The following is a 71,769-nucleotide window of genomic DNA, read 5'->3' as shown; positions in this document are numbered from 1 at the left end:
CCCAAAGACGTAGTCTAAATTGAAGGGAGTTCCCTTATAATGGGAGGCTGTAGGGGTTGAGATAGCAGACAGTGGAGGGCTAATGATTCGTAATGAACAGCCTAGCAAGAGAAATACAATTATGCTGAATGTTCCAGAATAGTCCTTTACTCAATGATACCTATAGCCTCGGGGTATGCCTTGAAATACGAAATGTACCGAAACAGAGTACAATCATGGGAAGCTGAGTAGAGAGCTGTGAGCTTACAACTGAGGTCTATACTATATTCTGCACAACGAGAGGCAGAACACAATGTCAATAGTCTTGATTTGTTTACCCCACCACACGTGCATTCACCGTCAATCAATCTGATATTGAAGCCCAAAAGGAATGCTCGCAAGTAATTATATATTTGCCAGACTGTCATATGCTGCACCCGATTTTGAAATTTATGACGTTCTTCCAGATCCTGTTTGCCCACAATTGTCTTTTTGGTTACGAGCATTAACGTGCAGAACGAGCATTCAAACTGGCGATATACTGTAAAACCAGAAAGTCTGACGAGTCACAAAGTCTAACGTTTTAACGGCCAATTTTTTCGTTATTCGAAACAAAGTTATCGCTAGAGGTCTGTGTAAAGATGCGCATACAGATGGGTGGCCAGCTAGCCATCGCTACACTTTCTGCACGGAATCATGCCAAAATTACAAAAACGTTAAACTTTTTGGTCGTTAGACTTTCCGGTTTACAGAACTCTGAAATACCAAGCAATGCTTAAAGCAATATTTGACCCGCGCTCTGCGAAAACCGACCTTAGGTGCTTCGTAATTTTTTCGAGAAAAAGAACAAAACGTCACGGTCTGTCGATTTTTGAAGATCACAAGGTGAGAGTCATGGCGGAACGAAGCAGAAGACAGTCGCTAGCTCAAATAATTGCTGTGGGCTTCTTCCAGAGGTTTCATCCGAACTCCTTTACGATGAATAGTCATTTTTGGCCTGGTCCAATCGCAGTTCTGATAACAGCAGTGCCAAGGAGAGTAGCATGTGGAATAGCAGGACGCAACGCTGATCGAGCTGGACGGCCATGCGGAGGAGAATTTCGAACAGGCGTCAGTTTTGCCACCAGACCAGCCCCTCAATGCCGGCAATAAACAGAGTGCAGACCAAGAAAAATCGGTTCAAGTACTGTCTATAATCCAGGAGGCGCGCGACAAGTTTAACAAGGGCTGTAGTTGTTCCGCACTGGTGCTGTTTGAAGAGCGTGACACTTGAAACCTTGCTTTACATTGACAGCGCACACAGCGCACGTCCTGACCAAGTCAGAGGGCTGCTTGTGTTTAGGCGGAAAGCTAGACGTGCTCAGGAGACGTGGTGAGGCTACCCAGCGCGTCCAGAATGCTGGGAGATGTGATAGATGGGGCTCAACAATACTACTCTGAACTACTGAAGACTTCAGTCAGTGGCTGGTGTGGAAGTCATGTATATGCATGTCAGGAGGTCTTTGTGTATGCCTCCAGCCCAGGATCAAGCCCTGGGTGCTGAAATCTGTGCAGGCTGCTGTCAGTGCAAGTCAGTGAAATCAGCCCAACACAGGAATTGAATGAAGTCTGGAACGCACTGCCTGTGGAAGATGTTGTGGAGCTGAAGCATGTTATACTTTAGAGAGCATTATGCTATAGCTCATGGCCTCCCATACACTGCAGATCCACATGGGCACAACAAGCCAGTACCAACCTACATGTATTTGCCCAGTATCACTACAAAGAAGCTTGTTCACCAGGCGTTCACAAAGCCTGGTGGCAAAGCTGCATACAGTACGTTTGGCAAGATTTGGAAAAGAGACTGCCATGATATCACCGATTATGAAACAATGTGTGTGGCAGATGTAGACATAACTAGATGTTCTACTACCAGTACCAGATAAAACTATCAATATCCTTTAACCCGGCATTGATCCGAGCTTCTTCACTACTTTGCACCTGCCTCTACCCATCACTCCGGCAGGGATATCCTCATACAGAGCCAAATACCTCTTCCAGCAGATTCGTGAGCAACACCATCCACAGAAGAGAGAAAGAATGTGTCTATCTCCACAACAGGAAGATCTAATGCCATCATAAACCTTTCCTTTTAAAGATTATGACATACAGATTTATTCTGCAAAGTTTGGCTGCAATCATGCTGCTTGAATTCTCACAGCATTGGCTCCAAAATGTAGCATAAAATCCAGGATTTTTTGCTACTTGTCCTCAAAATATTGTAGGAAAAGTGCTAAGAAATTGTCATTGTATCTAACTGAATATGTATGCAATCCACCTCAAACTTCACCAGAAGTTGAAGAAAGGGTCATGGGTCAACAATCCAGCACAAACTCAATTTCGCCAAAATAGCACCTAAGGTCGGTTTTCGCAGAGCGCTGGTCATTTGTAAAATGGACGAGCATTAGTCGCCGATTTCTAACTGTAATCACCAGTCGTTGCGCGAGGTATGCAAGTTTTTCCCAAAGACAAGGAGCTCAGGGCGCTGTGGATTTGTATGTGCAGTTAAGAATTTGAAATTATTTGGAAAGTGAGAACTGTGGAGTCGTCAAGCTGGTGGAAGGGCATACATGTAATGAGATTCGGAGTCATTGGGCAGTTATTATTGAGAAAAGTTGCCTGTTCACAATTCTTTTGTCCAGCGTTGTTGCGTGTGTGTACTTGAAACGTGATCGTTTCTGCTTGACAGGAAGAGAGATTCTGAACCTACGGATAACTCCAGGCTCTGCAGTTGTCACTTCAAGGATGGCGTGACGGCGAACTCGCCATCTATTTTTCCACAGAACGTTAATTTTATGAAGTTCATGGATTTTCCTGACCCAGAGATCAAGTCAAGGTAAGTGTGTCCTCTGTCATACAAATCTTCATTCTCACCATTTCGTTTATCTTCACAGTAGAACTCTGCTTCTCCCGCCTGCTAGGTTATATTATATCCCTTGTTTTGTTTATTTGTTCAACAGAGTGCTTCACCTTCTCATTAATACAAGTTGCATACTTCTTTGTGTGAGCAGACATAATATAGCTTTTCTAGATTTTCAATGCATATGCACACATAATAGTAATGTGGTGCCAAGATGGAAACAGTCACGTAACAGAGTGAAACTGGCCTGCGTATAATGGGTAATATCGTCTTGGTTGCCATGGACACGGATAAATAAGGCTTCTTCTAGGTCTAAGTGGTAGAACACCTCCTGTACTGGACCTGACATGTTTGTCATAAAGGGATCCTTACAAATACTGTCGGCGAAAATGATTGGTCGAGAGTAATATCGTCTCTGACTTGTGAGTACATGATGCAGTTGTCTTGTGCAGTTTGCAATTTTCTAAAAGCACGTGAGACGCTCGATATGATTTTGTTGGTGTTCACTTGGCTTCTACCTCACGCCTATGTCTATCTCTACTCCAGTATTGACGTTTGTTTTGAGGCATAATCTATTTGTTGTGTCTCCCTTACTCCTCGTGACGATCTGGCACTTCTGTTACATGTAGTTGTGTTGGGCAGGGTTCTAAACACCTCCATTCCACGCTATTTTTCTGGTGTAAATTTGTCACGTTCGTGTATGTAAGCTTGTTGAGTGTACACAGTTGGCCCGCTTTAATCAACTCAGAAGATTCCGTCTAATTCAAACCGGAGCCACGAAGGGGAACGTACTTGGAAAGCAAAGTCTGCAAGGCATTGTGCAGGATACGAAGTGCACTGTCCACATACTGAGGGTATTAATGTGTTCCAAGGGTTACTTAGTCTAAGTCTGCATTGACCGCCTCCCGCACAGCACGTGTCACGTCGCGGAGATCAAAAGACACCGGGTTAGGCTCCTGAGCTTGAGACGTGGTTTCGCGGGGAGACTGAAGCACTTCGCATAATACGAAACGTTGAATTTTTTTCTTTCTGAAATGAATTTGTGAAAAAAGCGCTACGGTGTGAGCCAGTGTTGCTCAAAAGCCAATTTTTGATGTGCAACACTCTTCATGATAATTATGAGGTAAAAGACAGCGATGGCGTAATGCGAAACTACTACGGGAAACTCAGGACTTGAATTCTGCTGTACGTACGCTGGTCCCGCGTAGAGTATCCGGGTCGATTGGTGTGGGAGGGGCGGGGAGGGGGGGAGTGCCGGGAGGTTGTGAATATCGACAGCCTGGACTGTCGCGCTACGAGAATGAGGTACTTGACAAAATATGAAACCACACTTGTATCCGCTATGCTAAACTCCATGCTAACTTGTCTACACTTGCTATGCTTCCCTTCCATCTACAATGTAGATTCTCTGATGACGTCACGCATCAGCATGGCTCATGCATAAACATGGACATGTATTTTAACATGACATTCAGGACAATCAGGACTTCTCAATCAAGCCCAGGACACACATGACAGATAACAGGAAATATGAGATGAAATCCATGCTGGGATTAAGGGCAATACGCACAATGTTATCATCCATAAAGCCTAGTGTCGGGAATATGAACTCTCCAGCATCGATCGAAATATGTCTGATTGTGAGCTGATAGCCGCTGTAATCTGCCGCTAGCTGGTACTGTACGTCAAACTTCACGATCCCAGTACATTCGGAGGGCTGTGTACATCCCGCAGCAAATGAACTGCAAAGAAAGTCACCCGTGGTCCACTAGACCTCCCCTTTTTCTGCAAGATTTAGGTCGCCAAAAAATGATAATATACCTATGATGTCTGCTACACCGGACACCAGACCACAATGATCCGACTTTCTGCTTAGCCATAATGTAGTGCCAGGATTGATAGAGTCACGTGACAGCATGAAAATGTACGGCGTACAGGACTGTTGAAGAACAATAATCTTGGTTGCCCTGGCTACGGAGGAAGAACGCATGTACTAGGGCTAACTGGCAGAATACCTCCTGTACTGGACCCGGCATGCGTGTTATTTTTTTATTTTTTTATATTTTTTTACTAGAGCCACGTAAACCCGTCATGTGTGAGCCATGAATAAGGGGAGTGGTGGCGTGGGCTGGGATGCTCTGCTGACCTTGGGTCTCGGCTTCATCACAACCAGGCGCGCCAAAAGCAGAGAGAGAAAGAGAGGGAGAGAGAGAGAGAGAGAGAGAGATAGAGATAGAGAGAGAGAGAGAGAGAGAGAGAGAGAGAGAAAGAGAGGAGAGAGAGAGGGGAGAGAGAGAGAAAGAGAGAGAGAGAGCGGGGGTTATCACGGGATCTTCACAATTAATCTCGCCAGGCTCGGCTCCTGATGCAGCGCAACCTTGGCTACTCGGCGCAGATCCACTCTCGTCCATTATCGCTGGTAATCAATGTCTCCGCTAATTATAAATTATGGCAAAGCTCCGTATACATATACCTGTACGCCGTCGGAGTTCTTTCGACGATTCGCGTCTTGCAGAGTACTACTGTCGCAATTAAACGAGCACGCATTTTCCTTTTCCATAAAGCAATACTTTTCAATAAAGAAATGAAGACTGATCTGGATGTTCAATTTATACACGCACACGCGGTACGGGTATGTTGCCTGCGAAACAAAAGGAACAAATGCTCTTGTTGACAGATCCACAGCATCCACTTTAGGGCAATACCAGCAGATATCCAGCTGACACAAGACTGATGTTGTATTGTTCACACATCGAGATTGAGCAGCAGCACATTAGCAGTAACACAGTCAACCCGTTCTGTTCAGACTTTCTGTAGTTGATACCATCTTCATTTTGGTCCGTCCAGTTAGCAACAGTCGTCAACTTGTGATTACATGAACTAGTCTTGTGCAGTTGGCAATTTTCATATAGCACGTTAGACGCTAGATATATCGATTCATAAAAATTGCATAACATTGTGTTATACTTCTGATTTCTGTTGAAGTCCATGGAATATCTTTTCCGGCGTATGCCCACTGTTACTTTGCCCATCTCCAGTGCGGAATATCGCTTCAAATGTCACACCATTATTGTCAATATCTATGTGCTGCCTACCTCGTAATCCTGTGTGAATCCTGTTACAAAACGACTATTATCACGAATTGAATCGTCCAGTTACTCAAACACCAGGCCTTGATTTTTCGTCCTCCATTTTCACAGTTTAACTATCCTTTTCTCGTCTATAGGTTTGCTGTAAAGGTGCAAGCGAGAAACGTTCAAGGACAAAATTGACTCACACCACCTGGTACACCCGCTTGGGGCCAGCCATGCTCTGGCATTAATTTTATCTTTCACCCTCCAGTTTGTTCTAGTCCCCTGCACCCAGCCAGCAAGGAATCGGAGACGTATGGTAGGATGAGCAGGTTTTGATCTCATCACCACTGCCGCTGTACTGCATTTCAATACTTGTAAATGACTAAAATCCATACATCAGAAGGTTTGCTAGGTTTGTGAAGGACGATAACATAATAGAATAATAAATGAATTGGCTCACTATCCGAGTTGCACAAAGAACATAATAACTTAGTTATAATTATGAACAGTGAAAACCTTAACCCATCATCTGTAAATCAAGTGGTCTCTTCGCTGAAAATTACAATATCTCAATCCAATTTTTGGCCGGAGCCATGATCAGGATTGACGAGAAAAACAAGCGAGGCAGCACAAAGTGGAACGAAACTACACCATATGTGTTGAAATTTCACACTCCTTTCGTTGTTTACCTTCGGATGGCGTCTGGATATGTGGATTGCCTCCCTTATGTGGCGGTTCCGGCGACACTTCCGTTGCGAGCATGGATTTTATTGTGAAGGGAATGAATGGCGCCTCGGATGGATGTTGTAGTGGTTGGTGCAATGCGTAGTGTTTCTCCAGTGGACTTCTAGCGGTGCACAGACTCTTGCTTTTCATTAAATGTTCCTGGACTCTTTCCGTGACATATCGGTCCGTCTCTTTCACATATCCCTCACCACAAACGGAAAATAACATTGAATAGACCACATTCTGCGACAGACACAGGCCGTCGTTCATACCAATGTCACATGTACGGTATTCCACTGGCCTCCCCTTCTCTTCGCCTTCCTTCTGCACATTTCTCGGGGGCACTTTGCACTGGCAAAGGAGGAAGACACCAACATGTCTTTCAGGGAATGACCAGCACGGACATTCTTGCTGGACGACCGAACTGTACGACTAACGTCACGGGCTAGGCGATGAACTGTGTTATCAGAACAAACATTGGTTGGTTGGTTGGTTTTTATTTCACTTCGCACATTCAAACGGGATGATGACCCAATAAAATGACGGCGAAGGCTTAGCCTAGAAGTGGCTATGGAAGAACATAGTAAAAGCTATGGAAGCACAAAGTAAGAGAATAGGATACTAATACCTGCGGGTAAACGGGGGGGGGGGAGGGAGAGAGAGAATACGATGTATCTGTGATACTACGTGCGGGTTACTGAACTGCACGGGGAGGGAGAGCAGAGCAATCAGCAGCAACTCGAACTACTCCCTACGGGCGTATGGTACACATGCATGCTTAAACTCAGGTAGCCGGGTAATTGTGCGGACCTCACCAGGGAGAGCGTTCCACAGCAGAGCACCAGCAACAGAAAATCTCCGCTGACCGCGGCGGCTACGGTTTGCCTGGCTTAGTAGGCCATTTGACTGCTGATGGCGGGTAGGGGTGCCTTGTGCCGGGGTCAGAAGCTGGGCGAGCACAGGGCTGGTGCGGGCGTGGATGCACCGCCAGATTGTGATCAATATTTTCTGCCTGTAGAGCTCGCTGACACGGTACAGGGAGTGAGCAGTGAGCAGCGGCTGCATGGCTGTCCGGGGCGGGTTGCCATCGATACAGCGGATGGCTCTGTTTTGCGTGGTTTGCAGTCGTTTCAGTTGACCCTCTCGCATTGCGGCTGAAAAACAGCAGGAGCCATAAAGCAGGTCGGGCATTATGACCGCCTTCACATACACCTGACGAGAGCGTCTTGATAGGCTTCGGCGTGCCCGCCACAAGGCGCCAATTTTCTTGGCAACCTTGGTGACCACATAGTTAACATGGGTGTCCCAATCTAGGCGATTGTCAAGGTGAACGCCGAGGTAGCGCGCAGAAGACGCTGAGGGGAGTCGACAGTCGCCGCTTTTGACTGTTACTTCCTGTACATGCTGCTGGGGAGAGATGGTCAGAACCTGGCTCTTGGTGGCGTTCAAGATAAGGCCTCGGGACTTCAGCCAACCGGCCAGAGCAGTTGCCGCTGTGATGAGGGTTCTGGACGCTTCCGCCGCTGAGGCCTGGGAGTCGTACAGGGCTATGTCATCTGCAAATTGTACACTTGGCACAGGCGAGGAAACCAAAGGGACATCGCGTGTGTATATACTGAAGAGGACAGGGCCGAGAACAGAGCCTTGGGGCACTCCGCAGGTGCAAGCCAGAGCAGGGCTGGTTGAAGGCGAGATGAGGATCTGCTGCTTGCGGCCGGACAAGTAGTCGACGAACCAACTAAGGGCTTTTCCAGAAATTCCAACCGCCAGGAGGTCTTGAATTAACTTGTCGTGGTGCACTTTATCAAAAGCCTTCGACATGTCTAATAGGCACAGCCCTGTGGTCTTGCCACTGTCTCTCGCCTTCTGCAGATTATCAGTCAGCACACAGAGGGCGTCTTCCGTGGAACATTTCTTGCGGAAGGCAAATTGTGTTTCGGGTAATGCCTGGGTCAAGTCCAAATGACGAACTAACTGGTGTTGCACTACCCTCTCCAGCAACTTGGACACTATTGGGAGAAGGGATACAGGTCTATAGTTGGTGGGGACTGATGGGTCACCGGCCTTGTACAGTGGCAAGACAGACGCCAGTTTAAATGCGGATGGAATGGTTCCTGTCCTCAGCGAGGTGCAGAAGAGCACAGCAAGAGAATATGAAAGCAAGTCAGCACTGCTGTAGCAGAGAGCCCGGTATGCCGTCACTACGTGTGGCTTTCCGCGCATCCAACTTCTGAAGGAGACGCCTGACGTCAGCAGGAGTCACAGGATCAAGTTTGGTCAAGGAGACGGGTCCAGCGGGACCGTGCGGGGTACAGAGTTGTTCAGGACGGTTGGGATCGGTGACAATGGAGTGGAACGTGTCGACCACCTCGCTGATGCTACAACTAGGATCTTGGCGGCGACGTGAACGCCCAGTGACTGCATTTAGAATGGCCCAAGACTTCCTAGGGTTGGCCACATTTTCTTCGCACTGACGGGAGAAGTACTCGTTTCGCTTGCGCCGATACGCGTTCCGAGCAGTGCTACGTGCTTGTTTAAACTCTGCATACAGTGTGCCGTTTGTCCTATCCTTCCGCCAACTTCTGTGCAGCCGCCGTTTACGCTGTTCGAGCTGGTGCAGCTCTCTGTCAGACCAGGGAGGTATTGCCCTCCGGGAAGGCTTAGAGTTGTGCAGCGGGGCATGCTTGTCCAAAACGTACAGGAACTTAGTGTGCCACTCTTTCCACATGTGATTTACATCATTGTGATTCGAAAAATCATGTAGAGAAGCCTCAAGGATATCTTGCCGAAAAGAGTTAATGTCAACGCCACGTATATTCCTGGTCAGCCGCGACGTCGTGGATGACGCGGGTGGAACGTCAACGGCAAGCTGAATAAAGGCTTCCACAGCGCTGTGGTCGCTAATATCAGTGGGCACAACCGTTGCTAGGGACAGTAGCGCCGGGTTGGTCAATATGAGATCGATCATCGTGCCTTCAGGGCACTGTGGAGTTTCACGGGTCGGCTGCATGACGATGTTCTGGAGGCCAAACGCAGCACAGAGGTCGGTGAGGTGTTTGTGCTGGGGTGCCGGATGGGCTGGGTCCATATTTACATTAAAGTCTCCAACTAGGGTCACGGAAGAAGACTGCACAGCTGCTCGTACAATATCTGCTTTCAAATCTGCCCAGTAAGACACTGGCTCCCCCGGTGGCCGGTACACGCAACCAACCAGGTGTCGACCTGGTTTTCCGTTTATTTCTACCCAGACTGTTTCTGTAGATTCAGAATGCAGATCTGGGCGGGATCGAACTGGGAGATCTTGACGGTAGTAGAAGCAGACTCCGCCACCCAAGCGTTCAGTGCGGTCTTTTCGAATCAGATTGTACCCGTCAATACTGAGCTCTCCGTCTGTAATCTCGGGATCTAGCCATGTCTCTGATAGACCCAAGATGTCGTACTGACGCGTGCGGATGAGGCTGGCAATCTCTGGCAGTTTGTATCTTAAACTACATGCATTGAGGGTGGCTATTTTTATGCCAGACTGAGTCGGCGTAGATGCATGGGGTATAAAAGGTGGTGCATGAGGATTGAGAGGGAGAGTCATAGTAGGGGCTAAAATGTTGATGCAGATAGATACAGACAAATGCGGAATAAAGTTAAGCCAATGAGACAAACAATGCAAGGCGCGCAACCTCTAACAACTTACAAGCTGTCCCTTCGCCTGCTCCCGGGCTTTCGCTGTGGCATACTCATCCGAAGCCTTGTGACGAGTTGACGAATGGCTTTGCTCTCCTCACTCTCAGTCACCTGGACTCCCTGCTTTGTAGCCGGAGTAATAACACGTGCTGGGAACGTGTGTTTCCCACGAGCCAGCTTGAAGCCTTGGTCATCGGGTGATGGGTGACCAGCTTTGCCTCTACTCATCGGGCATTCAATATAAACCATCAGGAGCACCCTAACCACCTGGAGGTTATGTAACATTTAACCTCCTGGTGGTTATGTACTCTTCATACCACTAACACAGCTAAAACGCCTTCTTTGGGCCAGAACGTATTGCGTCAAATAATTCCATGCTCTTTTGATACGTACCCACTGTACGTATCAGTCTGAAGAACATGTTGAACGGTTTCTCCTGAGATGACGACTACACCATAGCTCAATGGTTACAGCATCGCTGGCCTCAAGCAAAGGTCCCTGGTTCGAGTCATGGTAGTGACAGTCAACTGTTTCCTCAGACTTTTCCCGTTTGCGTCTTTACCTCAAACCAGTGAATAATCAATTTATTCAAATAACTTACGTGGAAGAATGAAGTCGAAGACACCACTGCAGCTGTACTTATGGTTGATAAATATGGTGGTAAAGACACACCTGGCAATATGGCGGTAAACACACGCCTGCCCACACACGCTCTCTAGGCTGCAAAGTTCTGGCACAGAGCTCTCCTTCTCACCACCACCACCATCAGTTCGCGCCTGGCGCCTGGTCGATGCATGGCTGGCGGTATCCGGCATAGCAGGCTGGTACATCAAGTAGCGCATGGCACATAGATGATGACACAGCAACGACATAGCTCGATTGCGACGTACGTTTCGTCCCCGCTGGACTCATCAGGCAATCTTCTTCTTGGATGTCTTCATACGGAGCTTGACTCGGGAGAATGAAGTCGAAGACACCACTGCAGCTGTACTTATGGTTGATAAATATGGTGGTAAAGACACACCTGGCAATATGGCGGTAAACACACGCCTGCCCACACACGCTCTCTAGGCTGCAAAGTTCTGGCACAGAGCTCTCCTTCTCACCACCACCACCATCAGTTCGCGCCTGGCGCCTGGTCGATGCATGGCTGGCGGTATCCGGCATAGCAGGCTGGTACATCAAGTAGCGCATGGCACATAGATGATGACACAGCAACGACATAGCTCGATTGCGACGTACGTTTCGTCCCCGCTGGACTCATCAGGCAATCTTCTTCTTGGATGTCTTCATACGGAGCTTGACTCGGGAGAATGAAGTCGAAGACACCACTGCAGCTGTAATTATGGTTGATAAATATGGTGGTAAAGACACACCTGGCAATATGGCGGTAAACAGCCTGCTATGCCGGCTATGCCGGATACCGCCAGCCATGCATCGACCAGGCGCGAACTGATGGTGGTGGTGGTGAGAAGGAGAGCTCTGTGCCAGAACTTTGCAGCCTAGAGAGCGTGTGTGGGCAGGCGTGTGTTTACCGCCATATTGCCAGGTGTGTCTTTACCACCATATTTATCAACTTACGTGGAGATAATAATTTTAATATAGCTACAAGTATGAATAGGATGAAGGCCGCAGACATCACGCAACTACGTTACTTATTTGACATGTATTACTGTGTATTTTATAACAAAAATATTATTGAAAACCCAGAATCGATTTTCTCGTTCCTATCATCAGTGGGAAAAACGGAACTAAGGATACAACCAAAGAAACTGAAGTTAAGTACTTCGAAGTACTGTAAATAGAAAGGTGTTAGAAATAACATCAAGATACAAGTGCAATAAAACCACTAGAAAACCAGCAGAAAGAACACGTTGTTGCACTGAAGTTGTATTCGTAGGTTGACACTTCGTTCAGTGCCTTCTCGCCCTTGGTTATGTAATCTTGTTACCTTTTTTTCGTTTCCTCTGGTGGTTTTATTGCACTTGTATCTTGATGTGGCCAGGCACAAGGGGTACATGGATGCAGCTAATGGGGTCGCTTTCGGCACTTGCGCCAGTGGTTGTGAGACTTACCCACTCACCCCCACCGTTAGGCGCTGCATCTGCCGCTAGGGTTTATCGGGTGTTAGCGGCCGTCATGAGTTCCCTTCGGGAACGGATACGATAATTTACTTTTTTTTTATTTATCTTGATGTTACTTCTAACACCTTTCTATTTACAGTAATTAACTTCAGTTTCTTTGGTTGTATCCTTAGTTCCGTTTTTCCCACTGATGATAGGAACGAGAAAATCGATTCTGGGTTTTCAATAATATTTTTGTTATAAAATACACAGTAATACATGTCAAACAAGAAACGTAGTTGCGTGATGTCTGCGACCTTCATCATATTCTTAGCTATATTAAAATCAAGTTATTGATCATAAAAATATGAATCCTAGCCACGTCTTAACAATTACCACTGTGTACACCCACACAAACAGATGTATGAAGAGAGTGCTGCACGGATGCTACATATCAGAGAGAACTGAACCGGGACCAGGCAAGGCCACGAGACAACTGAAAACATGCAGAAAACAACAATGACAAGATGAGTTGACCAAGCACTATGAGCCAGGCACACACACTGACAAATGGATCTTTGATGATGGCTGGTTTAATAAACTACACTACAACTGAATAAAGGTGTGGTGCAGGAAACAAACATAAAAACCAATAACGTTCAACACTTCCTGATGATGGTTATTCTTATGACCGAAACGTTGAATTTTTTCTTTATGAAATGAATTTGTGAAAAACGTAAAGCAGTGTGAGCCAGTGTTGCTCACAAGCCAATTTTTGATGTGCACCACTCTTCATGATAATTATGAGGTAAAAGACAGCGATGGCGTAATGCGAAACTGCTACGGGAAAATCAAGACCTGAATTCTGCTGTACGTACGCTGGTCCTGCGCAAAGTATCCGGGGTGATTGGTGTGCGAGGGGGCGGAGGGGGCGGGGAGGGTGGAGTGCCGGGAGGTTGAGAATATCGACAGCTTGGACAGACGCGCAATGAGCATGAGGTACTTGACAAAATATGAAACAACACTTGTATCCGCTATGCTAAACTCCATACTAACTTGTCTACACTTGCTATGCTTCCCTTCCATCTACAATGTAGATTATGTGATGACGTCACGCATCAGCATGGCTCATGCATAAACATGTGCATGTATTTTAACATGGCATTCAGGACAATCAGGACTTCTCAATCAAGCCCAGGACACACATGACAGATAACAGGAAATATCCGAGGAAATACGAGCAGGGATTAAGGGCAATAAGCCTCATGTTTTCATCTGTAAAGCCGAATGTCGGGCATATGAACTCTCTAGTATCGATAGAAATATGTAGGATTGTGACCTGATATCCGCTGTAATCTGCCGCTAGCTGGTACACTACAGCAAACCTCACGATTCCAGTACTTTCTGAGGGCTGTGTACATCCCGCAGCAAATGAACTGCAAAGAAAGTCATTCGTGGTCCAGTAGACCTCCCTTTCTTGTGTAAAATTCAGGTCGCCAAACAATGATAATATACCCACGATGTCTGGTATACTGGACACCAGAACACATCGATCCGACTTTCCGCGTAGCCATAATGTAGTGCCAGGACTGATACAGTCACGTGACAGCATGAAATTGTACGGCCTACAGGACTGTTGGAGAACAATATCGTGTTGGTTGTCATGGTAACGGAGGAAGAACGCCTGTACTAGGTCTAACTGGTAGAACACCTCCTGTACTGGACCCGGCATGCGTGCTATCACGGGATCTTCAAAAATACTCTCGCAAGGCTCGGCTCCTGATGCAGCGCAGGCTTGGTTACTCGGCGCAAATCCACTCTCGTCCATTATCGCTGGGAATCAGGCAGCCGAAATGTCTCCGCGAGTTAGAAATTATGGCAAAGCTCCATAGACATGTAACTTTAAGCCGTCGGAGTACTTTCGACGTTTCGTGTCTTGCAGAGTACTGTTGCAATTAAACGAGCATGCACTTTCCTTTTCCATAAAGCAATACTTCTCCATAAAGAAATGAAGACTGATCTGGGTGTTCAATTTATGCACGCAAACGCAGTACGGGTATGTTGACTGCGAAAAAAAAAGTGACAAATGCTATTGTTGACAGATCCACGGCATCCACTATCGGGCAATACCAGCAGATATCCCGCTGACAAAAGATTGATGTTGTATTGTTCACACATCGAGATTGAACAGCAGCACATTAGCAGAAACACAGTCAACACATCCTGTTCAGACTTTCTGCAGCTGATACCATCTTCCTTTTGGGCCGTCCAGTTCGGAACAGTCGCTAACTTGTGAGGACATGAAGCAGTGGTCTTGTTCACTTGGCAATTGTTATAATTATAACACCTTAGACGCTCGATATGATTTTGTTGGTGTTCACTTGGCTTCTACTTCACACCTACAAGTATATCTATCTCTGCTCCAGTCTTGCCGTGGAGTTTAAAGCGTAAGCTTTTTGTACTTTTTGCTCTTCGTGAGTGATCGGGCCCTTCGGTTACCTGTGTCTGGCAGGGTTCTAAACACCTCCGTTCTACGCTATTTTCCTTGTGTCAATTTGTCACGTACTTGCATGTGAGTCTGTCGAGTGTACACAGTTTCCCCGGTATATTCAATTCATAAGATTCCGTCTAATTCAAACCCAATCAGACGAATGGATGTGAAATTAACAAAGTTGATATTCATGGTAAATAAAAGGACCGAGGAACTACAGGCTACGCTATACGGCTCATAGAAGGGATAGTGAACAGGTAGGCGAAACAGGCCTCTTCAAGTCGCCTACAATTTTGCTGCAGTTGATGCTTCTGTTAGGTACCTCCTCCCGTACCTTTTCTAGCTGGCCTGCATGCACTTTCGTACTCACCTTTTGTCTCCTTTTGTTCCGTTGGCCTGGGTAGCTACTTGCGCGACCATATTTGCCATAGCTACCCAGGCCCTTTATCTTGCCGTTCCGACTTGATCTCTACCTCTCTTTTCTCACTCTCTTTTCTCACTCGTCAATAATCATCACCATGTAGTCGTTTCGTTCGTCTTGGTCTCTTGTCTCGTCGTCTCTAATAAATGTCGTCCCCACTAACTTGTTCCCGTTGTCCGTTGTCCTAATTTGAATTCAACACTTCCAATAATGTTGATCAGCTGGCATGGTGGAAAGATCAAGATAACATCGTCAATTGGCAGAAGTCTGTGAAGATTGTGCTCGACGTCCCACCCTCATCTGCAGCTCAAGAATGAGTATTCTTCTCCTCGAGTCGTCAGTGTCATAAATCCAGCAACGTACATTGAAAGGTCGCATCGAAGGTAAGCTAATGCTGCAGTACAATCATAGGAATCTGAGTAGAGAGCTGTGAGCTTACAACTGCATCAAGCAGGTAAATTTTGATCGTATCCGGGGACATTAGTAACTCTGGATAAGGAAGAGTGTCTCCAAAGGCTGCTGTCGGAGGGCTTGACCGTCAGAAACATTGCTGTGCAGGTACGTCCCTTTTATGGTGATCATGTTGTCCGGCTACATGTAATTGGGTGCCCCTTTGTCCTCGAGGATGCCACTTTGGTCACCATGCTAGAACCATTTATGAAAATTGTCCATGGACCATCACGGCAGAAAGTCCGCCTTGCAGAGGGGGTGGATGTGATGGTTGAGAGCGGGAGACGGTTCATACTCGGTACGCCCCTGAGGTCAATCCCCAGCACGCTAGTTGTACCAGAAATGAAAACAAGATTGCGCCTTTGGCACGAGGGACAAGAATCGACATGCTGGGAGTGTCACCAGCCGGGTCACAAATCCCGTAGCTGCCCACGCCGCCAGACATCCCGTGAGACCACTGTGATACAAAAAGAACTGACCAAAACATCAACAGCACCTGTTGAGGATAACAATGCTACGTCAACAGTTGAACCTATTGAGGATAACAACGTCATCACCTTGAAGATGTCGCATCTGCTTACAGCCTCACAAACCACGTGCTGTCCCCGACAAGGATTACACCTCTCTGTCCCCAAGGTAGCACCATAGATTTAGTCCTTTCTACAGAGAACTCAGTGTCAAAGTGCACGGTTGTTCCGTCCACCATAAGTGACCACTTTACCGTCCGTGCTACTATGACCTTTACTGTACAGACGAAGAAGTGCGTGCGTGCTCCACCAACACGTAAGCTGCACAAAATCGATATTTCGCTATTTCGCGAGGACCTTAAATATTGCTTTGCGCAAGACTTCCCCTCTGATGCCGATGTCGACACTTACTGGGAGCTCTGGCACGATCGGTTTATGACTGTGTTGGACACACATGCCCCGCTTGTACAAGGGGCAATGAAATCTGCAGAACCTGTGCCTTGGTCAAACCGCGACATTTATCAGCTGGACAAGAAGAAGAAAAGGTATCATCGACTTTGGCTGGCCGACAAAGGAAATGTTCAACTCCACCAGCAGTACCGGAAGGTTCGAACTCAGGCAACGAACATGTATCGCCGTTGTAGGAATGAGTACTTCGCACGTCAATGCCAAGAACATTCCAGAAACCCCCGCCAGATTTGGAAAGTCATCAATACCGTCACCGGACGCGGGAAGCAGAAAACCGAACCAACCTGCAACATCGAAGAGGTAGCCAACGTGTTTCATGACATTGTGACGGATCCAAAGCGCCCATCATGCCTAGCCTCTCCCGTCGGCCCACTTCCATCGGATAGCCTGCACACGTTCCAGCCAGCCTCTTGTTCCGTAATCTACCGTCTACTAAGTCAAGTCAACCCTGCGAAAGCAACGGGCAGCGACGGTGTCCCAGGATTCCTCCTGAAGTCCTGTGCGGAGGTCCTCACACCATCTGTCACCACACTCTTCAACCTGTCACTGAAATCTGGTGCAGTGCCTGCCGGTTTCAAGTTGGCGGCTGTAAGCCTGCTGTTCAAGTCTGGAGATCCGTTTCAGCCGACAAACTATAGGCCAGTGTCGCTACTTCCGATTTTGTCAAAGTTGCTGGAAAAGCTGGTCCAGCGGCAGCTTGTACGGCACCTCGACCACACCGACGCTATCCCGGAAACTCAGTTTGCATTTCGCCGGCAGCACTCGACGGGTGATGCACTAGCCTTACTGGTTGATCAGCTGCAAATGGCTCGCGACAAGAAGGACTCCTCTGGAGTGTGCTTCCTTGACATGTCGAAGGCCTTCGACAAAGTGCGGCATGCAATTATGATCCAGGACTGCTTTGAAATTGGAGTTGGCGGTACGGTGATGAAATGGCTCGTTAGCTACCTTACAAAGCGGACACAACAAGTCCGCATCGGTAGCGAACTGAGCAACATCACAGTATGCACAAGTGGAGTACCCCAGGGATCTGTATTGGCGACCATCTTGTTCAATATATATACCCGAGCGGTAGCTGCAGTAGCTCACCCGACCCCTAGCATACAATTTGCTGACGATATTGCACTGTACCAAAGTGGTTCCAACACGGCAACTATTTCACTGGGACTCTCGTCATCCGTCACTGCGCTGGCCGACTGGCTCGAAAACCGCGGCCTGATATTGAATGAACGCAAAAGTCAAGTTCTGTCCATCTGTGAGAGGGATGCGCAAACCAGTATCGCTGTAAATTGCCATCAGACCCGCTTACCTGCTTGTACTGCGGCCAAGTACTTGGGTTTAACCATCACCGAGCAACTGACCTGGGACCATCATATCCACGATGTTACAGCGAAGGTGAACAGGAAAGTCGGAGCATTGTGGCGAGCCCGGCGATCCCTTTCCCAGAAGGCCAGGGTCCAATACCTAAAATCCGTTGTGATGCCCGACCTATTATATGGAAGTGTGGCCTATAGCACGTCCCTCTCAGCTTTCGCTCTAGGGAAACTCCAACGTCTTCAGAACCGTGCCATCCGCGCTGTGTTCAGCCTACCACCCACATCTTCGGTAAGCCACCAAAGGGAGAGCATATCCCTCCGGAAAATCGAGGAGACACAACACCACCGACTCCTCGATCTCATCTGGCGCGGCCTGAACGGCCAATGTAGTACAGCGCTTTCAAAGCAGCTGAAGCCCGCAACCACGGCCCCAACTCGACATCAAGCCAACGCCGGGCTCATTCTCCCGCTGGCCAGGACGAATACAGGCACTCGCCGACCGTTCTTCCGTGGACCCGCGCTGTGGAACACTCTGCCAGCCAGTGTACGTTCCTGCAAAGCCGTGGCCGATTTCGCAGCAGCCGTGTACCCGTACACTCTCAGGCCATAAACGTTTTTAAAAGAACAGAAACAGTGACATGCCCCCCCCCCCCCCACACACACACACGGACAGTATGTATAGGCATATAACGAACGGTCTTTTCCTGTTAGCTCTGTTTGTCCAATACATGAGATAAAACGTCTTTTTTGTTGTTTTTCCTTCTCCATGTAGCTGCTTCCAGCATGGTAAACGACAGTACCATGGCCTTTTCAGATTTTCATTGTACCTATTTGTAGTACCTCCCGGGATCAGTATTTTCCACTTGAAATAACATCCACCCCAATGCCTCATTCTTAGCATTCTTTTATTCGCTTCCATGTAATTGGGCTTATTGCCCGTTTGGTATTGCGAATTCAAATAAAAAACAACCACAACTGAGGTCTATACTCTATTCTGCACAACGAGAGGCAGAACACAATGTCAATAGCCTTGATTTGTTTACCCCACCACATGTGCATTCACCGTCAATCAATATGATATTGAAACCCAAAAGGAATGCTCGCAAGTAATAATATATTTGCCAGACTGTCATATGCTGCACCCGATTTTGAAATTTATGACGTTCTTCCACATCCTTTTTGCCCACAATTGTCCTTTTGGTTACGAGCATTAACGTGCAGAACGAGCATTCAAATTGGCGATATACTGTAAAACCAGAAAGTCTAACGAGTCACAAAGTCTAACGTTTTAACGGACAATTTTTTCGTTATTCGAAACAAAGTTATCGCTAGAGGTCTGTGTAAAGATGTGCATACTGATGGGTGGCCAGCTAGCCATCGCTACACTTTCTGCACGTAATCATGACAAAATTACAAAAACGTTAAACTTTTTGGTCGTTAGTCTTTCCGGTTTTCAGTACTCTGAAATACCAAGCAATGCTGAAAGCAGTATTTGTAAAATGGACGAGCATTGGTCGCCGATTCCTAACTGTAATCACCAGTCGTTGCGCGAGAGATGCAAGTTTTTCCCAAAGACAAGGAGCTCAGGGCGTTGTGGATTTGTATGTTCAGTTACGAATTTGAAATTATTTGGAAAGTGAGAACTGTGGAGTCTTCAAGCTGGTGGAAGGGCATACATGTGATGAGATTCGGAGTCATTGGGCAGTTATTATTGAGAAAAGTTGCCTGTTCACAACTCTTTTGTCCAGCGTTGTTGCGTGTGTGTACTTGAAACGTGATCGTTTCTGCTTGACAGGAAGAGAGATTCTGAACCTACGGATAACTCCAGGCTCTGCAGTTGTCACTTCAAGGATGGCGTGACGGCGAACTCGCCATCTTTTTTCCATAGAACATTAATTTTACGAAGTTCATGGATTTTCCTGACCCAGAGATCAAGTCAAGGTCAGTGTGTCCTCTGTCATACAAATCTTCATTCTCACCATTTCGTTTATCTTCACAGTAGAACTCTGCTTCTCTCGCCTGCTAGGTTATATTATATCCCTTGTTTTGTTTATTTGTTCGACAAAGTGCTTCGACTTCTCAATAATACAAGTTGCACACTTCTTTGTGTGAGCAGACATATAGCTTTTCTAGATTTTAAATGCATATGCACACGTATTAGCAATGTGGTGCCAAGATGGAAACAGTCACATAACAGAGTGAAACTGGTCTGCGTATAATGGGTAATATTGTAGCAAGAAGGACCCATGAGTGTGTGTGATCCCCGGTAGCCTAATCGGTAGGGCACTGTCCCGGAAAGACAGGGGTGCTGGGTTCGAATCCCGCTCGTGGATCCTTCTTTTGCAACATTGGCGCCTGGCAATGGCTCGAACCCACGACCCATCGTACCCCCCGCGAGCTAGGTACGGCGTGAGGACACAGCCTGTTGGGGCGGGGGAGCAGTGTAGCAAGAAGGACCCATGAGTGTGTGTGATCCCCGGTAGCCTAATCGGTAGGGCACTGTCCCGGAAAGACAGGGGTGCTGGGTTCGAATACCGCTCGTGGATCCTTCTTTTGCAACAATATCGTCTTGGTTGCCATGGACACGGATAAATAAGGCTTCTTCTAGGTCTAAGTGGTAGAACACCTCCTGTACTGGACCTGGCATGCGTGTCATAAAGGGATCCTCACAAATACTGTCGGCGAAAAGGATTGGTCGAGGGTAATATCGTCTCTGACTTGTGAGTACATGATGCAGTTGTCTTGTGCAGTTTGCAATTTTCTAAAAGCACGTGAGACGCTCCATATGACTTTGTTGGTTGTCACTTGGCTTCTACCTCACACCTATGTCTATCTCTACTCCAGTATTGACGTTTATTTTGAGGCATAATCAATTTTTTGTGTCTCCCTTACTCCTCGTGACGATTTTTTTTTTTTTTTTTTTTTTTTTTTACAAAGACCACTTAATGCCAAACATGAGATGCAGCTAGGGGAAGCACGCACAACCTGAATCGTGGCAGTGGTGGTGAGGTTTAGGGAGCTCCGCCGACCTAGGGTCTCGACATCATAGCCACCTAGACGCACCAAGAGTGGGTGGGGAGGGAGAGCGAGAGAGAGAGAGAGAGAGAGAGAGAGAGAGAGAGAGAGAGAGAGAGAGAGAGAGAGAGAGAGAGAGAGAGAGAGAGAGAGAGAGAGAGAGAGAGAGAGAGAGAGAGCGGGAGAGAGTGAGAGAGAGAGAGAGAGAGAGAGAGAGAGAGAGAGAGAGAGAGAGAGCGAGAGAGCGAGCGAGAGAGAGAGAGAGAGAGAGAGAGAGAGAGAGAGAGAGAGAGCGCGAGAGAGAGAGAGAGAGAGAGAGAGAGAGAGAGAGAGAATGAGAGAGAGAGAGAGAAAGAGAGAGAGAGAGAGAGAGAGAGAGAAAGAGAGAGAGAGAGAGAGAGAGAGAGGGAGGGAGAGAGAGGTTGCGAAATTGTTAAAGTAAAATAAAAGGAACATTGAAAATATGAGATGATTGGTGAGGTGACTGCAGCCTCAGCTATTTGGCCAGCAAAGTCATAATTGTTACAGTAGGCCAGCTATTACATGAACAAGGGAGCTACTGTGCCGCAACATAGAGCGAGGGAGAGTATATAAGCTAGCGAAAAAACTTCAATAAAGACACTGTCTCATATGCGGTGTGTGCACTACGGCTGAGGTGGGTGTGGGAGGTCTGCTAGAGGCTCTCAGTCGCCCAGCTCCAGTGGTGCAGCTGGAGGTGACGGTGGACACGGCACTTAAAGGCTTGCAGGCCCTCCAGGTGTGGGGGTCTCAGCAGTATGCTTTGGGGCAGAGCATTCCATGTCTGCACAGCGCTGGCAGGAAATGCGCTAAGACAGCTGTTTCGGGTGCGTGCTGGCAGGTTAGTCGATAGCTGGTGTGGGTGCGTAGGCTGAGCAGACACGCGGGTGGGCTGTATGTCCCGAGGTCGACGTTGGGCACCAGGGGGGAGGATCTTCTTTAGCGGGCTGTCCGCATCTAGGCAGAATAGCTTGTACAAGTACGCAAGCGAGGCCACTGTTCGCCGCAGAGATAGACTAGGGAGCCAGGAGCCCGATCCGATGATGTGGATGGCTCGTCGCTGGATCTGGTCTAGCTTGGCCAAGTGTGAGGGTGGCGCACCAAGCCAGACCAGGGGACAGTACTCCAGCACAGGTCGGACAAACCCATTGTAGGCTCGGAGTCGGCCAGGGGGCTCTAGGATAGCAGAGGCCTTCCGCAGGAAGCCTAGGCGTTGCTGTGCTCTGGAGCGGATCGTGCGGATGTGCTGCGCATATGTCAGCTGGGAGTCAAAGGTGACGCCCAGGAGCTTCAGGTGGCCTGCCTCGCTGACTGGCGTAGCGTCGAAAGTGGTTCCCGGGAGCTGCCAAGGCTGGCGATGATGTGCGATTGTCATGGCTTGGGTCTTCGAGGGCTCAAACTTGATCTTCCACTCCACGCCCCAGCGAGACAGTGCATCCACACCCTGTTGCATGATAGCAGAGCTGCCAGATATGGACACTCTTGAGGTGATGAAGTTGAAGAGCGTAGTGTCATCGGCATATGCTGCGAGGTCCATTCCAGGAGGGAGATGGTCCTCGGCGTCATTTGTGTACAGGATGAACAGTGTCGGTCCCAGGATGCTGCCCTGGGGGACGCCAGCTCTCACCGGGTAGGGCTGAGATAGCTCCCCACCAACAGCTGCGGTTAGGTTCCGGTTGCTCAAGTAGTCGCGGAGCCAGCCAAGCAGGTGACCAGCTACGCCATAGCACTCTGCCTTGTGGAGCACTCCGGTGTGCGAGACACGGTCAAACGCACCAGCCACATCCACTGCGATCACCCTTACTGCACCACCGCTTGCGGCCACCCTGCCCCACTGCGAATTCAATAGGGTGAGGATATCCTGGGTGCCAAGTCTGCTGCGGAACCCATACTGGCTCTGGGAGAGGATATTGTTTGACTCAAGGAATTTCCTGAGGGCACGGTTGACGATAGCCTCCATCACCTTGGACAAGATGGGGAGGAGTGAGATAGGTCGGTAGTTGCTCACATCAGATTTCGATTTCTTCTTGTGGACGGGTACAACCATGGCAGTCTTCCATAGGGTAGGCTGGCGTCCTGCCCGAAAGGACTTGGTGAACAGTTTCGACACAGGGACTGAAAGTTCCTTGCTGCACTCCTGCAAGACTCGGCCAGGCAGGCCATCTGGTCCTGTGGCTTTTGCAGCGGAGACCTTCCTGAGCTCGCGCTCGACCGCACAAGGTCGGAAGTGCACTGTGTGGAGCTGCGCATCTGAGCGGCGACGAACTGGTGGGAGCGCGTCTGCCTGCAAGTCATCCGTACCCAAACTGCACTTTGACGAGAAGAACTTTCCAAAAGCCTCAGCTTTCGATGCGCTCTGCCTGACTTCGACACTGTTGGCCTGGGTCAAGGTCGGGATCTCCGAGGAACGGCTGCTATGGCCACCAGCACATTTGATCGTAGTCCACCACTCTCGGCTGGAGAGACCTCCAGCGCTGATCTTGCGCCTTACTGTCGCAATGTGGGCCATCTTTACTCGATGCAGAGTGGCGACTGCGGCAGTTGCTGCCTCCTTGAAGATTGAAAGAAGTGCAGCATCATCTGGGGACGCCCGATGGCGCCTCCACGCCTGTTGTTTTCTGTCAACACATGCTTGGCATTCAGGAGACCACCAGATTGGGTTGCTGGCTCGCTGCTTCAATACTTTGGATGGTATGAATCGTTTCATTGCCTCTGTGACTTTCCTGGTGAGTTTGTCACATGAGGTGTCAACGTCATCAGTAGCAAGGAAGGACCAGTCTGAGTCGCGCAGGAAGGCGCGTAGGCGGGGCCAGTCGGCTTGCTGGTACCGCCATACTGTGCGCTTGGTCGGACGGTCTGGGGTTGGTGACACATCAAAATGTGCAACTATCACTGCATGATCGGATTTGCCAAGGGGTGGATGCAGAGGCGTGACGATTCTGCCTGGTAAATCTGACATTACGAGGTCCAAGGTGTTGCGAACCCGGGTTGGCTCATGGACGAGCTGCTCAAGACCATACATGTGGCACATGTCCTCTGCATATTCGCCTGCACGTGTCATTCGACTGCTGTGGAGCCAGTCTTGGTTGTGCACATTAAAGTCACCAGCTAGAATCACAGGCGAATTTCGGCGCGCTGTCGACTCGAGGCCCACAGATATGGCGTCAAAGATGGTGATGTCCGTGTCTGAGCACGTTCCAGGGCGGTAAGCTGCACATATGACCACAGACTGGCCGTTGCACAGCTTGACGCATAGCCAGATGAGCTCCTGATCAAGCACGTCGATTGTTTCCAGCTCCCGCATAGCGAGGGAAGTCTTAACCCAGACTGCCACACCACCGCCATGGCGAGTCTTGTCACGCCGCAAGGGTGAGTAATAGCCAGGGACCGTCAGCTCTGCTTGCGTAGTACTTTCTGGGGTGAGCTTGGTTTCTGTGATGATGGCGATATCAGGTTGGACTTGGTCTAGGGTGTGCTGGAACTCACCAAGTTTGGATTGCAGTCCGAAGGCATTTGTGAGCAGGAGCGTTAGGCTGGGGGGCATCATTTGGATTGCTGCTCAGTGCGTTCCTTAAATCGCCATGGCCTCGCGTACAGGGGCCTTGGCCAGAAATTCTCAGTTGTGACTAGGGTGAGGTCCTTAGCGTCCACAGTTAGGTGGGCAGACACTCTTCCTGCCTCCGTGGTGTGGAGGCTGCAAGTGTGCACCGTTGCCGTACCCCCTGCTGCAACTGCACGCTGCTGGGTGAAGCTTTTCAGTCCCTCCTCAGTGCAGCTTGAGCTTAAATTGCCTACATAAAAAACTGCCCTCCTGGACCTGGGAGGCTCTCCTGACACCAGTTGCCAGCTGTCGTCGTCTAAGACCTCCAGGACTGGCTTGGAGCGATGTGTAGCTCTCCTGCTGTAAGGGCCCTCAATGCCAGTGATCTCAGAATTACTGTCTTCCTCACTGGACGCCTCAGGCTCAGGGTCACTGCCAGTGTCACCCACGCTACGGGGATCACCCGTACTAGCAGTGCACGCGGCAGCCTGGCCTGTGCGGGTACTACGGGTACGATTTATTGACGATTTCGTAGATCTACGCTTCGTACGCTGGCTCTGCTGAGAAGCTTGAACATTTGGGAGAACACTTGCCTTGGCAATGGCGGCTTCCTTGAGGGAGACAACTTCCTGAGTCAGGCCTGACACTTGCCGCGACAGGTCATTGATTCTTTTGTTGAGGCGATCCTCGCGATCGGCCGACTCGGACGCTAAGTTCGCCAGGGTCTTGATAACCTCAATCACAGACGACTCAATACCCGGGAGGGAGCACAGCAGTTTCGTCTCGACCTCTGAGAGCCCCTTGAGGGCGGCCTTTGTAGCTGGGGGCATGGCCGCCAGAGGTGGGTCAGCCCTCGATCTGGCACTTCTGTTACATGTAGTTGTGTCTGGCAGGGTTCTAAACACCTCCATTCCACGCTATTTTTCTGGTGTAAATTTGTCACGTACGTGAATGTGAGCTTGTTGAGTGTACACAGTTGCCCCGCTATATTCAACTCAGAAGATTCCGTCTAATTCAAACCGGAGCCACGAAGGGGAACGTACTTGGAAAGCACAGTCTGCAAGGCATTGTGCAGGATACGAAGTGCACTGTCCACATTCTGAGGATATTAATGTGTTCCAAGGGGTACTTAGTCTAAGTCTGCATTGACCGCCTCCCACACAGCACGTGTCACGTGGCGGATATAGACACCGGGTTAGGCTCCTGACGTGGTTTCGCGGGGAGACTGAGGCACTTCGTATAAACCGAAACGTTGAATTTTTTTCTTTCTGAAATGAATTTGTGAAAAAAGCGATACGGTGTGAGCCAGTGTTGCTCAAAAGCCAATTTTTGATGTTCAAAACTCTTCATGATAATTATGAGGTAAAAGACAGCGATGGAGTAAAATGCGAAACTACCACGGGAAAATCAGGACTTGAATTCTGCTGTACGTACGCTGGTCCCGCGCAAAGTAACCGGGTCGATTGGTGTGGGAGGGGGAGAGAAGGGGCGGGGAGGAGGGAGTGCCGGGAAGTTGAGAATATCGACAGCCTGGACTGTTGCGCTACGAGAATGAGATACTTGACAAAATATGAAACCACACTTGTATCCGCTATGCTAAACTCCATGCTAACTTGTCCACACTTGCTATGCTTCCCTTCCATCTACAATGTAGATTCTCTGATGACGTCACGCATCAGCATGGCTCATGCATAAACATGTACATGTATTTTAACATAACATTCAGGACAATCAGGACTTCTCAATCAAGCCCAAGACAGACATGACAGATAACAAGAAATATCCGAGGAATTACGTGCAGGGATTAAGGGCAATAAGCCTCCTGTTTTGATCTGTAAAGCCGAATGTCGGGCATATGAACTTCTAGTATCGATCGAAATATGTCTGATTGTGAGCTGACAGCCGTTGTAATCTGCCGCTAGCTGGTACAGTACAGCAAACCTCACGATTCCAGTGCATTCGGAGGGCTGTGTAAATCCCGCAGCAAATGAACTGCAAAGAAAGTCATCCGTGGTCCAGTAGACTTCCCTTTCTTGTGTAAATTTTAGGCCGCCAAAAAATGATAATATACCCATGATGTCTGGTATACCGGACATCAGACCAGATCGATCTGACTTTCCGCGTAGCCATAATGTAGTGTCAGGATAGATAGTCACGTGACAGCATGAAATTGTACGGCGTACAGGACTGTTGGAGAATAATATGGTCTTGGTTGCCCTGACTACGCAGCAAGAACGCCTGTACTAGGCCTAAGTGGTAGAACACCTCCTGTACTGGACCCGGCATGCGTGTTATTACGGGATCTTCACAAATACTCTCGCCAGGCTCGGCTCCTTATGCAGCGCAACCTTCGGTACTCGGCGCAAATCGACTCTCGTCCATTATCGCTGGGAATCAGGCAGCCGAAATGTCTCCGCGAGTTATTAATTATGGCAAAGCTCCATATGCATGTAACTGTAAGCCGTCGGAGGTGAACTGGATATCATTGGCCAATCCATCTACATGTTGTTTTGCAGCCCAATCTCTTCTTTTATTGTTGTTGTTCTGATTTGCACTTATTTTTCTTTCGTTTTTTCTTCTTTTTTTGCCATGGCTGGCTATAATCGCCCTCACCTCCTCCTTCATTGGCCTTGGCCATGAGTGTGTGCGTGATAATAATAATAATAATAATAATGTAACATGTAAGTTGTAAGCATATTCCCCGGTGGTGTATAGAACTTTGGAAGAATAAAGGAAAACAGTGATGCGCCGGCCATACGTGACAATTTGACTCTTTGGCCAAAGATTTGACTGTAGGAACGTATAGTTGCTGATCCCAAAACGGAAGACGGGTACCTGAGATATTTGGTGACCTGGTAAGCTGCTAAACGCTTGCACAGCTCAATAGCGCTAACTGCAGTTACGCCTTTAGGGGATTGAGACTACGGCTAAAAACACGTGTGAACTTGAGTGTCCATGGTGATGCTGTCGTGTTTCAAATTTTTTAACACAGTCGCTGATTTTATACGTCTGAGTCGTAGAACCTTGGACCCAGTTGGCCGTAGTCTGAAAAGCCTATCACTAAAATCCGGCCAAAGGTGCAAAACCAGCGCTCTGGAGCAGTCATGTTTGATTTTGCGGTATCAGCCCCAATCTAAGGGTAAAACCAAGAATAGTGATTATGATAATAAAGCTGGCATGCAGAGTACTGTGAAGTACCTATAATACACTGAAAGTGAAGCTCAGTCCAAGCAACTTACAAAATGCATTTTTCAGACGTGCCTCTGCAACGCTAACCGCAGCTGGATCTCGAGGTGGTTGTACGTAACACGCAAACACATGTAGCTGGACCTTACCAGCGCAAAGCAGAGCCGAGTGCGGATCAACGCCGTGAGACGAGAATACTGATCATTTCTCTTTTCAGAGATGAGAGCAGCCAAGCGCTTGTACAAAACGTCAGTTGCAGTCACTGAAATCCAGTCAAAGGTGGAAACTTAGCGCTCTGCACGAGCTATGATTGCATCCCTTCACCTGTACATATCTAGGTCCAGCAGCATTCGCACCACTGCAAAGGCACCAAATATGCACTTTTGATCAGATTTCGCCATTCACATCAGTAGTAGACTTTGCAAATCTCGTTGTTATGAGTAATCACCAAAACAATCAAAAGGCAACACGCCCACCCCAACTATAGGGCGTCAGATATCGCCAAAGGCGGAGTTGATTAGCGCTATAGACAGGACAACGGCTGTATACTGTCAGGTTTTTCACGCAAAGAAATACCTGTGTTTCAGGGAGAACAGCGCTCAGTTTGTGTTCACCAGGATCAAGTGGAGACGTGCAGTTAAAACACGTTCTTTGGCTGCAATTCCCTCGCCAGAACGAAGGTTGAAGATAAGAATCAACATTAATCTAGCGTCAGTGCCTGGCGTCCAGCCGATCCGCTTCATTCCGTGAACGGCAGACATGGTGAGGAAGATAGAGCTGATCTACAGTCCTTGTCAGGTCAGTAACCGTTTCAAGAAAACGGGTCAAAAGGTAGATGGGGAAATTAGTTTACGCAGTTATGGTGAAACAGCTGAGATTCTCGCGGAAGTCGAGTTCAGGAGTAGAGCTTTCCAGACAGATGTTCCGTTTAATGAGACGTTTAAGAGTGTACTGCGCGCAGTGAGCCTTGACCATGTACCCCCTCCAAGAGCGAACGTAAAACTAGCAATGAAAAATTGTCCGGTGGAATGCATCGAAACGGTTACCATGGAGATCATACACTGGCGTAATACGCTCCGTCGCAGTGGTTATAGTCCTGAGAGATTACATAGGTCCTTTCATCTTAAAGCTCCTGAAAAGTCGACGAAGAAGCTCAACTCCCATCAGCTGTACCAAACATCTATAGTGAATTTCCGGCGACATCAAACTTCAGAACTTTTTCCTTACACAAGAGAGATGCTCTCCATACAAGACGGTTCTCAGGTAATGAGTGAGACCCAAACATCTAATTCTACTAGTTATCTCTGGAATCGTGTGGCTAAACTAGATTTGCTGTCATCACAAGAAAAGCGCTTTGGATTTGAGTTTACTGCAGCGGAACACATGCCTCGTTTCCTTCCTAACGATAGCGAGTTTTGGAGAATTTATGCATCCGACACCAAGGTTGGACAGGTTTGAGACGTTTCAAATCGAACTTGACTTCTGTCAAATCTGCATACCAGTGGTTATAGCTGCCCTCAGATTCCTTCTCAACACATTGTCCCATTTTCACGTTTTCTTGCCAATTGGCCATGCATTCAGAGTACGTGCTTTATATAGTCTAAACGATACTTATGACGTACACTGGTATTCAACGTGGCCTGTTGGATGCTTGTATATTCCAGGCGATCTCTTTTATCCCATAGCTGATCATCACCCCAAGTTACACCTTTATGTCGATTCTACTTCTAACCCTCCACGGTATGATCCACCCTACCCGGACATCAGTCACTACAGTGACTGGTATACCAAGCTCGAGTCTCAATTATACCTGCTGCCCAAGTCATTATCATGACAACATCTGCATCAGTGGATGAATTTCACTGTGATCTGGTCTTTTCTATTCAGAAAATAAATATTGTGTTAATATCGTATTTCACAAGTTGCATTTAGTTTCATTTAGTTTATGAGCCAGCACAAGCGAAAAGGGACCTTATCCGTTTTTTGGGCATTTTGAGTTAGCAACGGATTCTTGTAGCCAGAGAACGTATGAATCAGATAAAAAAAACCGAATGAAAATCCATCAACATATAGCAAAGTTACGGACGTTTAAATCAACACTGTTTTCACCAAAACATCGCACATATCCACGAATAATCTTTGAAATGCGTAAATTGCAATAATTTGGCCATAGAAGCCTTACAGAAGCCTTCGAGTCACCAGCAGAAGGGCTGGAGGATACAGTATACACACACTACTAGGCAGTTGGCATAAGTTTCACTGTGATGGAATTTATAGTGCCAAGCGTGACGTCTGATGGGCCATCACGTCCTTCGGTACCACGCAGGCATGCCGCATTTTAGATCTAACAACAAGAATAATAGAATGTTCTGAGGCATGTAGCTTTGACACAGCACCAGACTCTAGCAATTATCAGGCTCAAAACGTGTGTTGCACTACGCAAGTTTGTCATTCCTCCGGCACAGGCGGACACAGCTCATCCTTGTAAGGGTCTGCCACAAACGGCCGGATATCCTTGAACAGGTACTTCTGGCGTTCTTGTGACAGACCTGCTTGGGGGCAACACTTGGGGAAGGCCTGCTGCTCTCACCTGCTCAGGTGTGGTCTTCAACAGCTGAACATGGTCAGTCAGCTGATGCATGCAGTCGTCTTCTGCTCCTCACTCCCAGCCGCCATCACGTTGCGCCGCAAGTCCTCGCACACCGGGCAAACATCCATGCGAGCCGTCATGAACTTAATATGCGGCAATGTCTGGTGCCAGATGGAGCGGAACGTCGACAAGGATACAGACTTCTTACCCTCCTTGTGGCAGCAGTCGCAGAAGTCTGCATGCACGGACTTGTACGTTTGTGACGCTGGAAGGAAGATAGGTGGCGTGTCGTCTCTGCCACGGAGTGGCGCAGGATGTGGAATTCCAAACACTTCCGCGTGCCGAGTGATGTACTCCACGCAGTACTTCACAACAGCAAACTCCAGGACATTGTGTGGCTGTTTGCCTGTGTTGCCGTGCACTAGTGGCACAAGCCCATTTTTCTCCAGGTGGCTTCTGTACCGTTTCAGCCTCTTGCTAGACAGTGCGTACACGTGATGGAACGCACCCACACAAACAGTCAGTCCTTGGAATTTGTAGGTAAAACGCTCCCTCTTGCGCTTCTCTCCACTCTCAAAAACTGTTTCAGGATTACTCAAAGCTTCAAGAGGGCCCAGGACCACCAGCTCACTCTGAGTCTCGTGCGACTCCATTTCTCTCATGTTCAGGATCGACGTCTCGATGTCAGCTGGGTCAAATTGCTGCAAGCAATTTTTTAAACATCCGCAGTTCTCTTTTTGACGAACAGTGTCGTCCTCCTCTGCCGGCGCAACGGTCGCTTCACAAGCTGCTGCGGAGCTAGCCTGCGGAGGTTTGGGCTCTGCCTTTCCGACATACAGCTCTGCTGCTGCGTCGACATCCACTCGCTGCTGAAGAAAGTGTCGCCGTCGTCAGGTTGAACCGAACGTCACTGGCTTCCGACTCGTCTTCCTCACCAAAAACTTCAGCCTCATCTCTTCCAGGAGAGATTTCAGCGCTTCGTTCACGGTGAAATATTTACAAACGCTCATAGTGAACAGCTACGCCGACCCAAGGACTTAGCAGAAAGCGAAGACGGCAAGACAACTGCGCTGAAACTGTGAAAGCAACTCTTTGTCTTTCCGCTCGCGCGTGCGATTTTATTCAGCGGAGGTGTCGACGTGTCACCTGGTCACGGTCGATCGATTTTGATCGCCGATCGGTGATGCGTGGGTCGATTTAGCCAGGGTTTTCTTCTACAGGAGCTGTAGGATACTGGCTCTCCAATACAAAGAATGACTGAGCTCCAAAGAAGTCGCGTATCGCCAAAAAACGAACAGTTTCAAGTTCGATCCGAACGTGACAGCTGAGAATCAGCTGATTCACTTCAAGTGCGGTTTTCTCAAGATCACGTGCAGCAGGATAAGGTCCCTTTTCGCTTGCGCCGGCTCTTATTATTATTTTAGGGTTGATATCACCTCCACCATGGCTGATTTTAGTTTAATTTAGACACTTCATGCACACAAGTGTGATGACAAAAGTGTTTGATTTCTTGGTTGATTTTACCACTACCACCGTTACTCTATTTGGCTGACCCCATTTGCGTGGGTTTGATTTTCTAGTGTTTTCAAGAATGTTTTCACATCTCAAAATGTTCTCTAGTTTCTGATGTAGTCTTTTTGTCAATTGATCCGGTTTAAAAGGGAAAATGCTCTCCGTCCCCACCCCTCCCTGACAACAAGGCATCAGCTCCAAAGATCTATTGCAGAGACATCATTAGTTACAGTACAAGCATTGTCACGAATATTCACCAGGTCAAAGTCACGGCCGTAAGTAGTGGATGTTGCAAACCTTCTGTCGCGTTGACACCGGCCAGTATCCATGGTCCATGCAGTTTAGTTACGTTTTGTTTTAAACTATACACCGTACATGGCTGGGGCTACCACTGCACACTTTGCGTTGCGATTGCAGGGCATTTATAACCAACCACTGCCAGCAGAAAAAAAGAATAAGAAACCGAAATGAAAAGGAAGGAAATGTAAAACCAAGACTGGACGTATGTGTTACGAGTTATGAGCTACTGTACACGACGTTAACAAGATAATACACAGTCAGAAAGCGACTCAATCTGCGGACAGAACTGTTTGGTCCTTTGTGGACTCGTCAGCGCAGCACAGAGGAAATGAGGCCGAACCTGATAGCAATGGAAATAAAAAATTCAAATCAGGCCCGAACGTACCTTGCCAGAGTGCTCAAACTGACAAGTCAGTGAGCTCTGCATAACGCAAACAGTCAGAAAGCGAGATAACTTAGCACAAAACCGACATGCAACTGAGAAATTCAACTACCAGACACCTCACATGTAGCTGTAACAAATATTCATTTGACAGGAGGTGAGATTCTGAACCTATGGATAACTCCAGGCTCTGAAGTTGTCACTTCAAGGATGGCGTGACGGCGAACTCGCCATCTTTTTTCCACAGAACATTAATTTTAAGAAGTTCATGGATTTTCCTGACCCAGAGATCAAGTCAAGGTCAGTGTGTCCTCTGTCATACAAATCTTCATTCTCACCATTTCGTTTATCTTCACAGTAGAACTCTGCTTCTCCCGCCTGCTAGGTTATATTATATCCCTTGTTTTGTTTATTTGTTCGACAGAGTGCTTCACCTTTTCAATAATACAAGTTCCACACTTCTTTGTGTGAGCAGACATATAGCTTTTCTAGATTTTCAATGCATATGCATACATAATAGTAATGTGGTGCCAAGATGGAAACAGTCACGTAACAGAGTGAAATTGGTCTGCGTATAATGGGTAATATCGTCTTGGTTGCCATGGACACGGATAAATAAGGCTTCTTCTAGGTCTAAGTGGTAGAACACCTCCTGTACTGGACCTGGCATACGTTTTATAAAGGGATCCTCACAAAATAATACTGTCGGCGAAAAGGATTGGTCGAGGGTAATATCGTCTCTGACTTGTGAGTACATGATGCAGTTGTCTTGTGCAGTTTGCAATTTTCTACTTCAAGTAAAAGCACGTGAGACGCTCCATAATTATGATATTGTTGGTTGTCACTTGGCTTCTACCTCACACCTATGTCTATCTCTACTCCAGTATTGACGTTTATTTTTAGGCATAATCAATTTGTTGTGCCTCCCTTACTCCTCGTGACGATCTGGCACTTCTGTTACATGTAGTTGTGTCTTGCAGGGTTCTAAACACCTCAATTCCATGCTATGTTTCTGGTGTAAATTTGTCACGTTCGTGTATGCGAGCTTGTTGAGTGTACACAGTTGCCCCGTTTATATTCAACTTAGAAGATTCCGTCTAATTCAAACCGGAGCCACGAAGGGGAACGTACTTGGAAAGCAAAGTCTGCAAGGCATTGTGCAGGATACGAAGTGCACTGTCCACATTCTGAGGATATTAATGTGTTCCAAGGGGGTAATTAGTCTAAGTCTGCATTGACCGCCTCCCACACAGCACGTGTCACGTGGCGGAGATCAAAAGACACCGGGTTAGGCTCCTGAGCTTGAGACGTGGTTTCGAGGGGAGACTGAAGCACTTCGTATAAACCGAAACGTTGAATTTTTTTCTTTATGAAATGAATTTGTGAAAAAGCGATACGGTGTGAGCCAGTGTTGCTCATAAGCCAATTTTTGATGTTCAAAACTCTTCATGATAATTATGAGGTAAAAGACAGCGATGGCGTAATGCGAAACTGCTACGGGAAAATCAGGTCCTGAATTCTGCTGTACGTACGCTGGTCCCGCGCAGAGTATCCGGGGTGATTGGTATGGGAGGGGGGAGAGAAGGGGCGGGGAGGGGGTGTGCCGGGAGGTTGAGAATATCGACAGCCTGGACGGACGCCCTATGAGAATGAGGCACTTGACAAAATATGAAACCACACTTGTATCCGCTATGCTAAACTCCATGCTAACTTGTCCACACTTGCTATGCTTCCCTTCCATCTACAATGTAGATTCTGTGATGACGTCACGCATCAGCATGGCTCATGCATAAACATGTGCATGTTTTTTAACATGACATTCAGGACAATCAGGACTTCTCAATCAAGCCCAGGACAGACATGACAGATAACAGGAAATATGAGATGAAATCCATGCTGGGATTAAGGGCAATACGCATAATGTTATCATCTATAAAGCCTAGTGTCGGGAATATGAACTTTCCAGCATCGATCGAAATATTTCTGAATGTGAGCTGATAGCCGCTGTAATCTGCCGCTAGCTGGTACACTACAGCAAACCTCAAGATTCCAGTGCACTCGGAGGGCTGTGTAAATCCGGCAGCAAATGAACTGCAAAGAAAGTCATCCGTGGTCCAGTAGACTTCCCTTTCTTGTGTAAATTTTAGGCCGCCAAAAAATGATAATATACCCATGATGTCTGGTATACCGGACATCAGACCAGATCGATCTGACTTTCCGCGTAGCCATAATGTAGTGCCAGGATAGATAGTCATGTAACAGCATGAAATTGTACGGCGTACAGGACTGTTGGAGAACAATATGGTCTTGGTTGTCCTGACTACGGAGTAAGAACGCCTGAACTAGGCCCAAGTGGTAGAACACCGCCTGTACTGGACCCGGCATGCGTGTTATTACGGGATCTTCACAAATACTCTCGCCAGGCTCGGCTCCTGATGCAGCGCAACCTTCGGTACTCGGCGCAAATCCACTCTCGTCCATTATCGCTAGGAATCAGGCAGCCGAAATGTCTCCGCGAGTTATTAATTATGGCAAAGCTCCATATGCATGTGGCTGTCAGCCGTCGGAGGTGAGCTTGATATCATTGGCCAATCCATCTACATGTTGATTTGTAGCCCAATCTCTTCTTTTATTGTTGTTGTTCTGATTTGCACTTATTTTTCTTCCGTTTTTTCTTCTTTTTTTGCCATGGCTGGCTATAATCGCCCTCACCTCCTCCTTGATATGATTGGCCTTGGCCATGAGTGTGTGCGTGATAATAATAATAATGTTACATGTACGTTGTAAGCATATTCCCCGGTGGTGTATAGAACTTTGGAAGAATAAAGGAAAACAGTGATGCGCCGGCCATACGTGACAATTTGACTCTTTGGCCAAAGATTTGACTGTAGGAACGTACAGTTGCTGATCCCAAAACTGAAGACGGGTACCTGAGATATTTGGTGACCTGGTAATCTGCTAAACGCTTGCATAGCTGAATAGCGCGAACTGCACGTTACGCTTATAGGGGATTAAGACTACGGCTAAAAACACGTGTGAACTTGAGTGTCCATGGTGACGCTGTCGTGTTTCAAATTTTTTAACACAGTCGCTGATTTTATACGTCTGAGTCGTAGAATCTTGGTCCCAGTTGGCCGTAGTCTGAAAAGCCTATCACTAAAATCCGGCCAAAGGTGCAAAACCAGCGCTCTGGAGCAGTAATGTTTGATTTTGCGGTATCAGCCCCAATCTAAGGGTAAAACCAAGAATAGTGATTATGATAATAAAGCTGGCATGCAGAGTACTGTGAAGTACCTATAATACACTGAAAGTGAAGCTCAGTCCAAGCAACTTACAAAATGCATTTTTCAGACGTGCCTCTGCAACGCTAACCGCAGCTGGATCTCGAGGTGGTTGTACGTAACACGCAAACACATGTAGCTGGACCTTACCAGCGCAAAGCAGAGCCGAGTGCGGATCAACGCCGTGAGACGAGAATACTGATCATTTCTCTTTTCAGAGATGAGAGCAGCCAAGCGCTTGTACAAAACTTCAGTTGCAGGCACTGAAATCCAGTCAAAGGTGGAAACTTAGCGCTCTGCACGAGCTATGATTGCATCCCTTCACCTGTACATATCTAGGTCCAGCAGCATTCGCACCACTGCAAGGGCACCAAATATGCACTTTTGATCAGATTTCGCCATTCACATCAGTAGTAGACTTTGCAAATCTCGTTGTTATGAGTAATCACCAAAACAATCAAAAGGCAACACGCCCACCCCAACTATAGGGCGTCAGATATCGCCAAAGGCGGAGTTGATTAGCGCTATAGACAGGACAACGGCTGTATACTGTCAGGTTTTTCACGCAAAGAAATACCTGTGTTTCAGGGAGAACAGCGCTCAGTTTGTGTTCACCAGGATCAAGTGGAGACGTGCAGTTAAAACACGTTCTTTGGCTGCAATTCCCTCGCCAGAACGAAGGTTGAAGATAAGAATCAACATTAATCTAGCGTCAGTGCCTGGCGTCCAGCCGATCCGCTTCATTCCGTGAACGGCAGACATGGTGAGGAAGATAGAGCTGATCTACAGTCCTTGTCAGGTCAGTAACCGTTTCAAGAAAACGGGTCAAAAGGTAGATGGGAAAATTAGTTTACGCAGTTATGGTGAAACAGCTGAGATTCTCGCGGAAGTGGAGTTCAGGTGTAGAGCTTTCCAGACAGATGTTCCGTTTAATGAGACGTTTAAGAGTGTACTGTGCGCAGTGAGCCTTGACCATGTACCCCCTCCAAGAGCGAACGTAAAACTAGCAATGAAAAATTGTCCGGTGGAATGCATCGAAACGGTTACCATGGAGATCATACACTGGCGTAATACGCTCCGTCGCAGTGGTTATAGGCCTGAGAGATTATCTAGGTCCTTTCATCTTAAAGCTCCTGAAAAGTCGACGAAGAAGCTCAACTCCCATCAGCTGTACCAAACATCTATAGTGAATTTCCGGCGACATCAAACTTCAGAACTTTTTCCTTACACAAGAGAGATGCTCTCCATACAAGACGGTTCTCAGCTAATGAGTGAGACCCAATCATCTAATTCTTCTAGTTATCTCTGGAATCGTGTGGCTAAACTAGATTTTTGCTGTCATCACAAGAAAAGCGCTTTGGATTTGAGTTTACTGCAGCGGAACACATGCCTCGTTTCCTTCCTAACGATAGCGAGTTTTGGAGAATTTATGCATCCGACACCAAGGTTGGACAGGTTTGAGACGTTTCAAATCGAACTTGACTTCTGTCAAATCTGCATACCAGTGGTTATAGCTGCCCTCAGATTCCTTCTCAACACATTGTCCCATTTTCACGTTTTCTTGCCAATTGGCCATGCATTCAGAGTACGTGCTTTATATAGTCTAAACGATACTTATGACGTACACTGGTATTCAACGTGGCCTGTTGGATGCTTGTATATTCCAGGCGATCTCTTTTATCCCATAGCTGATCATCACCCCAAGTTACACCTTTATGTCGATTCTACTTCTAACCCTCCACGGTATGATCCACCCTACCCGGACATCAGTCACTACAGTGACTGGTATACCAAGCTCGAGTCTCAATTATACCTGCTGCCCATGTCATTATCATGACAACATCTGCATCAGTGGATGAATTTCACTTTGATCTGGTCTTTTCTATTCAGAAAATAAATATTGTGTTAATATCGTAGTTCACAAGTTGCATTTAGTTTCATTTAATTTATTATTATTTTAGGGTTGATATCACCTCCACCATGGCTGATTTTAGTTTAATTTAGACACTTTATGCACACAAGTATCATGACAGTAGTGTTTGGTTTCTTGGTTGATTTTACCACTACCACCGTTACTCTATTTGGCTGACCACATTTGCGTGGGTTTGATTTTCTAGTGTTTTCAAGAATGTTTTCACATCTCAAAATGTTCTCTAGTTTCTGATGTAGTCTTTTAGTCAATTGATCCGGTTTAAAGGGGAAAATGCTCTCCCTCCCCACCCCTCTCTGACAACAGGGCATCAGCTCCAAAAATCTATTGCAGATACATCATTAGTTACAGTGCAAGCATTGTCACGAATATTCACCAGGTCAAAGTCACGGCCGTAAGTAGTGGATGTTGCAAACCTTCTGTCGCGTTGACACCGGCCAGTATCCATGGTCCATTCAGTTTATTTACGTTTTGTTTAAAACTATACAGCGTACATGGCTGGGGCTACCACTGCACACTTTGCGTTGCGATTGCAGGGCATTTATAACCAACCACTGCCAGCAGAAAAAAGAATAAGAAACCGAAATGAAAAGGAAGGAAATGTTAAACCAAGACTGGACGTATGTGTTACGAGTTATGAGCTACTGTACACGACGTTAACAAGATAATACACAGTCAGAAAGCGACTCAATCTGCGGACAGAACTGTTTCGTCCTTTGTGGACTCGTCAGCGCAGCACAGAGGAAATGAGGCCGAACCTGATAGCAATGGAAATAATAATTTCAAATCAGGCCCGAACGTACCTTGCCAGAGTGCTCAAACTGACAAGTCAGTGAGCTCTGCATAACGCAAACAGTCAGAAAGCGAGATAACTTAGCACAAAACCGACATGCAACTGAGAAATTCAACTACCAGACACCTCACATGTAGCTGTAACAAATATTCATTGCCCAAACCGGCATACTTCCAGCTTGGAAGGACCAATAATTATTATGGTAGGACCCATGAGGGGAAGGTGAGCGCAGCTCAAATGAGCAAAAGGTATGTCCAACGGCAACAAAGAATGTGAGAAGTAGAACAGAGAACAATGTGAATGTGGGTAATACAGATTAGTCGTGTTGGCGAGTCTCGACGCACTACACCGACCAGTGGTCTTAGGAACAGCATGACACCAGACCATAAGAAGAGGGGAGGCATGAGCAGAAGAAAAAGGTGAAAACCAACCGTAAGGAATCCAGCATCGATGATAATAATGTCCCTAAAAGGCTTCATGATGCTACAAGTGATAAACGGCTACTTTGACAGCAGGTAGCGTGCCCCTGTGCGTAATGTAACCAGTTTGTATCAGTTCCGGAGCACTTCTGAAGCCTGGGCTGTACTTTGTGATCATTCCCTCTTCCTGACAGCTAGTATTTCCATTCCTTCTTACTTCGTTCTCTACATATTCACCTTGATGCTATTTGGAGAGGTTCCCGTAGAGTAGTGCGAAATAAAATATACACAAACAACCACACAAAGGTACACATCAGTAGGAGTAACTTCGCTACATAACAGTGCGTGTTTTGTCATTCTTGGTCACAGTTCCTGTAGGCGCAAACCAAGTTCTCAGCGATGTCCGCCAGTGTCCACTGCGGCATCCGGTCAGTAAGGCGCATGACATTATCCGTTGGACACATTTCAGTCGGTCAATTCATCGAATGGCAGTTCAGGACAGTGCGATTTCTTGTTATCGGCATTATAACTGTTTCCTTGTATTGATCGCGGTCTACACTATGCGCAAGACTGGCAAACCTGTGTGGATACCCGGGTACCATAAACTATGGCTGTGGACTGGCGAGTTGTGTAATTTGAAGTAGCACCTTCAGCCAGTAGGGCCTCTTTTACAGTCAAATTAACACAATTGTTTTAAATGCAATAAATCATACACTGAAGAAGAAATCAGAAAATGCATGTGTAAAATAGTGAATTTCAAACCCAAACCAAAAAAACTTCAAATCAATTTTTTTAATAATTAAAATAAACTGAACAAACAAACTTCAGCCAGTCATTTATTATTAAGAACAGTTGTGTGGCGTAGGAAGTTACCAGGTACAGGACATGTACATGTCAATGTACTATCATAATAATTATATGTGTAACATTGCTGTCGTGGAGTGCAGTAAAGTACAGTTGTGATCGTGTGCTAGCGACGCACTGACTGTAGCAGAAGGAGTGCAGAACATACTAGTATACTCCTCCAAGTCCAAGGCATGGGCGTGACGGTTAATAACTGCTCTTTGGATGGCACTGCTCATCAGTGAAATTGCAAGAATTATCACCTGTACAACAACCCCAGCGTCAGGGCTGGCTCGGGGGAACAACTACTTAAAACATGAAATTTAGACCAGCACTCATGTTTGTACATTTGGAGGTAACTGACATAGAACTGGATATCTACATTTTACAATACATGTAAGTTGAACGCAAATTTACGGTGTATAGAACTTGGGAAGAATAAAGGAAAACAGTGATGCGCCGGCCATACGTGACAATTTGACTCTTTGGCCAAAGATTTGACTGTAGGAACGTACATTTGCTGATAGCAAAACTGGAGACGGGTACCTGAGATATTTGGTGACTTGGTAAGCTGCTTAATGCTTGCACAGCTCAATAGCGCTAACTGCAGTTACGCTTATAGGTGATTCAGACAGCGACCAAAATCACGTGTGAAATGGAATTTCCATGGTGAGGCAGTCCGGTTTCAAAATTGTCTGCAGAATCGCTGATTAAATACGTTTGATTGGTACAAACGTGGTCACAGTTGGCCGTAGTCTGAATAGCATATAACTGAAATACTGCCAAATTTGCGAGACCAGCGCTCTGGATCAGTTATGTTATTTTGCGGTACCAGTCCCATCTATGGGCAAAACCAAAAAAGATAATATAATATTATTATATAGCTAGCATGCACAGTCTCGGAAAAGTATTCAGTGGTGACTGAGAATCGTTTCAGCTTGTTTCGGGACCAGTACAATGAGGAATGCGCGCCAGATGAATTGTGGGGTCAGATTCAAACGGGAATTGCGGAGGTTGTGAGCTTGTTTTGATCTCATCACCACTGCCATTTTTCTGCATTCACAATACTTGTACACTCATGTACATCCATAATATCTGAAATTTTGTTTGGTTTAGTTAAGAACAAGAACATTACATTTTTACAAGTATAAAATTATAATGAAATTGGCTCGCCATTCGAGTTCACAAAGAACATAATATTCATATTATATGAACTGTGAAAAACCTTAAAATCACCATATGCAAATCAAGTGGTCTCTTCGCTGCAAAATCTCAATCCAATTCTAAGCCGGAGCCATGATCTGGATTAACGAGAAAAACAAGTGAGGTGGACCTATATCATACAGCACAAAGTGGAACGAAACTACACCATACACGTTGAAATTGCACCCTCCTTTCCTTCTTTACCTTCGGATGGCGTCTGGATATGTCGATTGCCTCCCTTATGCGGCGGTTCCGGGGACACTTCTGTTGCGAGTATGGATGTTAATGTGAAGGGAAAGAATGGCGCTGTGGATGGATGTTGTAGTGGTCGGTGCAATGCGTAGTGCTCTCCCGAGGCCTTCTAGCGGTGCACAGACTCTGGCTTCTCTGTCATACTCCTGGAATCGCTCCCTGAAAAATCGCTTAGCCTCGCACACATACTCCTCTCCAGAAACGGAACAAAAAATTCAATGGACCACATTCTGCGACTTACACTGACCGTCACTTTTTTACACTAGAAAAATAGCGTGGAATTGAGGTGTTTAGAACCCTGCCAGACACAACTACATGTAACAGAAGTACCAGATCGTCACGAGGAGTAAGGGAGGCACAAAAATAGATTATGCATAAAACTACACGTCAATGCTGAAATTGATTGGCCTGTCGATATCGCTTCCTTTGAGTCTGCTATTCAATCTGTCTTTCTTCACCGGTATTTTTCCAACTGCCTGGGAAGCTGCTGTCGTCATCCCGCCGGCCGAACTCCGCCAAGACCGAGATCATGTGTGTCGTCCCCAACGCGTCATCAGATGTTGCACATCTTCAAACTTTTATTTTCCATTTCCCCAATGATCCTACCCCGATACCTATAACCTCTCGTCACAAGCACCTTGGCGTTACACTTGATAGCAAATTGGGCTGGTCCCACCATTTCCAGAATCTGGAAAAGCGGTCAAGCTCAGTCGTCGGTATTCTTTATGGCCATCTCCCCCACATTTCACCAGAATACCGAAAGACCTTTTTATCATACATACGTTCTGCCTATTTTCTTGTATTGCTGTATGGTGTGGTGTGGCGCTGGTAATGGCCTCTTTGCAAAGCTGGAGATTGTGCATCGACGGATTCTCTGGGCAATACTTCGTTTGCCGCCCGAGACCAACATAGCCGTTTTCTATGAAAATTGCTGTACATTTCCTCTGAAACATTACATTGACAGATCCTCCTGCGTATACTTTCACAAAATCAAACTTATCACTGCCCCTCAGCATGTGCAGCATTCCTTGAACTGGTTCAATGAATCCTCAACAAGCCGGAACTCGCTTCGTTTCCCGCTTGCAAGAAACAATTCCATGAGCAAATCGCCTGTATTCCTAGCATACCAATTATGGGATTCTCTTCCTCAGCAATTAAGGTCCAGCAACAGCCTCAAAGCGTTTTAAAGCTTGAAATATATACACGTACGTCGATCTTCATTTACTAATCATTGATTTTCATTCTCTTTGTGTATAACTTCAAGCTCCAAAGTAAATCACATATGCTACCTGTACAATTCATTTGGGTTTTGGATTGATTTTTATAATTGATTTTGGTTTTGGATTGATTTACTTTTATTTCATTTTCATTTAACTTCCCATATTTTGCGTGTGCATTTTTGCCTTCTTGTTCTTTTATGCCATGGCTGGTAGCCCTCCTTCATAATATTGGTTGACACCATGTAAGCCATGAATTGAGAATAATAATAATAATAACCTGTGCTGGGCAGGAGGGGGGGGGGCGGAGGCCGGTGCACATGCCCTGTGTCGCCACTTTGACAGCAGCAACACAGAGGGAGCACTCCTGGTCGATGCTACCAACGCGTTCAACTCCCTGAACCGTGCAGCTATGCTCCACAACATCCATCTACTATGTCCATCAATAGCAACAACTTCGAAAAACTTTTACCGCAGCACAGTACCTCTCCACGTCAGCGGTACGGTCATCTGGTCTGCTGAAGGCACCACGCAAGGCTGCCCACTAGCCATGCCCCTCTACGCTATTGCCATGACGCCACTCGTCACTACCCTCGCCACCGCCCTTATGGACGACTCTCCAGCTGGCACGGTGCATGACCGCGAATCACCAGAGAGACCAGCCGGCGTCGGTGCGTCCGCTGCTCGACCGGACGCCTCGACCATCCAGCTATGGTATGCCGATGACGCGGGAGCCGCTGGCCTGCTGCAGCGCCTTCGCACCTGGTGGGATCTGTCAACTTGGCCCAGCATTCGGCTACTATCCAAACGCTGCCAAGACTTGGCTGGTTGTCAAGCCCGAGCATCTCGATGCTGCCAACGCTGCATTCGCCGACACCGATGTCCACATCACCACTGAGGGCCGCCCCTACCTGGGTGCTCCTCTGGGCTTGCAAGCCTTCAAGACAACATTTTGCAATGCTCGAGTGGAGGCTTGGGCATCTGAGATGCGTGAGCTGGCGAACGTGGCCGAGGCCGAGCCCCAAGCCGTGTATGCCGCACTGGTCTTTGGGTACCATCACCGCTGGACATTCCTGATGCGCGTGTCGAGCTGTGCACCAGACGTCTTAGAGCCTCTCGAGTCCTCTCTTCGCTCCGTCTTGTTGCCAGCTCTATTGGGTGTGCCAGTCGTCCCTGCCCCTCTACGCAGCCTCCTTGCTCTGCCTGTGCGTCATGGTGGTCTTGCAGTGCTCAATCCAGTTGAGGCTGCCCCGCAACAGCGGACAGCATCTCTGTCCATCACGAGCAGTCTCCAGCAACTTATCGCGGACCAGTCCTCCCTCTACAGCGTAGACCCAGCAGCCAATTGCGCCGCCAAGGTTGCTGCCAAGCAAGCCCAGTCTGTGACTACCAAGACCGTCCTGCAGACAGCTGGTCCAGAGGCCCTACCACCAATGCTTCTGGAGCACCTCCAGGCCAAGGGAACAGGTGCATGGCTGACCTGTCTTCCTGTTCGCGAGCATGGATACTCCCTCGACCGGCGGTCCTTCGTTGATGCCCTATGCATTCGGTATGGTCTCACCATCCACGATTCACCTACCGAGTGTCCATGCGGCCGGCCGTTCACCATTGACCACGCAATGATCTGCAAGTTGGGCGGCTATCCCATCAACCGGTACAACCATGTCCGCAACTACCTGGGCCAACTTCTCTCTCAAGTGTCTGAGGATGTGCAGCTGGAGCCACCGCTGCAACCTCTTCCGACGGTCCGCACGTTTGACCATGGTCCTGCCCTGCTCAGTGCTCACTGCGGACGACGCCAGACCGGACATCAAGGCCAGGGGGTTTGGTCGGTACAGACTGATGCATTTTTGATGTAAGGGTGTTCTATCCCAACGCACAGTCGTACCGATCTCGCCCGCTGGCTGAGGTGTTCCAATGGCAGGAGCGTCAGAAGCAGTCGGCATACGGTGCCCGGATCCGGGAAGTTGAGCACGCGTCGTTCACCCCGATCGTCCTGTCTTCTGCTGGTGCCCTGGCGAAGGAGGCCACCCGGTTCCTGAAGCTGCTCGGAACGAAGCTCTCCACCAAGCTCTCGCAGCCTTGTCCCCTCGTGATGGGAAAGCTGCGGACGGACCTGGCTTTCAGCCTTGTCCGCGACTCCGTTCTGATGGTTCGTGGGAGTCGCCGTGCATTCCGTGCACCTGGTCTGGCGGCGGATGTGGATGCTGTTTCTGTGGAGGCCCGCATTCCCGCCACTACGTGACGCTAAGTCCTCCTGGGGTTTGCCGCTCTCCGGTCCTCTTTCATCCCGTTCTCCCCTCTTTTTTGGGGATTCTTTGTACTTCGTCTTTCTTGTTTTTCTTGTTCCTTTGTATTTTGTAGGACAGATTTTTGGTGTACTGATTTCGGTTGTTGTTGTGTCTGACTCTATTCCCAATATCTAATTCTGTGGTTGGCTTTTTTTATTTTTTTATTTTTTTATAAAATATATAAAAATAAAATAAAATAATAATTAATATTTTCTAATTTTCTTTCACCGCCCACGGCGGCACAAAGTCCTTGGCTACAAAAAAAATAAAGTCTCTCCAAATCTCCCAAAACCAAACTTCAAACTCCTTTCCAAATTTTCGCCCAAGAGGGCATCTTCAGGGTTATGAGACTCCTGTGAACAAAACAACAATATAACTACAGAAAAAAATAAATAATAATTAACTGGTTTTGAGGGAAAGAGACAAACGGGAAAAGTCTGAAGAAAAAATTTGACTGTCACCACCAGGACTCGAACCAGATATAATAATAATGATATTAATAATAATCTTCACTAGTTTGAGGGAAAGAGACAAACGGGAAAAGTCTGAAGAAAAATTTGACTGTCACCACCAGGACTCAAACCAGGGACCCTCGCTTGTAGCTAGCGATGCTCTAACCACAGAGCTATGGTGTAGTCGTCATCCCAGCAGAGACTGTTCAACATTTTCTTCAGACTTCGTAGCTCACACTTCCTGTGGATCCACACAGGATAATAATAATAATATCAATAATAATTGGCTCCTGGGTTGTTCGCACACCGTGGCACTATGCCGGAAATTTGAGTTTTTCCGGCCTGGAAAGCCTGTCACTGAGGCGCAAGAACTTGTAAATCATGTCCTGACGGCCAGTATAGTGGCAGGAGTGTGTGGTCCACATTTCACTCAAATCCATAGAGACACACCAAAGTTACGGTCAATTGAATGCCATATGAAATTTAAGGGTAGGCTGCACCCTTAAGTATTTCATCCTATTGTGTTTTGCACAATCAAGAGGAGGGGGATAGTGTAACCATTACACCTTCTTCTGCCTTCCTATCACTGCACCCCTATGTGCCCGCCTATCGCTGCACAGCTTGTGCGCGCCTATCACTACACAGCTTGTGCGCGCCTATCACTGCACAGCTTGTGCGCGCCTATCACTGCACAGTTTGTGCGCGCCTATCACTGCACAGCTTGTGCGCGCCTACCACTGCACAGCTTGTGCGCGCCTATCACTGCACTGCACAGCTTGTGCGCGCCTATCACTGCATGCACAGCTTGTGCGCGCCTATCACTTCACAGCTTGTGCGCGCCTATCACTGCACGACTTGTGCACGCTTATCACTGCACAGCTTGTGCGCACCTATCACCGCACAGCTTGTGCACGCCTCTAGCTCTGCACAGCTTGTGCGCGCCTATCACTGCACAGCTTGCGCGCGCCCCATCTCGAAACAATCCCTGCTGATATATAGGCCAGAGCGTTTCAGACAACATTCACTTGTTTCATGTCCTTTACAGTTCAGATTTTCAAATTGGCGTTTGTCCTTTCAGTGTAAAGTCAGACCTATTTGTTTGCCAAACCGCTTTGATCCGTTCTAGTGTCTAAGAGAAAGTGTTCGATTTTCAGATTTTAATCGGAGATGGCAGCTATACTGAAGTTAGTGAGTAACGACGGCGAGGTATTCGACGTGGAGGTCAAGGTCGCCTGCCAATCCAATTTACTCAAGGCCATGTTACAGGACACGGGCGATATCGCTGATGATGACGAGCCTGTGCCGTTGCCCCCTGTAAATGGCGCGACTTTGCGAAAGGTGATAGAATGGTGCACGCACTACCAGAACGAAAATTCAGTGGAAGGGGAAGATCCCCTAGATGGAAGTGAAAGTAGAACGGATAACATTGACAGCTGGGATAAAGAATTTTTGAAAGTAGACCAAAAAATGCTCTTTGAGCTCCTCGAAGCGGCGAATTACTTGGACATAAAGGTGAGACAATTGGTAGATGCTGTATGTCGTTTCGTATACTAGTATGCTGAATCGTGATTCTTGTCCAGCGAGTACTTTGATACAATGTATTGTGTTGTTGGGTTCTGTCTGCAACCGGCTGAGTGTTGTTGCCATGGATATGCACTTGTAGTTTCATTTTCAAATCAGGGTTGTGATAGGGTATGCACTTTCTCTCTGTCTCTCTTTCTTTCACTCTTTGCCTTCCTCTATCCTTCTACTGTTTCATCTCTCCGACTATCAATCTCATTATCTCTCTCGATCGGTCTCTCTTTCTTCTCAATCTCTCTTTCTCCGTCCCTCTCTCTGTCTCTCTCTGTCTCTCTCTCTGTCTCTCTCTGTCTCTCTCTGTCTCTCTCTGTCCCTCTCTGTCCCTCTCTGTCTTTCTCTGTCTCTCTCTGTCTCTCTCTGTCTCTTTCTGTCTCTCTCTCTCTCTGTCTCTCTCTCTCTCTGTCTCTGTCTCTCTCTCTCTCCCTCACTCTCTTTATTTCTGTCCACTGTAGGGACTTTTGTATGCCACTTGCAAGACTGTCGCTAATATGATCAAAGGCAAGACTTCCGAGGAGATCAGGAAGAAATTCAACATCGTAAACGACTTCTCTTCCGATGAAGAGGAGGAGATCCGCAAGGAGAATGCATGGTGCGAAGACAAATAGGCATGCAGCCCTCGTTCCTGACATGAGTTTTCGACGTCCTGTCAGACAAGCGGAAGTGAATGGGCTCTTTTCCAGTAGGATGGCCTGTTTCCGGTCAGAGATTTCTTTTGTCGAATGCCTTCCGCAAACCTATGTCAGCAAACATGGTCGTCAATCAGTGGACACTGTGCTCACTACGCTCGAGTAGCGCTATTTGTAGGGGCATGTGCCGAAAGGCTTGTATTTGGTTGTTGTATCGTGGAGTCCAGTATCTGATGCCATCTCTTCCAAGTGTATGTTTGGGTATGGCGTGATGTGTGACGTTTATGGTGTGTGGTGCATGCACCTGTACGCGTTGTCCGAGCGTGAGAATCTGCTTCCGTCTTGTGTTAGATTGACTGTCAAGTGAATGCTGTACATGCACAGTGCTAGTTTGAACTGGTATTGAGGATCACGTGTGATTTGTTCGTGGTCTGGTTGTCTTGGTCATGTGTTCTGTACGTATTGCTCCTTGGTTGGTCGTGTAGATTATAAGGCTCTATATTACTGCTTGTTCTTTGTTGTTTCTTCGTGTCTTTTTCCGTTGGCTTTTCATCAAGTCTTGTTTTCGTCTTTCTCCTCCTGCTCTCTTTCCGTTTGCATGAGAAGTCAGAAACTATACCAAGTTGTTTGAGTTGTTATGTGACAGGGGCCGGGTGGAAAAGGCAATACTACTTCAGTTATCATCGTATTTAGGGAGAAATTTTGTTCCTGGAGTGTGTAGTATGTGGCATCTACAGGCAGGCAGGCATAGTGGGATGGTCTAAGACCATGATTGAGAAACAGAGGGTACCAGGTTCAAGTCCTGCTTGGAGGCGGAAGGAATTTTTCCAGCCGTTCTGCGACCCACAGTTAATTGGGAACTCGTGGCCTGGCACGAGGGAAACATGGATGCAGTGAATGGGATTTCGGTCTTTGGCAACTTTGTGGTGGGTCTGATCTACTCACCTCCCACCGCTTAGGAGCTGCATCTGCGCCTTGATCCAAGAGGGTGGTGGCGTTCCTGCGGATGCGGAAAACTGGGCCTTTGGCCGAGTTTCACGCGAACCGTGATTTTTTTTTTTACAGTGGCGCTAGGTGTAATCCGACATAAATGCAACGCTCTCGACCAGTTTCGGGAATATCCCTCTATCTGTACATGATGTGTATTGTTCACGTCCAGCCTCATTAGTGCCACTTCTAGGTCGTCAAGGGCTCTGCTCAGGGCGCCACATAACTTCATAAGCAACTTAGGGACGGATTGTACCTAGCGCAACTGTAGTTAGGCCTCCACCACACTAGGTACAAAACTGCGTTCAGCGTGTCACCAAGGAAACGGGCGTGAAATGCATGCTCAAGATATGGGAGGGATTAATCCTGGCTGCCAAGCAGATGGAATCGTACATTGGTGCAGGGATCGGGACGTTGAGGTCGTATCATGCAACATTTCAGAATCCAAATACTTTGGCACCGCTTTTGCACATGTGCTGATAGACGCAAAGAACATGGATACAGTCAGCAAACCCGACTTCTGGCCGTCAAACGTCTCTGCCCGACCCTGGAGATTCAAATCCGATGATGATCGCACTTCAGGCAGTGTAGACCAGCGTCGCTACTCAACAGACGAGAAACAATGACTGAAGTCAGATCAAATCTAAATCCTCTTGCCCAACCCTTTGTGCCCCACGCAAGTTCATCACACCCTTCCCTATTCTTCTATATCTATTGGTCATATTAATATTTGTAGTTTGCGAAATAATCTTTTCGTGTTGTCCAAGCTTGTCTGGGTCCATAACTTAGACATTTTAGAAGTGTCAGAAACATGGCTCGACAACAGCATCTCGGACTCAGAAGTCGACATCCGGGGGTTCTCAATGCACCATCTCGACAGAAAGTGCAATTACAACTGCTCCTGTACAAATGGAACACCTTGCCAAAAGCGCGGCGGTGTAGTGATTTACAGCAGGTTGCAACTTGGGTTTAAGCGGATGTTGATTCAGCACATCGACCTGGAAATGGTTTGGTTGCGTTCCAAAAAACGAGAAGCAGGTGAATCATTCCTCATTGGCTGTCTCTACAGGCCACCGTCCGCACCGGCGGCTTTTTGGCAATCTTTACAGCAAGTCATGTATGACATTCAGGGCGAAGATCTCATTCTGATGGGCGACTTAAATATTGATTTCTTGTCCCCTCAAACGCATCATTTTGACAATTTGAACACATACCTGCTACTTCCCCTTGATCTGAAGAATATGATTACGCACCCTACAAGGATCACACCTACATCTAAAACACTTCTCGACTGTGTACTAACGAACATGGATTGTGTTGAGCACGGAAGCGTTCACTCCTGTGAGTTCACCGATCATGAGTTTGTTCACACCAGTATTATTTTTCCGAAGTCAATTCCAACACAAGGACAAATATATCGAAGCCGCCGCCGTGACTACAGTAAGGCCTCTGCCTCTGATCTCTCTCATTTATTGTCAATTTCTGATCTCGGATCCTTCTCGTCCCCGTCGGTCGATGTAATGCTAGAAGAGTGGCAAGGAAAATTTGAAGACGCCTTGGATGTGGTTGCACCCTACATAATATCACGGAGACAATCCCCTGGAAAAAGGAAGAAGTGCCCATTCATGACACCGGAATTACTAGCTCTCATTAGGCGACGTAAAACCGTCTACAGAAAGTACCGCTCGTCTGACTGCAGTAGTACGGTTCTACAGAAGGAGTTCAAAGTTTTGCGCAGCAAATGCAATAACCTTTATCGCCAACTGCGAAATGCCCACTTGTGCTCCATCTGTGACGATTACCGGCGAGATCCTAGGCGTCTTTGTAGCACCATCAACTCAGTCACCCTGCGCACAAACCCAAGAACTGAGCCTCTCGTCCAGGCAGATACCTTGAACAGGTATTTCCATAGTATTGTGTCAGATCCGAACCCGGCTTATGTTGTTCCAAGTGGTACCTCAAGATCGTGTGACTTGCACGAGTTTCGCCCTATTTCTGAGGATGAGGTACTTCGGCACCTTCAGAAACTCGACGGTACGAAAGCGCCTGGGCCAGATGGTCTCCTCCCGAGCATCCTGAAGGCCGTTGCACCAGTCATCGCCTTCTCCCTCACCCTGATATTTAATACCTCTTTGTGCACTGCTGTGTTCCCGACACAATTCAAGTTGGCTAATGACACGCCGATATTGAAATCCCGTATGGGCGATCCTACTTCTCCTTCGAACTATCGTCCTGTGTCACTCACGTCGATTCTGGCTAAGAGTCTGGAACGCCTGGTTCTAAATCAGTTAAGAGACAGTTTGACCATCGAAAATCACCTCCACGATCACCAATTTGAGTTCCGACCAGCTCGTTCCACGACACAACTGCTCACACTTGCTGTAAATGATTGGAAACTGGCCCAGGATCGCGGAGAGACTACCAGTGTAGCCTTTGTCGATCTCAGCAAGGCGTTTGATCGCGTCCAGCATCAACAGTTACTCGTTGCGCTCCATGGCATGGGTGTTCATGCAAGCGCCCTGCGTTGGTTTGCGTCGTACCTTGCCGGGAGATCTCAGCGTGTCGTCACGCAAGCCAGCCAGTCTTTAAGTCTTGCAGTGTCTCGAGGAGTTCCTCAGGGAAGTATTTTAGGCCCTACCCTCTTTAATGTCTACCTGAGGGACCTTCCCCGGCTTGCGGAGACAGTGGGTTCAAAATTACTGATGTTCGCAGATGACAAGACAGTCTACTCTAGTGATCCGTCGAAGGCGCGTTCCGAAGCCATGTTGTCATCGGCACTGGAGATACTAAACAACCACCTTGGCTCCATTGGTATGCAGATAAATACCGACAAAACCGTTGTCATGCAAATCCATCCCAAACGTGCCACAGGGAGTCAGCAACAACAACAAAGGCAACAACTGCAAATCACCATGTCAAATGTTACGCTAGGGGAAGTGGAAAGCACCAGATGCTTGGGAGGCGTTGTTGACAATAAGCTGTCCTTTGACCAACACATTAACAATGTCGTCCGGAAAGCCTCACGGAAGATCGGTGTACTGCGTCGATCTTTCCGCCAGATGAACCTGTTTGCCCGCCGTACTTTCGTTGTCGGTGTTATTCAGCCTGATCTAGAATATGCTCTCCCTGTATACCTTTTCGTATATATCTGCTTAAAATAGAAACAAGCTAGCCTCACTCCACCGGCGCGCTGTACGAGTTGCTTGTGGCGCATCACCCCAAGCTAATATCACGCCACTTCTTCACCACCTCAATGTTTCCTCTTTCCAATATCGATCAGTATTTTTGTTCCTTGTGTTCATTTTCCACTGTTACTGTATTAAGCCGGCTGTTTGCTTGCAGTCCCTCTTTCCCATCTGTACGTCTACCCGAACTACTCGCGGCTCTACAAATCATAACATGAGTATCAATCGCTTTAGATCTATGTCTGGCTTTCTGTCCTTTTCAAGTAAATCGGCTCTTGTTTGGAATTATTTACCAGACGACCTGAAGTCCTGCACTACTATCGCAGATTTCCGCGTCAAATTGGCTATTTGGCTAAAAGACAGCTTAACTCTTAATCATTGTTGTGATTTGCTTTCAAGCCATGTGCATAATCAGTAACTTGATGTTGCTGTTTTTTTTTTGTTTTTTTTTTTTTGGTTTCCCGTTCTCGGGGCCTTCTATTCGGTACTCTTTGTAGTTGTACTTCTGTACTGTTGACCTATCCGAATTCAAAGAAACATTAAAAAAAAAAAAGATATGTCTTGTAAAACGCTCTCGACGTTTTCGGAGAATAAATAAATTTGAAAATTGTCGCGTCACCACGTTGCAACATAGCCAATTTCCTTACCCACGACGGAAAGCGCCTCCTCCAGCTACAACACCAGGCAGAGCTCCAGACGGTCAGTATGCCAAACAGCGCAGTACCTTTTTGATAATAAATTGTCACTGGCAACCCTTGTCACTCCAAACAGCAAGTACTTCCTTCCCTGAGTGACTCGAATTTAACTAGCAGCAAAGTTCAGGAAAATTGCAAAATAATAGTGAACAAATCTCGATTTGTGTGATCGAAGCTTTTTTGCGTGCCGTGCGCCGGCTAGGCACCGGCGGATAATGTCGGCAGAAAAATAGGCAGAATTCGGTAAATTTTCTGGTAAGTTTCATGCATGTATCTTCCTTCTGACGCCTGCTGCATTGTCGTTCCTGTTACTCAATTTACTGGTTTTCACCGCTATTCGGCAGCTGCTGCGAGTTAATAAGCTATTAGCCAACGGTCCAAAGCTAACAACAGTACCTGTGACTCCTTGGAAGGGTATCGGAGCCGTGATCAACCATAATCGGCCACCGTCGAGAAGTCGGCCTTGTACGAAGGAGCCTCAAGTGTTCGGTGGTGAGGCAAACTGGTTCAAGGTGTGGTCTTTCGCTATCGAATTGGCTCTCAAGTCCCTGGAATTAGGCAGTTCGGATAGAAAAGTGAACTATGCCGCTAGTTTCCTTGTAGGCAACGCTCGCCTTTGGCTCATCTCTTCCCTGGAAGCTGAAACCTTTCCTGACTGGCCGTCACTAAGAGATGCGCTTGCTAAGGTATACGGTCCAAGCCTTCAGATTCCTGAGTTGGCCAAGCACTCAAGAGCGCTGCTGTTCACCAACGGGGTGATGTCCGAGAACAGATAACTCGTGACCATTTGAAAACCTTGTCAACGGCCATACAGTCAGCTCTAACCTGCGTCGCTGTTAGTTACGTACTCGACGCTATGAGTCACCCTGTTACCCAGTCACCCCGTTACCCAGTTACCCAGTCACCCAGTTAGCCAGTCACCTAGTTACCCAGTTACCCAGTTTATTTTCCAAAGCACGAAAAAGGCCAAAAAACTAAACCAAGAACATGTGCAATAACATGTTATTTAGAAAGACGGAACAAGTGAATAATTAGTCAGTCCATTGTTCACGATGGTCTCCGACGATTACGTTGGCAAGCGAGCCTCCCCACTGCCAAAGCCGCGTGGGCTCCACAGGAGGGTGCAAACTTCAAACTAAAATTTATACGCCTACAACCGCGAATGCACATCATACAGGATTTCAGAAGACTGAAGGAAATCCTGCATCTAACAAATGCCATAGCATGAGAGTAGTGCTCACTCCTCTTCTCAGCCAACAGATGAGCAATGCGTTTATACAGTGCTGTTGGCGCTGGACCCATTCCACCACTGGCTTACATGACCGCCGGAACAAAGGATGCTTGCTCAACCCAATCACCCAGTTACCCAGTCACCCAGTTACCCAGTTACCCAGCTACAAAGTCACCCACTTACCCAGTCACCCTGTCACGGAGTCACCCAGTCACCCAGTCAGCTAATGGGTCTCATCTCACCCAGTCAGGTAATGACAATGCATATCGTCTAAACCTGCCGAGAACCTTACGCTGCCACACTGAGTTCAATGTGACCACGCTGAAACCATAGGAAGTGAACGCAATTCCTGGTCGCCGCCAGCCGCCCACAACTGATTTGGACGGCAACACAGGGTACATTGTGGAGGAAATTTTGGATCGCCGATAATGCAAAGGCACACCCGAGTTGTGGTTAAGTTGATGAGACAACCTGGGACCCAGAGAATTTTCTCAAGAACGAGTCCGGAAGAAACATTGTTCCACTTGTGTTCTTAAGTATTTCATTCTATTGTGTTTTGCACAATCGAGAGGAGGGGGGGGGGGGGGGGATGGTGTAACCATTACACCTTATTCTGCCTTCCTATTACTGCACACCTATATTTTTTTGTTTTTTGTTTTGTTTTTGTTTTTTTTGTTTTGTTTTTTAGAACGGAGAGCAGCAGCAGCCTGCAGGTCTTATTCGATAGTGAGGAAAATGTTATCAACTCCAAAGCACGAAAAAGGCCAAAAACTAAACCAAGAACATATGCAATAACATGTTATTTATAAAGACAGGACAAGTGAATAATTAGTCAGTCCATTGCTGCACACCTACATGTATGTGCCCGCCTATCACTGCACAGCTTGTGCGCGTCTAGCACTGCACAGCTTGTGCGCGCCTATCATTGCACTGTACAGCTTGTGCGCGTCTATCACTGCACAGCTTGTGCGCGCCTATCACTGCACTGCACAGCTTGTGCGCGTCTATCACTGCACAGCTGTTGCGCGCCTATCATTACACTGTACAGCTTGTGCGCGCCTATCACTGCACAGCTTGTGCAAGCCTATCACTGCACTGCACAGCTTGTGCACGCCTATCACCTTGATCACTGCACAGGTTGTGCGCGCCTATCACTGCACAGCTTGTTCGCGCCTATCACTGCACAGCTTGTGCGCGCCTATCTCTGCACAGCTTGTGCGCGCCTATCACTGCACAGCTTGTGCGCGCCTATCAATGCACAGCTTGTGCGCCCCTATCAGTTGCACACCTTATGCAATTACTTCTAGCCTTTATTGTTCACGGCCAACATTTGCACGTGTTATTCTACTTACTGTATAAAACCGCTTTTTTACTAACAAAGAGACGATTATTCCTCAGGTGACTAATTGAGACGTTTACAGGTTGTTTGTGTGATTTGGGCGTGTGCCGAGGCAGGAGCACGCCTCTACAGAACAATTATGCTAGATATTAATCATTAGTCATGTTCTATGTTCCAGAGGTGATATGCAAACATGCTTTGACAAAAGTTACAATTTGTGACACATCCCCAGTGGGGCATGCTCGCATGAAATGAGTCATATCGTATTGAATAATGTGCTGATCCGTCTAATGGCCTCTTTTCCAAAATCCCACACCTATATCAATAAGGTTCTGCAAGTAACTGGTTTCCACCAAATGTCCTTCGGAGGTCGATTTTTGAACACCAAAAATTAATGAGAAATTTGAATAGTTTGCATCCAACCTGCCTACAATGAAGAGAGCACTGATCTTCACACAAAAGCATTAGAAGTATCGCTTCCACGTTTTGGTCTTCATCACCATCATCAGGAATGAAGTGGGCATGAAAAAAACCAGCAGTACAAAACAAGGAAGCAAAGTGCGGTACCTAGTGAGAGCTAGAAGGCAATAACATGGCTGCATAGGTGGAGCTTCAGCAGGTCCCAGCCCCTGTTGTTGTTGTTTTCCGGGGATCGCTCCCTGATGTTGGTGGCCTCTGGGATCCTCCTCCAGGGCGGTCACACTCACAACCAAGGGCTTGAAAACCGGAGAAGGCTGTTGCTTCCAATGGTAATGTCTCTGATGTATGCTATAACCCCACTTATGCGGCCGTATTAGTAGCTTCTAGCAGGCGTTCTGGGTGATACACTCGGCACATGTGTGTGGACAATGCATGACTTCACCTACGTAGGCTGCCACTTTTATGCCACGCCACATTCTACCAGGGTCTACATAATCCTTCTTCCTCAGTTACCTACAGCATCATGCATGGATGGTAAGATACTGACCTGTGCGTTCTGCATGCATACAATGTCATAATTATTACTGTTATTTACCCCGAGTGGCGCGTGGTTTTACACACCTCACTGTACTTGTAGGTGCTAGACTGAAGTTATGCTTGTATCACTGTTGTAGCGCAATAATTATGTACTTTCCTCGCCGATTGTGTGTGTGTTGTCATGTACATGTACAAGACTTTGTAGTAATGCTCCCGGCACGACGTGCTTTGCACTTTTCTACGCGCGCTCCCACTAGGTACTGCGCTTTGCATCCTTGTTTGTAAAAGGGGAAGTGCATCGATTTTTCAAGTAGGGCTCAGACGAAGGACAATAATATTGGTTCCGATGGTATATCACTTGCCTCCGTACGATAATGCAAACTAACTTGCCATATCGCCGATTTTCTGATTGCGTTTCCATGGCGACTACAGGTGATGACGCACATTCTGCTTAGCTCCGTGAGAGAGAAGGTCGATCACTGCAGAATTGTGTCATTTTCAGTTCAGTGTTATTGTATTCACGAAGTGAAATAAGTGATGTATTCAACGCTGTTAGCGTCGTGAACTGTTTATTAGTACTAGTATTAGCAGTCCTCTCCTTTGTGTACTGGGACGTGACACCACCAAGGGAAAGCTGGAGTGCGGAGACGTTAGCTGGCAAGCGAAAATCGTGACGAACCAAGTGATAAAATCTTGGTTGGGACAAATCAAACGTTCATCATTTACTTCAACCAAGGACCATGCCGTTTGCTCTTTCTACTTCCTGAAGATGGATGCGCTGCCTGCTGTACTCTCTCCTATCTCTCGTAACGTCTTCTGAAGCCACGGGTAGCCATTGGCGGACTATGCCCGGCCAATCGTCAAATTATGCTTTTGATTTTGCCACAATTATGCCAACAAATATGCTGAATTTTGCTGAATTATGCTGAATTATGCTGAATTATGCTCGGTTCCACTACATGTATTCACGCTGTACATACATGTAGGGGATTGAGAAACCACGCATACACACACGGCCATACCCTGAGCATAATGTTCGTCTAAACCGAAAGATTATGCCGACCTTACACGTTGGAATCCGTATAGTATGCCGGAGCATAATGTTTTGACGAAATCCCAAGATTATGCCAAATATTATGCCGGCATAATCCGCCAAGTGCTAGCCACGGGAGACGACGGTAGCGGAGATTAGCGAACGAAATAATGTCGCAATGGTGTGTTTTGAAATTTTTGCTGAACATTTCTCAGGAGAGATGGCGAATATCAAGCATCTTCTCCTAATCTAGAGAAACCATTTCGTAGGCTTCATTCCGCCTAGGGAAATGCAGGAGACGGCCTGGCTGGGGAGGACACATTTGGAGCAGAACGAAGTAAGTGATCTTGTTTATGTTTCTCTTTGGTATTGCAATATTATGTGTGACAAACATACGTCATGGTCCATAGTTGGTCGTTGTGTGCCTTCATTTGCATGTACAGTCTGTATCGGCTATAGCGTACCCTTTTGATTTCCGTGATTTTATCACTATAACCGATGCATAACTACATGTATAATATGCGATACGATCGATTTTCCTTTTTCTTTTTCGATCGACACATGAAAGGCAAGGAAATACCTTCAGCATGGCGTTTTGACAAATGAGCATGCTGGAAAATTGATAGTGCCCACATTTCCATGAAAAATAGGTTATGTACAATTTTACGTATATCACTATAAAAATAAGCAACGTGAAGAAAGTAAAAAATAGGGCATTTGATATTATTGTTACATGTATTCTAAAGTTCTCACAATAGCCGATAATAATAATATAGTGTGTTATGTATGTTTTGATTCTTTGTTGCCATCATAATACTGTAATTTCACAAATTTTCGGTGTACTTGTATTTTCGGTACTTTCGGTGCATCTGTTTCATACCTAAAATTTCAATACACCGAACAAGCACTAACACACATAAACACATAGGGAACTGCTTCTCTGAACCTAAAATTTCTGTTCACCTAACCTGGCCTTTTGCCCTCATACCGACAATATTGAGCACCGAAAATTTCTGCAATTAGAGTATCCTATTATATCATTACATCCGATAATATTGGTTATGTGGATATTTTTTTATACTGGATAAAATACGTTTTGATTTCGATATTTCGTACCAATATCACTGTAGCCGATATAATCTTATATCCGGTCAATCTATAGCCGATACAGACTGTATACGTGCGCGCTAAAACAACGTGGTCTCTGTTACCAGGTGGTCTGCTGGTTCAGGGTCATGTGATTGGACATACAATAGTCATGTACATATAGTAACCATTGGTCCTGGCTGCAGTGGTCTTCTGGGACAGGTGGTCGCCCTGTCCGAGTGGTCGCCTTGACATGTTTTAAACTGCATAGTTGAAGCGATATAAAATATTGTGGTAAATGAACATTGGGTATTTGAACAGGAGGCGTCGAGACCATAATCCTATTTTCGAGGGGCTGCAGTATGCACTGCACAGTACGCCGGATGTCCTTGTGCATATTTTTTTACTAGAGCCACGTAAACCCGTCATGTGTGATTCATGAATAAGGGGAGTGGTGGCGTGGTCTGGGATGCTCTGCCGACCTTGTGTCTCGGTTTTATCACAACCAGGCGCGCCAATAGCAGAGAGAGAAAGAGAGGGAGAGAGAGAGACATAGACAGAGAAAGAGAGATAGAGATAGAGATAGAGATAGAGAGAGAAAGAGAGATAGAGAGAGATAGAAAGAGAGAGAGAGAGACAGGAGAGAGACAGGAGAGAGAGAGGAGAGAGAGAGAGGAGAGAGAGAGAGGAGAGAGAGAGAGAGTTAGAGAGAGAGAGAGTGAGATAAATAGAGAGAGAGGGGAGGGTTGGGGAGCAAGAGAACTAAATAAGAGAACTAAATAAAGTATAATAAAAAAATGAGAGAGAGAGAGAGAGCGGGGAGGGTGGGGGAAGAGAGGGGGAGAGAACTAAATAAAGTATAATTATATAATGCGTAAGGGGTGTACATTCAGATCCAGAGAAAAGAGTAAGCAGGGCACGAGGCATATGGCAATATGCAGCAGTGCGTGGGCAGATGTGCATACATCTTACAAAGTGTCAGTGGCCCAGTGCCATTGCTGGGCACGGAGGTGCCGGAAGACAGACACTTTGAAACTTTGTAGCCGTTTCCGGTCAGGTGGCTGGCCGAGGACGGCGGGTGGCATGGCATTCCATACAGGGACAGCACAGGCGGGGAAAGCTCTACGGCAACTTTCCCGGCTATTGACAGGTAGTCCTGTCTCAAACTGGTAGTTACGCATGTCGAGACGGACGAGAGAGAGACGAGTGGGTCGAACATATCCATGTATCGGTAGTGTACAGTCAACCGTGCGGGGCATCAGAAAAGTGTCCTTAATTCACCAAGTGTCCTGATACCCGGAGTCTCATTCCATGTACTGAGTATTACAGTAAGATGGGACTTTGATCTGGGCATGGAAATTCTGTCGTTATTCGCGAATTGTCGTTATATCCGCAGTCGTTATTAGCGAAGTTGACTGTACTCGTATCACAATCAGGGCAACAATTGAAGGATTCCAGAAAGATTTCTGGTGACAATTATCAATAGAATTCGTGAATAAAGCGAACAATGAAAAAAGAACTTACGACCTTGGAATGACGAAAACGAGGATACAGGAATAGTAACGACAATAGCACAAACATTGGAAAAGTATATTGCACTGGTAATACAACTATACAGGTGAGAAATGAACCTTGGGTATGCTATGCCTTTCTCTTTGAATCAGATGAAATATACAATTGAGAGCTACTGATAGGCCAAGACAAACACCACTTGGGACCGTCAGATTAATTTATCCGGACCAAGCTAGCCGAGAAAAAAACCCTCGCGCCGACGGATGCATGAATAAGGGAAAAAACCGGGTGTACAATCCCAAGTGGCAACTTGGCATCATGAAAACAGGCACGACATTTATTTGTATCTACACCCCAAGGAAGAAAAAGAAGATGCGCAGACATTTTTTTAGTCTTCGGAAAACACTGAACTGAGATAAATATTATGACATCATGCTAGACTAATGACTATGTGGAAGGTAATACCACATACGGGTGTATTGAGAGTTCACATAACAGTAGCAATTCATCATGTATTGTGTTTCAAGTATGTGTCAGACATGGATGGTGGGAGCGCGGATACAATGTTGAGACTCATCAAAGTGACTGGGATGCTGTCTCAGGGCAGGCCAATGTGTTTACTTGGTAGAATGCTTGCTTACCCTCGTGGAGTGTAGATGAGGTCGACCATAAACAATTTGTTGAAGTCGCGGGTGTACGCATCCTGCTTCGCAGTAACATCAAGCACAATGGAATTAACATTCGCTAACTCTTCAACAGTCATGTTGAGGAATTTCTTGCAGGTGACATGCAGAAGACCCTGCATTAGAAGAAAGAGAGATACAGAGATACAGAGAGACATACAGAGAGAGAGAGAGAGAGAGAGAGAGAGAGAGAGAGAGAGAGAGAGAGAGAGAGAGAGAGAGAGAGAGAGAGAGAGAGAGAGAGAGAGAGAGAGAGAGAGAGAGAGAGAGAGAGAGGGAAAATGAAAGAGAGAGAGAAAGAGAGAAGAGAGAGGGAGAGAAAGAGAGAGAGAAAGGGACCGGGAGACAAACAGATAGATGTGCACAAATGCCAAAGAGGAGGCTGCTGCATTACGCATCTCTCGCTATCTTACATCATTAGAGCACTATGGCTCTAGAGCAACGCGTTATACAAACTTACAGAGACGCTCCGTTTCCAACGCAACAAACACCTTGGGAACTACAGATAGCAGAGTGAGCCAGTATCGCTTATGGAGGTGCTGAACAAGGAGCGAGCTCCCATGCAGGGAGCAACACGCAATCCCCAAGTACCGCCAAAGTCGCACCAACCTCTTCCACATAACATTTGGTATAGCATTGGTGATTGGGTATATATTATTATAAAGAGAGAGAGAGAGAGAGAAAAGGAGAGATAAATAGATAGAGAGAGACAGACAGAGAGAGACAGAAAGAGAGAGAGACGGAAGAGAGATACAGAGAGAGGCGGAGAGAGAGAAAGAGAGACGAGAGAGAGAGAGAGAGGAGAGAGAGACAGAGAGAGAGAAGAGAGAAAGTGAGAGAGAGAGAGAGTGAGATAGAAAGAGAGAGAGAGAGAGAGAAAGAGAGAGAAGAGAGAGAGAGAGAGAGAGGGAGAGAGAGAGATAGAGAGAGATAGAGAGAGAGAGAGAGAGATAGATAGATAGAGAGAGAGAGAGAGAGAGAAGAGAGAGAGTGAGAGATAGAGTGAGAGAGAGATAAGTGAGAGAGTGAGAGACACACGTACACACACACACAGATAGAGAGAACCTAAATGGGAATAATATCGTGATGGACACAAGGAGAGAAAGATCCCACAACTCAAACCAATACATCAATTATTAGTCTCACCGTTATCTGTAAGTACTTGGCAGCTAGGATGAGCTCAACTAGGGTTTTTAGGTCAACTCTCAAATCCTCCATGCCACAGGCATCCATTTTGTCAGTACTTCTTTCTTTGGTATCCATGGCATCATCCTCTTTCACTGGCGTGTCGTTCTGGTGCTGCTCGCACCAAGTAATGATCTTTCTCAAAGTTCTGGCGTTCACATAGGGCAAAGGCACAATCGTGTCGCCATCGTCGGATTGGACACGTTCCTCTAACTTGGTCTTGATTGTTTCAGACTGGTGGGCAACTTTAACTCCAACGGCAAACACCCAGCCCTCAGTACACTCCAAACCTATGGGACTTGCCATTTTCAAACAATTTCCGAAGATCGAACCACGTTGATCAGACTTCAAAACAAGCAACCTTCTCTTGCACACTAGAATTGAACAACTCTGTTTGGCGAAACATACACTATAGATCTGATATTTCCCTCCTTGCTAGCAGCAATGGCTACGTATACCTCAACGCTGGGTGTTCGGTGGAGATTGGCATCAATGCAAGTACAATCTAAGAACCATTACGTAGGCTGGGTTGGAGGGATAATTATTTTGTACTGGGTTGATTACGTGCATGCGTTCACTGCATGCAAACCACTACAATGTACTAGAGTGACTAGGCTGTCTACGTGTCATGCACCATTGACCTACGCTTAGAAGGCGCCGGTGGTGGCATATGGCGAGTGTGGGTGGAGCTTTTCTTTATGGTTTCAAACTATACTCTCAGTAGTAGTTTGGTATGACGTAATGCAACAACGACTCCTCTCCTAGTCCTCCCACTGAGTGTAACCGTGGGTACCAGCGTACAGATCACTGCAGGGTTCATCAAATCTGCGGGCATAGCGACTGGTTCACCACGTATACAAAGTACGTACTTAAGTAGCTAAGAGGTGTATTAGCACAGACGAGAAACCATAGTAATAAGAGAACCAAAGCGAAAGACTGAACTCGGATGGAGGGCCAAGGATTACTGATTAGTTATAAAAAGTAAAAAGGACCAAGAATCTACAAGTAATAGTGTCCACTATCACCGCCAGTTACTGAACAATCCGCTCGTGTGATAACGTTGCACGACACTGACCGACGGAGCTGATTGTTTAGTAACTGGTGGTGTTAGTGGATATTATATTGTGACTTGTAGTTTCTTGGTCCTTTTTACCTTTTATAAAAGCGAAAGACAAAAAATAGAGTGCTTTCATGAAGTGTAAGATTATACACAAAAACAGGTAATTATTTGACGAACTCCTTATCCTTATCGCATTTTATACAAAAATATCAAGAGTACCATGATCATGAATGTACTCTTGGGAATACATGTCTGTGCAGACTTCTTCATACCTGCATACACGATGCGGATAGGTTTTGTACTGCATTGTACAGTGCTAGCTAAAGAAATCTAACAACATGAAAAATCCGCCGCTTTCGAGATAACCGACAAGTATGTGTAGTGCTGAGTGTGTGCAGCGCCCGGCGCCTGGCACTATTAATAGTATTATACTCATGACGTTGGATTTCTTTGGCCCGCACTGTACATTGTACATTGTAGTGCGTAGTGGTAGATTTGACTTACTCAACCATTCGCTACCCCGTTATTGAGCACTCCTGCTCGTTTGGTCTTGCGAATCCAAATAAAATCAATCAATCAATTAAATATTTGACGGACGTACTCAAGATGACGTCACCACCCTACTGTACAGTGTGCTGGTTTCGTACGCTGAGAGCCCGCGCACGTCATCAAGAATATAAAGAGTACAATGATAACGACTGCACTCTTGAGAATATGTGCAGGCCCACTTCTTCCCACCTGCATACACGAGGCAGAGCGGCGGAGAGGTTTTGTACTACAGTCATGTACAGTGCTAGCAAAAGAAATCCAACTACATGTATATGAATAAAAAACACCGGGTTCGAGGGCACAGATCAGTATGTGTAGTGCTAAGTCTGTGTAGCGCCCGGCACTATTATACTCATGACGTTGCATTTCTTTGGCCAGCACTGTGCCCTGTGCTCGATTCCTAGACTGGGAGCCGCGGGCTCGCTGAAGCTATCGCAGCCTACGTGTTTTTTAGCCATACAGCCGGCCCGATCTCGAACCAATCCCTGCTGATATATAATGGCCAGAGAGTTTTAGACAGCATTCACTTGTTTCATGTCCGTGACAGCTCAGAGTTGCACATTTGCGTTTTACCCTTTCCGTGCGAAGTCAGACCTATTTGTTTTGCCGAACAGTTTTGATCCGTTCCAGTGTCTAAGAGATTGTGTTAGGATTACAGATATTATTTGGAGATGGCCGCTATACTAAAGCTGGAGAGTAACGACGCCGAGGTGTTCGACGTGGAGGTCAAAGTTGCCTGCCAATCCAAAGTACTCAAGGTCATGTTAGAGGACACGGGCGATATCGCCGATGACGATGATCCTGTGCCGTTGCCGAATGTAAATGGCGCGACTTTGAGAAAGGTGATAGCTTGGTGCACGCAGCACCAGAATGACAATCCAGTGGAAGAGGAAAATACCCTAGAGGCGAGTGAACCAGGAACGGATAAACTTGATAGCTGGGATAAAGATTTTTTCAAGGTAGACCAAGGAATACTCTTTGAGCTCATCCTAGCGGCGAATTACTTGGACATAAAGGTGAGACAATTTTTAGATGCTATGCGCAGTTCAGTCTATGCTGAATCGTGATTCTTGTCCACACGAGTACTTTCATACAATGTAGTGGGTGCTTTCGATTATACGCATATCGGTCAATTCTAGAATTAGTTATTGTTGATGCAAAGTTCGATTACACAAAAAATGAAAAGTACAGTCGTTAGAACTGATTTTATCCAATTCCGTCATATCCGTCAATTGTAAACAGAGGGCGGAATTTATCAAATTCTGGCGCCAAAATTGCACAGTCGGTGTATCACCGGTCTGGTCATGACTCAAGCGCGCGAAGAGCTTCCCTGGCCGGCGTGTGCGCGATGCTGGGTCAACGTGCGCGCGAGGGTGTATGTGATCTTTTTACGATTATCATCAATTTTGTTTGTGATATGACATAAAACATGAATAAAATGCGGTGTGAATTCCAGTCATGCGTTTACAAGGCCGAAATCCGCTCATTCTGGTCATTCCAGAATTTTAAAAAACCAGTTCCAAAACTGCGTAAACGTGTAATCAGAAGCGCCCATTGTGTTGCTGAGTTCTGTCTGCAGCCAGGAGCGTGTTGTTGCCATGGATATGCATTTGATGTAAAAATTTCAAATCAGAGTTGTGATAGGGTATGCTCTTTCCCTCTGTCTCTCATTCTCTCTTGTCTTCCTTTCTCTATATCCTTCTACGTTTCATCTCTCCATCTATCAATCTCATTATCTTCCTTGAACCGTATTTCTTTCTTTTCAATCTCTCTTGATCCGTCTCCGTTTCAGCGCCGTCTCTCTATCTGTTTATCTCTCACGAACCATCTCTCTTGCGTCTCTCTCTCACTAAATCTCTTTCTCTCTCTCTTTCCCCTTTCTTTTGGTCTCTATCTCTCGCACTCTCTCTCCCTCTCTCTCTCCCCCCTCTTTCTCTCTCTCTCTCTATCTCTCTCTGTCTCTATCTCTCTATCCCTCTCTCTCTCTCTCTCTCTCTTTCTCTCTCTGTCTCTCTCTCCCGCTCTCTCTCTCTCTTTATCTCTCTATCTCTCTCTTTCTCTCTCTCTCTCTCCCTCTCTCTCTCACTCCCTGTCACTCTCTCTTTCTGTCCACTTTAGAGTCTTTTGGTTGCCGCTTGCAAGACTGTCGCTAATTTTATCAAAGGCAAGACTACCGAGGAGATCCGGAAGACATTCAACATCGTGAACGACTTCTCTCCCGAAGAAGAGGAGGAGATCCGCAAGGAGAATGCATGGTGCGAAGACAAATAGGCATGCAGCCCTCGTTCCTGACATGAGTTTTCGACGTCCTGTCAGACAAGCGGAAGTGAATGGGCTCTTTTTCCAGTAGGATGGCCTGTTTCCGGTCAGAGTTTTCTTTTGTCGGATGCCTTCCCCAAACCTATGTCAGCAAACATGTTCGTCGATCAGTGGATCAAAGTGCTCAGGACGCTCGAGTTGCGTATTTTTCCTTCCTTTTTTCATTATTTGATTTATATTCTTTATTGTTGTTTTTGAACACTCTGATGTTTTAATTTGATGTATAATTTTTGTAGGCGCATTTGCCGATAGGCTTGTATTTGGTTCTTGTCTCGTAAAGTACAGTGTCTCATTAAATGGTCTAAGTTCACGTGGCGGGTATGGTGTGACTAGTGACGTTTATGGTGTGCGCCTCGTGTATGCAGGTAGGAAAAAGTGGGCCTGCCCATTCGTATTCCCAAGAGTACAATCACGATCATTGTACTCTTGATATCATGCGGTGGCGGGGTAAGGAGTTCGACAGATTACTTGTCATGTCAAGCATATGTGCTTACACGTCAAGAAAGCACTCCATTTATTGCTGAATTTCGGTTGTCGTTCGCTCTTACTACCACCAAGAGTAAAAAACTGGTGTTATGTACTCTTTAAACTATGGTTTCTCTTTTGTGCCAATAAACCTCTTAGCTACTTTCAAGTACGTACTTTGTAGACGTGGTGACCGAGTCGCTATGCTTGCAGATTTGACGAGCCCTGCAGTAATCTGTAGGCTCATACCAATACAGACCGAGTAGGAGGAATAGTAAATGAGTCTCAAAATAATTATTATGAATTAATACTCTGACCTGCCATGAGAAAAGAAAAAAGAAAAAAAGTTAATCAGGCTATGTGGCATTACGTCATACCAAGAGTACATAACCAAGAGTGTGCAGCGGCTAAATTGTTATGACATCAGTCTTTGGCGGCAGTGTCGCTTACTGATGCCATCATGCGTAGCCACAGATAAATGCACAAATACTTTATTTTTTAGATCAAAAGATCGATATGTCTTGAACCTGGTGAACTCTCAACGTATCTACAAAACAAGTGCGGGAAAGCATACGCCCTTCATCTTACCGCTGCCAATGAATGACGCAATAAAAAAATCCGCTCTGGGTTAACCCATGGCAGCTCAGGATGGGAGTTATACACTCTCTATAGTATGTACTAGTCTTGGTCACAACCAAGTACTACTCAGAGTAGAGAGTGACACAATAAAGCAAATAGACAACTCAAATTCGTCATGCGCCCACCACAAGCAGCATGATTGTACACGTAGACACTCTAGTCATGATACATTGTAGGGGTTTGCATGCAGTGAATGTATGCAAGTGAACAACCCAGTACCAAAAATTAATTATCCCTCCAACCCAGCCCACGTAATGGCTCCTGAACTTGTCTGGCATGGATGCTAAGGTCCTTCAATCACTGATCAAATCGGTCCTAGAGCGATCTTTGCAGGCCACGCTGCTGGCAAGGAGTGGAATCGTGCAGACCAACCCGGTCTTGGGAAAGATTCCGTGCAAACCTTCAGTCACAGATGTGGCACCTCCGCAATACAGAATATTGAATCACTTTGTATTTCACAAATTGAGATGCTCCAGTGAAGGACCAACGCACACTGAGCGCCAGGGTTAGCTGACGTAATCAATGAAATCTTAAATTGCAGGGCTAATCGTCGGTCTCTCCACGCAACCGGCTAACTTCTGCGTAGGTGCATTGAAAATGCGGACATATTCTATACTTCACGTGTATTCGTATCCCATCAGTGACCGGTTGGAGAGTGTTGTCAAAATATAGAGAGTGTCCTGAAGATGTAGAGAGTGTCCTAAAGATGTATGGATTCACGTGTGCTTGGTTGGGAGCCTCGTGCTGGCGGTCGTGCTCGCAGCCCCGCGCAAGTAGCCCTAACCATGATCGCCCCGTACCGCTTGCTAGTAGCTTAAAGGCAAGGAAGCTTCGGATAATACTCAATTACTTGTTCCTCTTGATAGCTCAGAGTTGCAAATTGTTTTCAAGGTGCAGAGTCAGATCTTTTTTTATTTGAAGATGGCAGTTATACTGAAGTTGATGAGCAACGACGGCGAAGTATTCAACGTGGAATTCAACGTCACTTTACAAACCAAAGTACTCAAGGCCATGTTAGAGGACACTGGCGATATCGACGATAACGATGAGCCTGTGCCGTTGGCCCCTATAAATGGGGCGACTTTGAGAAAGGGGATTGCTTGGTGCACGCAGCATCAGATCGACAAGTCGGTGGAAGGGGAAGATCCCCTAGATGGAAGTGAAAGTAGAACGGATAACATTGATAGCTGGGATAAAGAATTTTTGAAAGTAAACCAAGGAATCCTCTCTGAGCTCATGCTAGCGACGAATTACTTGGACATAAAGGTGAGACAATTGGTAGATGCTGTGTGTCGTTTCGTCTATGCTGAATCGTGATTCTTGTTCAACGAGAACTTTGATAAACTGTATTGTGTTGCTGAACTCTGTCTGCAGCCGGCTAAGTGTTGTTGCCATGGATATGCATTTGTGGTTTCGTTTTCAAATCAGGGTCGTGATAGTTTATGTCTCTCTTTCTTTCTCCCTTTATTTCCTCTCTATCTATCCTTGTACCGTTACATCTCTCCATCTATCTATCTCATTATCCCCCTCGGTCCTTCTCGCTTTCTTCTCAATCTCTCTCGGTCCGTCTCTCTTTCGTCTCTGTCTCAATATCTTGTTTTTCACCAGCTTTTTTGCAATCGGTGGTCTCCAACTTGACTTTAGTGCTGCTCTCACATCAACAAGTGTTTTGTTTTGGGTGTGAAAGTTGTATTTTTCACCTGATCATCTTTACATGAGGCAGGTGGTTTCGAAAGTGTGAAGGTCTTCATACTTCTTTCCATGATATTTTTTTATTTGTCTGTGAAACACACAGCAGTAATGGGGATGAGAAGAAGAAGAAGGAAAAGGAGGTATATCAAGTTGTTTGATATTCCCGATGTGCTGCTTACTTCACTATTTCAAAAATATTCAAGCAGCCAACCCACTTTCGATTGCTGAATAAACATTGTACACATACATCGTATACATACATTGCACCAATTTGGAGTACATCTTGTATATTGGTGTATACATCCGTTTAGAATCGGAATATTGAACTTTTTCTTGGCTGAGGTGCTACCTACCTCGTAATCCTGTGTGAATCCTGGTACAAAACGATTATTATCACGAATTGAAATGGGATCTTCTCAAACGCCTCTCCAGGGTTTCAGTGCTCCACCCTCACAGTTTCATTTATCTTCTTTCTCGTCAGGCAGTTGTGTTCGGTGTCCAAGGTCGGTTTTTGACATTAATGTACTAAGTACATCGTAGTTGAACATTTGGAAATGCAATTGTTATTATTTACATTATACTGTATTTAAAGCCATTTTATGACAATATGTATATGTAGGACTCAGTATAGAGTCCATGCACTATATGATGTCCAGCACCCTATATAGAGTCCATTGGTCCAAAATCCACTATACAGAGTCCAGGAGTCCACTCAGTTTTGATCAGCTTCACCCTGCCGCGCAATCCCCTATAAGGAGTACACTTTTTCTACAAGTCCCCTATTCACAGTCCAGAAGTCCAGTTTATCCAGTCACGCCGTCCTGTGTGTTGTGCCCGAAAGAGAACACATTTTCAGTTTTGCTTGCCTCGTGGCAGCGCACTTCCAGTTCCTTTCTTCCGTGACTTCAGCCATGGCTGCCAATTCTGCTGTGCAGTTGCTAACAGTAATCTGTCTCGAGCTAACCAAGGAGGATAAGGAGACGTTCAAAATCAAATCTGGAAAGCGTCTTGTGGTTCTCTGAAGACGTTTCATCAGTGCGCGGGATGAAAGCAGAAATTGCAGAACGAGAAAAGTTCAGCACAGTTCAAATCTGACGAGTCAGGTACACTGACGCTCTCTTTCGTTCGACGCCACAAGGATCCCCTGTTTGGCTGGCCATTGCTGCTAGTAAGACGTTTGAACAGTTTCATCAGAGCGAGGGATGAAAGCAGAAAGCGGAGAACGAGAAAAGTTCAGCACAGTTGCAATCTGACGAGCCAGATACACTGACACTCTCTTTCGTTCGACGCCACAAGGATACCCCTGTTTGACTGGACAAGAGCTGCGTACCACCGTGTCAAAAGGCTGTCCAACTACATGGCAGGACCATGACTGAGGTAAGGAAGCTTTTACTCGTTTCGATTGGTCTGCTGTTCTGTCGTTATGCTTGAATTTTTTTCCATTTTCAAGGAGCGTATCGCGTTTGTTTGATGTTGCTTGAATGAATGCCCTAAAAGTAATCAACCACTTCGTAATAGTCCTCAAGGACTGCAAGGACTTTGCATCAATCGTATATGATCGTCTAGCTATCATCAATTATTTTTATTTCATGAGAAATGTATTCAAGTTTATCCCTGTGATAATTATGTGAACTCCACGACACTCTTCCTGTAGTATGATGTCAAATACAATGGGATCCACAAACGCAGTGCCAGTGTACTAGTACTAGTAGTAGTAGGACTAGGAGGATTGCTTGTATGCCAATGACAAGAAAAAGCTTCTCAAGCTAATACTCGTATCCCCTGAAGTAACCGTTTTGATGTCACGAACATGACATTGTGTCAGTGAAACTGCCTCGTGACAACAAATCATTGCATTTCCATCTTGGGGAAGACTGACTGACAGCAACGCTGTACAGATTGTTCAAATCATCTCATTTCAATTTAGTTGCAGTGAAGTGAAACACTGTGTACACTACATGTATGTTGGTGTGTCTGTGCGTCTTGAGTGTGCACAAACGATCTTATTCCTCGTATTACTAATACTAGTAATACTAGATTATTGTCCCCACCATCACCTGTTCACAGGTCTTTGAGTGGATTGATTTTCATTGAGCATCACATTCGTTGAGAACTTGGTAGTTGTGTGCTCCCATGCATCATTACGGTAATAAGAGTATCATTGTGCTATCTGTTTGTTGCAGGTGTGCTGATCTTCAGAAGCTTGCGGAACTGAGTGCTGCTGAACATTTGCATGGCCATGAGCAATGGTGAAGCTTGCTATTGCACTCTCAGCATGTGCTAGTATTATGCTGACCACTGCACTATGTTACTCTCTTACACTACTACGTGTATGTAAACGTGCGTGTACCCGTCCCCGTACGCATTCGTTTCGTATAATTATTTGTTGTCCCTCTTGACTTTACATGTAAATGGGTGGACGTTTGCATGGCTGTTGGAGTTGCGTGTGTATTGTGTCTCTACTCTTTTCTTGGTGTTTTCTTGGCGTTGTATAAGTGTGTGTGTGTGTGTGTGTGTGTGTGTGTGTGTGTGTGTGTGTGTGTGTGTGTGTGTGTGCGTGCGCGCACAATAATTTGAAAACAAATAATTAATCCTGGGCTCTCCATTATTCTCTTTCGATTCTTGGTTTGGTTTTTTTCTAGTTATTTTCTTGGCGTTGTGTGGGTGTGTGCATGTGTGTGTGCGTGTGCGTGCACAATAATTTGGCAACACTACATGATTGAGATGTTGTAATTTGCAGCGTCTGCGAAGAGACCACTTGATTTGAGGATGGTGTTTGTAAGGTTTTTCATGTAATGAAGTGGCTACAGTGGCGCCTCAATACATATTTTTTATCTTGAGAAGTGAATGATGTAAAGGATTAAAGGGAGAGGCCGTTTTCTGGTTAATATTCACTGCTTACAGCAGATCCTATGTCTATTTTCGAACTCGATAGGGGATGCCTAATTGGCTGGACTTTATACAGGGGGTGTTGTCCACATAAAGACTCTTTATAGTTGATTTCAAAGTTTGGACTCCGTACAGTTGATTTTGGACCAATGGACTCTATATAGGGGTGAAGCCAATTGGCTGGACTCTATACAGGGAGTGATGTCCACCGAAACTTTGAGCTCACAGTTGATTCCAAGTTTGGACTCCGTACAGTGGATTTTGGACCAATGGACTCTATATAGGGGTTGGACATCATATAGGGGCTGGACGCTCTACTGAGTCCAACATATATGTTATCGCATGGTTGCAAGGGCGTTATGGCATATTATTGCCCCGAGAGGTTAGCCCGAGAGCCGTAGCCCCGAGGGCTAACCTCGAGGGGCAATAATATGCCATGAGGCCCGCAGCGACCATGCGATAACAAATTTATCACATTGCCCACAGAGCAGACCACTGGGCTGCTGTAGAAATTAGCCCAAATGCCATCACAGTATGACCACAATGTTAATTATTATTATTATTATTATTTTAGAATTGCGATCAACAGAACGAGCTGAACCGACATTTCACAAAGGCTTTTATTGTTTTCAAAAAACGAGTGGATACGAAGGCAGTGAAGAACGTGGAAGAAAGAAAAAATGTGATATGGAAAAAAATGATGAACAAAAAATTTGTACTTCGAACTAGTTTTCGCACAACACTCCTCAGGAAGCTACGTTGTACTAATGAAAAACAATCCAGAAAGATACTAATAAAG

The 71,769-nt window shown here is 46.5% G+C and overlaps 4 protein-coding genes across 4 annotated transcripts; 3 read left to right on the top strand and 1 right to left on the bottom strand.

The window, feature by feature from the left end:
• Nucleotides 1-46,273: 46,273 nt before the first annotated feature.
• On the top strand, nucleotides 46,274-48,082 carry LOC135824593 (S-phase kinase-associated protein 1-like). Its single transcript, XM_065337327.1, has 2 exons — nucleotides 46,274-46,769; nucleotides 47,291-48,082. Exons 1-2 carry the CDS (start codon nucleotides 46,425-46,427, stop codon nucleotides 47,441-47,443), a joined length of 498 nt encoding a protein of 165 aa, XP_065193399.1. The 5' UTR covers nucleotides 46,274-46,424; the 3' UTR covers nucleotides 47,444-48,082.
• Nucleotides 48,083-49,314: 1,232 nt separating this feature from the next.
• LOC135824363 (uncharacterized) lies at nucleotides 49,315-54,289 on the top strand. Its single transcript, XM_065337096.1, has 2 exons — nucleotides 49,315-51,135; nucleotides 54,251-54,289. Exons 1-2 carry the CDS (start codon nucleotides 49,315-49,317, stop codon nucleotides 54,287-54,289), a joined length of 1,860 nt encoding a protein of 619 aa, XP_065193168.1.
• A 5,837-nt stretch (nucleotides 54,290-60,126) lies between these two features.
• Nucleotides 60,127-61,663, bottom strand: LOC135824362 (S-phase kinase-associated protein 1-like). The gene is made up of 2 exons (XM_065337095.1): nucleotides 61,319-61,663; nucleotides 60,127-60,288 (listed from the first exon to the last, which is right to left on the bottom strand). The coding sequence occupies exons 1-2, from the start codon at nucleotides 61,661-61,663 to the stop codon at nucleotides 60,127-60,129; spliced, it is 507 nt and encodes a 168-aa protein (XP_065193167.1).
• A 1,845-nt stretch (nucleotides 61,664-63,508) lies between these two features.
• On the top strand, nucleotides 63,509-65,417 carry LOC135824876 (S-phase kinase-associated protein 1-like). The gene is made up of 2 exons (XM_065337599.1): nucleotides 63,509-63,982; nucleotides 65,085-65,417. Exons 1-2 carry the CDS (start codon nucleotides 63,638-63,640, stop codon nucleotides 65,235-65,237), a joined length of 498 nt encoding a protein of 165 aa, XP_065193671.1. The 5' UTR covers nucleotides 63,509-63,637; the 3' UTR covers nucleotides 65,238-65,417.
• The last annotated feature ends 6,352 nt before the right edge of the window (nucleotides 65,418-71,769 follow it).

Source organism: Sycon ciliatum, chromosome 9 (genome assembly GCF_964019385.1).
Source record: "Sycon ciliatum chromosome 9, ocSycCili1.1, whole genome shotgun sequence".
In the NCBI taxonomy this organism is placed as follows: domain Eukaryota; kingdom Metazoa; phylum Porifera; class Calcarea; order Leucosolenida; family Sycettidae; genus Sycon; species Sycon ciliatum.
Note: the sequence above shows the minus strand (reverse complement) of the source record. Positions and strands in the feature narration are given on the sequence as shown.

Excerpts from the sequence above, each read along its gene's own strand:
- LOC135824363 (XM_065337096.1), top strand. The coding sequence starts at position 49,315 with ATGCACCATCTCGACAGAAAGTGCAATTACAACTGCTCCTGTACAAAT. Across the intron at positions 51,136-54,250 it reads TTCCCCGGCTTGCGGAGACA|AACGGAGAGCAGCAGCAGCC; the intron begins GTGGGTTCAAAA and ends TTTGTTTTTTAG.
- LOC135824876 (XM_065337599.1), top strand. The coding sequence starts at position 63,638 with ATGGCCGCTATACTAAAGCTGGAGAGTAACGACGCCGAGGTGTTCGAC. Across the intron at positions 63,983-65,084 it reads CGAATTACTTGGACATAAAG|AGTCTTTTGGTTGCCGCTTG; the intron begins GTGAGACAATTT and ends TGTCCACTTTAG.
- LOC135824593 (XM_065337327.1), top strand. The coding sequence starts at position 46,425 with ATGGCAGCTATACTGAAGTTAGTGAGTAACGACGGCGAGGTATTCGAC. Across the intron at positions 46,770-47,290 it reads CGAATTACTTGGACATAAAG|GGACTTTTGTATGCCACTTG; the intron begins GTGAGACAATTG and ends TGTCCACTGTAG.
- LOC135824362 (XM_065337095.1), bottom strand. The coding sequence starts at position 61,663 with ATGGCAAGTCCCATAGGTTTGGAGTGTACTGAGGGCTGGGTGTTTGCC. Across the intron at positions 60,289-61,318 it reads CCAAGTACTTACAGATAACG|GGTCTTCTGCATGTCACCTG; the intron begins GTGAGACTAATA and ends CTTCTAATGCAG.